This window comes from Callorhinchus milii, unplaced genomic scaffold (assembly GCF_018977255.1).
Source record: "Callorhinchus milii isolate IMCB2004 unplaced genomic scaffold, IMCB_Cmil_1.0 Scaffold30, whole genome shotgun sequence".
Taxonomy (NCBI): domain Eukaryota; kingdom Metazoa; phylum Chordata; class Chondrichthyes; order Chimaeriformes; family Callorhinchidae; genus Callorhinchus; species Callorhinchus milii.
Window position 1 is genome coordinate 446,814 of NW_024704771.1, and position 71,738 is coordinate 518,551.

General features: G+C 47.2%; 4 protein-coding genes and 1 pseudogene across 4 annotated transcripts in view; 4 read left to right on the forward strand and 1 right to left on the reverse strand.

Moving 5' to 3' along the window:
- Positions 1–7,164: 7,164 nt before the first annotated feature.
- LOC121851192 lies at positions 7,165–10,534 on the forward strand (annotated as a pseudogene).
- Positions 10,535–17,656: 7,122 nt separating this feature from the next.
- LOC103190549 (E3 ubiquitin-protein ligase TRIM39-like) lies at positions 17,657–22,105 on the forward strand. The gene is made up of 6 exons (XM_042344808.1): positions 17,657–18,252; positions 19,180–19,275; positions 19,729–19,959; positions 20,655–20,677; positions 21,236–21,351; positions 21,588–22,105. Exons 1-6 carry the CDS (start codon positions 17,695–17,697, stop codon positions 22,100–22,102), a joined length of 1,539 nt encoding a protein of 512 aa, XP_042200742.1. The 5' UTR covers positions 17,657–17,694; the 3' UTR covers positions 22,103–22,105.
- A 16,026-nt stretch (positions 22,106–38,131) lies between these two features.
- LOC103190545 lies at positions 38,132–50,459 on the forward strand. The gene is made up of 5 exons (XM_042344768.1): positions 38,132–38,259; positions 42,206–42,321; positions 43,962–44,817; positions 44,853–46,837; positions 49,791–50,459. Exons 1-5 carry the CDS (start codon positions 38,189–38,191, stop codon positions 50,321–50,323), a joined length of 3,561 nt encoding a protein of 1,186 aa, XP_042200702.1. The 5' UTR covers positions 38,132–38,188; the 3' UTR covers positions 50,324–50,459.
- A 3,166-nt stretch (positions 50,460–53,625) lies between these two features.
- LOC103190546 (zinc finger protein 501-like) lies at positions 53,626–59,648 on the forward strand. The gene is given in 5 exon segments (XM_042344809.1): positions 53,626–53,829; positions 54,655–54,728; positions 55,389–55,551; positions 58,422–59,514; positions 59,516–59,648. Coding segments are annotated over 5 exon segments (1,533 nt in total). The 5' UTR covers positions 53,626–53,702; the 3' UTR covers positions 59,592–59,648.
- Positions 59,649–70,990: 11,342 nt separating this feature from the next.
- LOC103190550 (deleted in malignant brain tumors 1 protein-like) overlaps positions 70,991–71,738 on the reverse strand; it is a 4,905-nt gene continuing 4,157 nt past the window's right edge. The window contains 1 exon segment of the mRNA XM_042344769.1: positions 70,991–71,154. Within this exon segment, the coding sequence (XP_042200703.1) occupies positions 70,991–71,154 (164 nt within the window).

Sequence of the window (71,738 nt, forward strand, 5' to 3'; positions counted from 1 at the left end):
CTGGAAGTGAAGGTGAGGGGTTTGTATATCAGCTCTGATATAGCCCGTCCCATTGATATTGCTGTATGACAAACTTTCCCGCTGTTTCCAACCAGGACCACCCTACAGGTTAGGGCTTGATATCGCAGGGTTAACAGGAGATGAGTGGGTTTACTCACTGCCCACAGTGACTCGTCTGCCTATCCAGGTCCTGCCGATGAGCCAGCTGGGCTGTGCCATTATCAGCAGTGCCCTGGGATAGGGTGGACCGGCCTGGCTCAGGAACTGGACAAGAGACCGTCACAGAGGCCTCTCTCGATACCGCCATTCCATTGCCAGGCAGGTCACCTTGGATTCAGTTCAGGAGACCTCGCTACCCTCCCTCTCAGGATGATATCAGCAGGTTCATGGGCAATGTCACCGTGACTGACAGGCTGAGCCCCTGTTCTTCTGTTGGATAATGTTAACATTGTGTTTATTGTGACAGAGACAAGCCGAGCATTTGAGGAAGAACATCGACGCTGAATTTGCTAAACGTCACCAGCTGCTGACTGAGGAGCAGCGAGACCTGATCACCAAACTCAGACTGCAGGAGGAGGCCATCGTGGGCCAAATAGAAAACAATAAGAGCCACATTTCCAAGCAAATTACTTCTATTAATCAGAGAATAGCAGAAATCCAGAAAAGACTGACTCTGCAGAACACCGAATTCCTGAAGGTGCATAGGCTGTGTGTCTGGTGTGATAGACAGACAGTGAGTGTGTTAATGCTGGTGTGTGTCTGGTGTGATAGATAGACAGGTGAGGATGTTAAAGCTGAATTTTGAAAGAGATGTATACGAGGGGGAAGTATTTTGTGTGACCTTAAATGATTGAATTACTACAAACTGCTGTGACTGTGATCAGAAATTTAGTTTTAATTCATTGAAACAGTAGATTGCTGATGACACGACACTGACTTAACTTGTCACGACCCCTGACGTCATCACGTTGTCACTATCCCGGCCTCATTTATTTATGAATGTATACATATGCCTTACTGGCCACTCCTGATACCTTGTCACTGAGACCTGTTGCCTCGGAGTGATGAGTTATCAGGAATCACAGCATTAAGCTGCCTCATAGCTGTTCAAATTCATCTCGATGGCTGTGTGCAAGATTGACTGTAACTCTCCTTACTTTTATTTCTTTTTCAGGATATCAAATCCATCATTGACAGGTCTGTAATCTTTCCTTCTGTCCATCTAGTTTGTGACATTCCCTTTGTGTAACAGAAAGTGTTATTAGTCATAGAGAAACATACGGGTGTGAGAGCCCAGAACATTATATCTGTCCAGTCTATTTCCAAATTCTACAGGGAATTGAGATGATAATAATAATCCTATCACTTGATAGAGTGCTTTATCAGATCTTTGAGTTGATGCAAAGCACTTAATAGAAAACACCGTAAATGATTGTATATTTTCTGGGAGAAACACAGCAGCCCATTGCAGTGTCCCAAACAAATTGGAATCAAGAGGTTATTACCTCTGGAAAATTGATCTGCTAATCGACTAACAACTTGGTTCTTACTTACTAGGTGTCAGTAGGAAAGCACTGAGTTGTAATGGAAGGAAATTTACCTAATGTTTTGCCCTACCTGGTAATCGAAACAGGATCTTCTGGCTTGTGAAGCGAGTGCTCTAACTCTTCAGCTGCAGGACTCCACAATGGTGGTGATGGTGAAAATCTCCACCTGAGTCATCGATATTGTGCCTGAATTTAATGAAACAAATCTCTATCTTGTGCCCCGGTCTGCTGTTGACATCAAGAAATCCACAAAAGTGTCTGTTGATGTGGCTGAGAGGGACCTCATTGGGTCTCTGAGGAGCAGAGAGTGGAAACTCCTGTTAAAGGGCATCACTGCAGGTAACACTGGCTCTTACTGTGTTCCTGTGATTGGAGTTTGACTCTGGGAATAGATGTGCAGTAAATGTCTTGTTCTCGTTCCTCATCCCCTCGGTCGGGAATGCTGAATAAGATCATTGGGAGCTCAGCCCACCTCAGCCCCGCGGTGGCTGGGCCCCGGGTCACAGCCAGACATTACTGGTGTCCCACATGTAACCTGAGACACACAGAGCAGGAATCCAAACCTCACGGAAAGAACCATTGAAATATAATGTCAACCGTTCACCACACGATCTCCAACATGTCAACATTCTCTGTTTCAGCTCCAGCCTCTCTGACTCTGGATCCTCACACAGCCCATCCCCGGCTCATCCTGTCTGAGGACCGGACCCGAGTGAGAGTGACAGCAGGTTCCTGACACCCCGGAGAGGTTCATTAACTATTACAGTGTCCTGGGGTCTGAGGGGTTCACATCAGGGAGACATTACTGGGAGGTGGGGGTGGGGAACAGCACACACTGTATAGTGGGGGTGGCCCGAGAGTCTGTGCCGAGGAAGGGGAATTTCACTCAAGGACCTGAGGCTGGAGTCTGGGCTGTGGGGCTGTACAGTGCGGAATATAAAGCTGCAACCTCACCTCTTACCCCCCTCCCCCTGAGTGTGACCCCCCGGGTGCTGGGAGGTACCTGGACTATGCGGGAAGACAGGTGTCGCTGTACGACGCCGACCACATGTCTCATCTTTTCACTTTCATCCACATGTTCACTGGGAAACACTTCCTTTACTTCAGCCCTGGCCTAACGCCGACCTGACACTGACCTGACCCTCTGACAGGGGTGAGGGTGATCAATCAGAGAGAGGTTCGAGGGTTAATGGGCAGAGAGTCGAGGATCATAGAAACAGGAGGAGGCCATTCAGCCCCTCGAGCCTGTTCGGCCATTGTGTAAGATCACGGCTGATCTGTACCTCAACCCCAGTTACCGGCCTTTGCCCCGTATCCCTTAACACCCCGACCTGACAAACATCTCCCCACCTCCGTCTGGACAGTGCGAATGGATCCAACCATAATCCACAGCCTTTTGGGGGAGAGAGTTCCAGGTTCCCACCGGCCTTTGGGTGAAAAACTACCCCTAATTTCACTCCTAAATACCCCGGCTCTAATATTAAGATGATGCCCCCCTTGTTCTGGATTGCAATTTCTCTGTATCTACACTATCGAATGTCTTTATTATTTTAAAATCCTCGATTAGATCACCCCTCATCCTCCTAAACTGACCGGAATAGTGACCAAGTTTATGTAACCAGTTATTGTGATTTAACCCTTTAAGCCCCGGGACAAACTCATATCGTGAAATGTCATTTTGCTTTGTGTTGTGTTGGTATCACAATAAAATGGGCGGATGTACAATCTCTCCGGTGACGTGTGAGGCTGTGATGTCAGGATTGGCTGTGATGAGATGTGAGACACGACACAGACTGAGGAGCAGATACAGGAGACTCCGGACTGCGGTGTCACAGGGCGGGACAGTCTATAGGGGAGGTGTTACTGTTAATATCAGACTCTATAGAGGTGTCACTGTTAATATCAGACTATATAGAGTTGTCTCTCTCTCTCTGTATCCCTTTATTTTTGTGTCTCTTAACTGTTGTTGAGTATCTCTGTCTCAAGGTCTGTGTCGCTGCCTCGCGCTCTGCTTCTCTATATCTCTCTCTCTGCCTTTCTATGTTTCTATCTCTGGTACTCTTATTCTCTCTCTCTCTCTCTGTGTCGGTCGCTCTCTCTCTCTGTCGCTCTCTGTCGCTGTCTCTCTCTGTCGCTCTCTCTCTGTCGCTCTCTCTCTGTCGCTCTCTCTCTCTGTCGCTCTCTCTATCGCTCTCTCTCTGTGTCCCTCCAGTCCCTGAGCCAGGTTGGGCTGCAGTCACTGTCGGCCACAGCGCGGCCCAGCCTGGCTCAGCAGGACTGGGAGGAACAGACTCAGCTCCTGTTGTGTAGTCCTGTAGCTGAAAGCGAGAGGACCATGGTTCGATGCCTGAGCCGGGCAAAAAGTTGGACAAGTTTCCTTATTCCACATACACCCCTCTGTTCAGCAGTAAGTTGGAACCCAGGGGTTAGATCACTTTCTGTCGTTAATAATTCCTTTCTAAAACAAATCAGTCATTCAATCCACAAAACAGACACATACATATACACATACAAACGTTGAAACTCACACAAACATACACATTCACACATGAAGACACCCACATACACAGATAGACACACACATATGCATATATACATATAAGGACACACATCTGTAACAACAACTGGATTTACATAGTGTCCTCCATGCCAGACAGCGTCTCAGAGCACTTTGCAGTTTCGGACCCCGGGACTGAGCCGGGGTGGTGGTGTGGGGCGGGGGTGTTGGGGGAAGGCGATCAAAGGTGCGGTCGAAAAGAGAGGTCTTTAGCAGAGATCTGAAAATGGGGAGGGAGGGGGCGAGAGGAAGGGAGTGAGGAAGGTAGTTCCAGCACCTCAGGGAATAGTTGCTCAAGGCACGGCCGCCGAGGGTGGAGCGTAGAAATCGGGGGACAAGGATGAGGTCAGACCCGGAGGAACGAAGGCAACGGGTGCTGTTTTGAGGAGAGAGGAGGGCAGAGAGGTCTGGGGGTGCAGAGGAGTGTAAGGACTTGAATACGGGGGTGAGGATCTGGAAGTCGATCCTCTCTGGGATAGGCAGCCAGTGCAATCCAACAAGGACTGGGGGTCGGGGAGCGGAGTTTGGTGCGGGTGAGAATGCGGGCGGCAGAGTTCTGAATGAGTTGGATTTCATGGATGGTGGTGGAGGAGAGGCCGGTGAGGAGGGCATTGGAGTAGTCCAGCCGAGATGTGACAAAGGCATGGACCAGATTTTCAGCGACTTTTGGGGAGAGATATTTGCGGAGCCGGGCGATGCGACGGAGGTGGAAAAAAGCGGTGCTGGTGAGGGACCGGATGTGGAGGAGAAAGAATAATTGGGGGTCGCACGTGACGTATAGGTTGAGTACGGGTTCAGAGCGTTTGAGAGGGAGGTCAGGTAGGTGGAGGAGGTGAGAACCATGAGATTTTAGATGTTGATGAGAGCCAAAGAGTATGGCTTCCGTCTTGTCAACGTTCAGCTGAAGGAAGTTTGCACTTATCCAGCCCCTGAGATCTGACAGGCAGAACATCAGGGGACTGGGGGGCGCAAAGAGAGGTGGAAAAGTAGAGTTGGTTGTTATGTGGAAATGTACTCCATGTCTGCGGATGAGATCCCCACGAGGGAGCTTATAGATCAGAAAGAGGAGTTGGGGGCCAAGGATGGACCACCCTCCCATCCCACCACAGGGACAATTAGAGAGAAAAAGGAGCCCCCCCCCCCCACACACACACACGTACGGGTATAGTTCGAGAAAGACGGGGGAGAACTGCCTCCCCGACAAACACACAGGGACAGTTAGAGAAACACAGAGGAGGGAAAACACCCCATCCCACCACGAAACACACGGGGACAGTTGGAGAGAGAGCGAGGAGCCCCCCACCCCCCACAGGGACAATTAGAGGAGGAAGAGCTCCTCCTCCCACAGGCACAGTTAGAGGGAGAGAGGAGCCCTCCCCACACAGGGACAGTTAGCCCTCCAACCCCTCCATTGACACCCAACTCTACCTTTCCTCCTCTACTCTCAACTCCACGACCACCGATGTCCTGACAGCTGCCTGTCCGACATCGAGTCCTGGACAAGTGACAACTTTCTTCAGCTCAACGTGCGGAAAACTGAGGCCCTCCTGATTGGCTCACGTCAGCGCCTCCGCACCTCAGGCGCTCACACCATCAGCATCCAAGGCTGCACTCTCCACCTCTCAAAGCCAGTCAGGAACCTCGGCGTTTTGTTCGACCCTGAGCTGTCCTTTCTCCCTCACATCCGCACCACAACTGGCACCGCCTTCCATCACCTCCGGAACATCGCCAGACTACGGCACTACCTCACCCCTCACGCTGCTGAAACTCTGGTCCACGCCTTTGTCACCTCAAGGCTGGACTATGGGAACTCTCTCCTCGCCGGCGTTCCCGCCACCTCCCTCCACAAGCTGCAGGTCATTCAGAACTCTGCAGCTCGTGTACTGTCCCGCACCAGACACCGTGACCACACCACACCCACCCTCGCTCGCCTCCACTGGCTCCCCATCCCCCAGAGGATTGATTTCAAGATCCTCATCCTCACCTTTAAGGCCATCTACGGCCTCGCTCCCTCCTACCTCTCTGACCTACTATCCCCTACCTACCTGCCCGTACCCTCCGTTCTTCTGGCTCCGGTCTGCTCCACATCCCCCGCCCCAACCGCCCTACCATTGGTGGTCGGGCCTTCTGCCTCTCAGCCCTGACGCTCTGGAACTCTATCCCCCAGTGCCTTCGCCGCTTCCTCCCTTTCCTCCTTCAAGGCCGGTCTCAAGAGCTTTCTCTTTGACCGAGCCTTCATCTCCGCTCTCGACTCTCTTCCCCCTCCTCGCTCCCTCCCTTCCCTCCCCCCTGACCATTTCCCCCCTCCTCGCTCCCTCCCTTCCCTCCCCTCACCCTGACCATTTCCCCGCTCCTCGCTCCCTCCCTTCCCTCCCCTCACCCTGACCATCTCCCCAATGCTCGGGTCATGACCCAACTGTGCAGCGCCTTGTGACGTCCTCCTGACGTGAAAGGCGCTTTATAAATGGAATCTTGTTGTTGTTGTTGTTGTTGTTCTCTTCAGACACTTCAGAAAAGGGAGGAACAGGAGACAAGAGAGTGACGGTTGGTCAGGGAGCGCGGGGCGGGGGGGGGAGGAGGAGATGATTGACGTGGACACGAGGCCTATCAGGGCGCCATCAGTCACATTGACAACACAGCGCACCAATGGAACGAGATGTTTTAGGAGGCGGGTGTTGGACTCGACCAATGGCGAGCGAGTGGGCGGGAGGCAAGTGACGGTTGGACAGAGAGCGCGAGGCGGGTAAGAGGAGAGATGACTGACGTGGAAACGGACCGCTGACAGCCAGTGTCTGATTGACAACTCGACTGAGCAATCGGAAGCTCCAACTGAGAGGCGGGTGTTCGTGGCGGCCAATGGCGAGCGAGAGGGCGGGGAGAGAGTGACGGTTGGGCAGAGAGCGCGAGGCGGTGGGGGGGGGGAGGTGATTGACGTGGAAACGGGGCAATGACAGCTCAGTATCTGATTGACAGAAGCGCTGATGAATCAGAAATGCTGATCGAATAGCCGGATGTTGTGAAAGGACCAATGGGGAGCGAGTGGGCGGGGAGAGAGTGACGGTTGGAGGAGGAGGAGAAGCGCGGACGTGGGGGCGGCGGCGAGGAGTTGAGCAGTCGGGGAGGGAGCGGCCCCGAGAGGCGGGACAACTCGGCGCTGATGGGGGATCGGGTCAGTGAGAGACAGAGAGTGTGTGTGTGTGAGTGTGTAACGCCGTCTCCCCCCGTCACTGAATCCCAGTTTTCCTGCCTTTTGTCTGCAGTTTGTTTCTGGTGGGAAATGGCGTTGTGGCCGCACCTTCTCGAGCTGCTGGTGACCGGGAGCAGCTGTTTTGCAGAGAGAGAGAGAGAGAGAGATGGAGCACTGGTGGGCAGCGCCTCCCCGTCTGTCCCCCGTCCCCCGCTGCTTGTTTCTCAGCCCTGAGGTGAGCGGTGTCTGAGGCTGTGGCCTTCTCCGTCTGACGGCTGTTGTTGGGGCGTCTGAGAAGATCTGACACTGAGGACACTATCCCGGGGAAAGGTCATGGTTTCCGACTCCATTACAACCTCTGTTGTGTTTAAACAATATTTAACTATTGCTTAATTGCTACATGTTCTTGTATTCGAGTACAGATAGTGTTTACACAATATTCAGCAGATAAAGCAGTGACTAATCTACAGAGAGTTTGTGTATATCGGTTTGATTTATGAAATGAAATGAAGTCGAAGAAACAAAAGTCAGCGACTTAGACTGTGGAAACATCAGAGAAGAGAAACTGATCGCTTCTCAATCTCTCTGTTCGTAGTCACGACTTTATTTGCTTCAGATGTTCATTAAATGCTTTGTGTACTTTTATTCATTGGCTGTTGATTGATCAAATGAAGTTGAATTGTATAATTGTGGGGTCCTTTTGGGTGATGTTTTAGCACTTGTCAGAGGAGTTGGGTTCGATTCCCAGGAGGTCGAAACTTTGGGCAAGTTTCCTTACCCCATGACTCTGTTTACTGAGCAGTAAGTTGAAACCTGATTGTTAGTCAGTGGACAGATCACTTTTCTGGGACTAATAATCCTTTGAAAATCCTTCAGTATTTTTCATAAACAAATAAAATTTGGTCAATCAATCCACGATTGCCTGTGGGACACTGCTGTGTGCAATTGTCTTCACGTTTCGCCAACAAAACACATGGTGAATTCACTTGATATTCTGTGTAGCGCTTTGCGACGTCTCGAAAATATGATCAGGCACAAAATAATAAGCAAAGGTTATTACTATTATGATTATTACACTGTTGTAATCATTGAAATTAAATTAGAGAAGAAGTGCTTCTAGACATCTTGAAGACAGGATAAAGTGCTATATCAAAATGCAAGGATTATTATTATTAAACATTCTGAGACGTGACCTTACGAATGGCCTGAATGTGCTAAACATCTGTGTTCCTTTTGTCTTCAGGTGTCTGTCCCTTCAAACAGCAGTTGGTCTGTGATCCCCACCCACACAGCCACGTCCTGGTTTGGGGGAGAGTCCCAAACAGAGCAAAGAGCTGATGGTGAAATGGCGTCTGTACAGGAACTGGAGAACCTGAGAAATGAAGCCACGTGTTCAATCTGTCTGGAGTTTTATACGGATCCGGTGACTGTAGACTGTGGCCACAGCTTCTGCAGAACTGTATTTTACAGTGTTGGGGCACAGGGCAAGAAAGTGTGTCCTGTCCGCAGTGCAGGCAGCAGATTCCCCAGAGGGGTGTTCGGCCCAACAGAACTCTGTCTAACATTGTGGAGAGTGTTCAGAGACTGAGCCTGAATCCGAGGCTGGAAGAGGTGGGAATCCAGTGTGAAGAGCATGAGGAGAAGCTGAAACTGTTTTGTGAAATGGATCAAAGAGCGATCTGTGTGGTCTGTGCGATGTCCCGTGATCACAAGGATCACACAGTCATTCCCATTAAGGAAGCTGCTGAGCTCCACAAGGTATGGAATTGATATTAATCCTGACATTTCACACCGCTTTGTGAGTATGTCTCAAAGTGCCTCAGAATACGCGATAAACATAGCAGCAGGAACATAGGCACAGAAGGAGACCATTCAGGGCTTGAAGCCTGTTTGCCATTCAGGTAGATCATGGCTAATCTGTACATCAACTATAAATCCCATCTTTGCCCCATATCCCTTGATACCCTGACCTAACAAACTCTCCACCTCAGTCTTAATCCACCGATTTTGGGGGCGAGAGTTCCAGTTTCTAACTAATGTTATTCCCCTTCTTCTGAGTTCTGTCACCAGAAGAAATACTGTCTCTGTATCTGCTCTATCAAAATCCTTTATTAATTTAAACACCAATCGATCACCCCTCAACCTTTTAAACTCAAGGGAATACTGACCAGGTTTATGGAACCCTAAAGTGACCTGACAGTGAGCACAGCTGCCTATTTGCACGCACCAATGTCCCACAAACTCCTGACTCAGACGCCACAATCTGATCCACTGAACCAGGTGTTTTATATGTAAGATTGGTTTCATGACCAAGTTAAATTTTAGTCCATCAGATGAAGCTTTGTCAATGTGCTGTTACACTCTATGTGACATATTAGGAAAGAGATGATATTGTGTACAGCCGGTCACTGAGCAGCAATCTCGCCGGCCTCTGCGTCAGAAGGTTGTGTGTTCGAGCCCTGGTGTTGGCTGGTTTGCTGACGGCATGTTAGGTAAATCCAGAAGTTCTGAGCGGCCTCACCATCTGACTGTGTCGATCGAGTGGAATAGAATATTACAGCTCTGTTACACAAGTGGAATATCCTCAACCAGTAATAGTGACTCTGTCCCTTCTCCCTGTTTACTTACATTCACTTTGTTTCAGCAAAAGCTGCAGAAAGCCCTGGAACCCTTCACAAACAGTTGGATGAAATGTCTCGGTGTCAGAGAGAAGGAGCTACTCAACTGGAAATGAAGGTGAGGGGTTTGTATATCAGCTCTGATATAGCCCATCCCATTGATATTGCTGTATGACAAACCTTCCCGCTGTTTCCAACCAGGACCACCCTACAGGTTAGGGCTTGATATCGCAGGGTTAACAGGAGATGAGTGGGTTTACTCACTGCCCACAGTGACTCGTCTGCCTATCCAGGTCCTGCCGATGAGCCAGTCTGGGCGGTGCCGTTATCAGCAGTGCCCTGGGATAGGGTGGACCGGCCTAGCTCAGGAACTGGACAAGAGACCGTCACAGAGGCCTCTCTCAATGCCGCCATTCCATTGCCAGGCAGGTCACCTTGGATTCAGTTCAGGAGACCTCGCTACCCTCCCACTCATAATGATATCAGCAGGTTCATGGGCAATGTCACCGTGACTGACAGGCTGAGCCCCTGTTCTTGTGTTGGATAATGTCAACATTGTGTTTATTGCGACAGAGACAAGCCGAGCGTCTGAGGAAGAACATCGACCCTGAATTTGCTAAACGTCACCAGCTGCTGACTGAGGAGCAGCGAGACCTGATCACCAAACTCAGACTGCAGGAGGAGGCCATCGTGGGCCAAATAGAAAACAATAAGAGCCACATTTCCAAGCAAATTATTTCTATTAATCAGAGAATAGCAGAAATCCAGAAAACACTGACTCTGCAGAACACCGAATTCCTGAAGGTGCATAGGCTGTGTGTCTGGTGTGATAGACAGACAGTGAGTGTGTTAATGCTGGTGTGTGTCTGGTGTGATAGATAGACAGGTGAGGATGTGAAAGCTGAATTTTGAAAGAGATGTATACGAGGGGGAAGTATTTTGTGTGACCTTAAATGATTGAATTACTACAAACTGCTGTGACTCTGATCAGAAATTTAGTTTTAATTCATTGAAACAGTAGATTGCTGATGACACAACACTGACTTAACTTGTCACGACCCCTGACGTCATCACGTTGTCACTATCCCGGCCTCATTTATTTATGAATGTATACATATGCCTTACTGGCCACTCCTGATACCTTGTCACTGAGACCTGTTGCCTCGGAATGATGAGTTATCAGGAATCGCAGCATTAAGCTGCCTCATAGCTGTTCAAATTCATCTCGATGGCTGTGTGCAAGATTGACTGTAACTCTCCTTACTTTTATTTCTTTTCAGGATATCAAATCCATCATTGACAGGTCTGTAATCTTTCCTTCTGTCCATCTAGTTTGTGACATTCCCTTTGTGTAACAGAAAGTGTTATTAGTCACAGAGAAACATACGGGTGTGAGAGCCCAGAACATTATATCTGTCCAGTCTATTTCCAAATTCTACAGGGAATTGAGATGATAATAATAATCCTATCACTTGATAGAGTGCTTTATCAGATCTTTGAGTTGATGCAAAGCACTTAATAGAAAACACCGTAAATGATTGTATATTTTCTGGGAGAAGCACAGCAGCCCATTGCAGTGTCCCAAGCAAATTGGAATCAAGAGGTTATTACCTCTGGAAAATTGATCTGCTAATCGACTAACAACTTGGTTCTTACTTACTAGGTGTCAGTAGGAAAGCACTGAGTTGTAATGGAAGGAAATTTACCTAATGTTTTGCCCTACCTGGTAATCGAAACAGGATCTTCTGGCTTGTGAAGCGAGTGCTCTAACTCTTCAGCTGCAGGACTCCACAATGGTGGTGATGGTGAAAATCTCCACCTGAGTCATCGATATTGTGCCTGAATTTAATGAAACAAATCTCTATCTTGTGCCCCGGTCTGCTGTTGACATCAAGAAATCCACAAAAGTGTCTGTTGATGTGGCTGAGAGGGACCTCATTGGGTCTCTGAGGAGCAGAGAGTGGAAACTCCTGTTAAAGGGCATCACTGCAGGTAACACTGGCTCTTACTGTGTTCCTGTGATTGGAGTTTGACTCTGGGAATAGATGTGCAGTAAATGTCTTGTTCTCATTCCTCATCCCCTCGGTCGGGAATGCTGAATAAGATCATTGGGAGCTCAGCCCACCTCAGCCCCGCGGTTGCCGGGCCCCGGGTCACAGCCAGACATGACTGGGTCCCACGTGTAACCTGAGACACACAGAGCAGGAATCCAAACCTCACGGAAAGAACCATTGAAATATAATGTCAAGCGTTCACCACACGATCTCCAACATGTCAACATTCTGTGTTTCAGCTCCAGCCTCTCTGACTGGATCCTAACACAACCCATCCCCGGCTCATCCTGTCTGAGGACCGGACCCGAGTTAGAGTCAGCAGGTTCCTGACACCCCGGAGAGGTTCAGTTACTGACCCAGTGACCTGGGGTCTGAGGGGTTCACATCAGGGAGACGTTACTGGGAGGTGGGGGTGAGGAACAGCACACACTGTATAGTGGGGGTGGCCCGAGAGTTTGCTTAGGAAGGGGAATTTCACACAAGGAACTGAGGCTGGAGTCTGGGCTGTGGGGCTGTACAGTGCGGAATATAAAGCTCCAACCTCACCTCTTACCCCCCTCCCACTGAGTGTGACCCCCAGGTGCTGGGAGTGTACCTGGACTATGCGGGAAGACAGGTGTCGCTGTACGACGCCGACCACATGTCTCATCCTTTTCACTTTCATCCACATGTTCACTGGGAAACACTTCCTTTACTTCAGCCCTGGCCCTAACGCCGACCTGACACTGACCTGACCCTCTGACAGGGGTGAGGGTGATCAATCAGAGAGAGGTTCGAGGGTTAATGGGCAGAGAGTCGAGGATCATAGAAACAGGAGGAGGCCATTCAGCCCCTCGAGCCTGTTCGGCCATTGTGTAAGATCACGGCTGATCTGTACCTCAACCCCAGTTACCGGCCTTTGCCCCGTATCCCTTAACACCCCGACCTGACAAACATCTCCCCACCTCCGTCTGGACAGTGCGAATGGATCCAACCATAATCCACAGCCTTTTGGGGGAGAGAGTTCCAGGTTCCCACCGGCCTTTGGGTGAAAAACTACCCCTAATTTCACTCCTAAATACCCCGGCTCTAATATTAAGATGATGCCCCCCTTGTTCTGGATTCCAATTTCTCTGTATCTACACTATCGAATGTCTTTATTATTTTAAAATCCTCGATTAGATCACCCCTCGTCCTCCTAAACTGACCGGAATAGTGACCAAGTTTATGTAACCAGTTATTGTGATTTAACCCTTTAAGCCCCGGGACAAACTCATATCGTGAAATGTCATTTTGCTTTGTGTTGTGTTGGTATCACAATAAAATGGGCGGATGTACAATCTCTCCGTGTGACGTGTGAGGCTGTGATGTCAGGATTGGCTGTGATGAGATGTGAGACACGACACAGACTGAGGAGCAGATACAGGAGACTCCGGACTGCGGTGTCACAGGGCGGGACAGTCTATAGGGGAGGTGTTACTGTTAATATCAGACTCTATAGAGGTGTCACTGTTAATATCAGACTATATAGAGTTGTCTCTCTCTCTCTGTATCCCTTTATTTTTGTGTCTCTTAACTGTTGTTGAGTATCTCTGTCTCAAGGTCTGTGTCGCTGCCTCGCGCTCTGCTTCTCTATATCTCTCTCTCTGCCTTTCTATGTTTCTATCTCTGGTACTCTTATTCTCTCTCTCTCTCTCTGTCGTCTCTCTCTCTCTGTCGCTCTCTGTCGCTGTCTCTCTCTGTCGCTCTCTCTCTGTCGCTCTCTCTGTCGCTCTCTCTCTCTGTCGCTCTCTCTATCGCTCTCTCTCTGTGTCCCTCCAGTCCCTGAGCCAGGTTGGGCTGCAGTCACTGTCGGCCACAGCGCGGCCCAGCCTGGCTCAGCAGGACTGGGAGGAACAGACTCAGCTCCTGTTGTGTAGTCCTGTAGCTGAAAGCGAGAGGACCATGGTTCGATGCCTGAGCCGGGCAAAAAGTTGGACCAGTTTCCTTATTCCACATACACCCCTCTGTTCAGCAGTAAGTTGGAACCCAGGGGTTAGATCACTTTCTGTCGTTAATAATTCCTTTCTAATACAAATCAGTCATTCAATCCACAAAACAGACACATACATATACACATACAAACGTTGAAACTCACACAGACATACACATTCACACATGAAGACACCCACATACACAGATAGACACACACATATGCATATATACACATAAGGACACACATCTGTAACAACAACTGGATTTACATAGTGTCCTCCATGCCAGACAGCGTCTCAGAGCACTTTGCAGTTTCGGACCCCGGGACTGAGCCGGGGTGGTGGGGGCGGGGGTGTTGGGGGAAGGCGATCAAAGGTGCGGTCGAAAAGAGAGGTCTTTAGCAGAGATCTGAAAATGGGGAGGGAGGGGGCGAGAGGAAGGGAGTGAGGAAGGTAGTTCCAGCACCTCAGGGAATAGTTGCTCAGGCACGGCCGCCGAGGGTGGAGCGTAGAAATCGGGGGACAAGGATGAGGTCAGACCCGGAGGAACGAAGGCAACGGGTGCTGTTTTGAGGAGAGAGGAGGGCAGAGAGGTCTGGGGGTGCAGAGGAGTGTAAGGACTTGAATACGGGGGTGAGGATCTGGAAGTCGATCCTCTCTGGGATAGGCAGCCAGTGCAATCCAACAAGGACTGGGGGTCGGGGAGCGGAGTTTGGTGCGGGTGAGAATGCGGGCGGCAGAGTTCTGAATGAGTTGGATTTCATGGATGGTGGTGGAGGAGAGGCCGGTGAGGAGGGCATTGGAGTAGTCCAGCCGAGATGTGACAAAGGCATGGACCAGATTTTCAGCGACTTTTGGGGAGAGGTATTTGCGGAGCTGGGCGATGCGACGGAGGTGGAAAAGAGCGGTGCTGGTGAGGGACCGGATGTGGAGGAGAAAGAATAATTGGGGGTCGCACGTGACGTATAGGTTGAGTACGGGTTCAGAGCGTTTGAGAGGGAGGTCAGGTAGGTGGAGGAGGTGAGAACCATGAGATTTTAGATGTTGATGAGAGCCAAAGAGTATGGCTTCCGTCTTGTCAACGTTCAGCTGAAGGAAGTTTGCACTTATCCAGCCCCTGAGATCTGTCAGGCAGAACATCAGGGGACTGGGGGGCGCAAAGAGAGGTGGAAAAGTAGAGTTGGTTGTTATGTGGAAATGTACTCCATGTCTGCGGATGAGATCCCCACGAGGGAGCATATAGCTCAGAAAGAGGAGTTGGGGGCCAAGGATGGACCACCCTCCCATCCTACCACTGGGACAATTAGAGAGAAAANGGAGCCCCCCCCCCCCACCCACACCACACACACACGTACGGGTATAGTTCGAGAAAGACGGGGGAGAACTGCCTCCCCGACAAACACACAGGGACAGTTAGAGAAACACAGAGGAGGGAAAACACCCCATCCCACCACCAAACACACGGGGACAGTTGGAGAGAGAGCGAGGAGCCCCCCACCCCCCACAGGGACAATTAGAGGAGGGAAGAGCTCCTCCTCCCACAGGCACAGTTAGAGGGAGAGAGGAGCCCTCCCCACACAGGGACAGTTAGCCCTCCAACCCCTCCATAGGGACAGTTAGCGATAGAGAGGAGCCCAACCACCAGGAAAGGTAAGAGGGAGAGAGGAATCCCCTGCACTGGAGGATCAGACTGGACTATGAGTTGTAAGTGCCCCCGATGCGGATCTGGAATCAGCGATTCCAATGTGAGAGCATCCGGTCAAGCCAGAATGACTGACCGACACCGATATAGCAAGATATTATACAGAGACCAGGGTTGTTATACAGAGACTAGAGCTGTTATACAGAGACCAGGCCCGTTATACAGAGATCAGGCCCGTTATACAGAGACCAGGCCCGTTATACAGAGACCAGGCCTGCTATACAGAGAACAGACAAGTTATACAGAGAACAGACCTGTTATATAATAATAATAATAATCCTTGCATTTGATATAGCGCTTTTCACGTCGGGAGGACGTCCCAACGCGCTTCACAAAATATACCTTAAAGTGAATTGACTGTATATTTGTGGGCGAACGCAGCAGCCAATTGCGCACAGCAATGTCCCACAAACAGTCGCAGATTGAAAATGACCAATTTATTATTGTTTTTGGTTTTCGGAGGGATTATTATTAGGCTCTGTGTGGAGTAAGGAAACTTGCCCAAGGTTTCGCCCTCTGCCTGAAATTGAACTCAGGTCTCTCGCTTGCAAAGCGAGTGCTCTAACCACTGAGCTACAGGACTCCACATTACATAGAACAGACCTGATATACAGATAATAGGGCTGTTATACAAAGACCAGGCCTGTTGCACAGAGACCGGACCCGATGTACAGAGACCGGACTTGTTATACAGAGACCAGGGCTGATATTCGGAGACCAGACCTGTTATACAGAGACCAGGGCTGTTATAGAGAGACCAGGGCTGTTATACAGAGACCGGGTCTGTTGTACAGAGACGAGCGCTGTTATTGTTTAAGAACAAATTCCCGCCATAAAATATAATTTCTCCAAATGGAGCGTCGGATTCACAGCGCCTCAGCCAATCAGCGGCAGTGTGTCTCCCAGCTGGAGATTCCCATTGTGACGCGGCGGCACCTCAGCCAATCAGCGGGCTGCTGTCCAGAGGGCGGGCAGTTTGAAACTCAGTGCGTCTCAACTCAATATGAGGGGATATGAGCTGACGGGGGAGGTGAACTGAGGGGGATGTGAGGGGAGGGGAGCTGAGAGGATGTGAGTGGGGAGCTGAGGGATGTGAGGGGGGGGAGCTGAGGGAGCTGAGGGGATGTGAGGGGAGCTGAGGGGATGTGAGGGGGGGTGAGGGGATGTGAGGGGGAGCTGAGGGGATGTGAGGGGGGAGCTGAGGGGATGTGAGGGGGAGTGAGGGGGAGTGAGGGGATGTGAGGGGGGGAGCTGAGGGATGTGAGGGGAGGGGAGCTGAGGGATGTGAGGGGAGCTGAGGGATGTGAGGGGAGCTGAGGGAGTGAGGGATGTGAGGGGAGCTGAAGGGATGTGAGGGGAGCTGAGGGAATGTGAGGGGAGCTGAGGTGATGTGAGGGGAGCTGAGGGGATGTGAGGGGAGCTGAGGTGATGTGAGGGGAGCTGAGGGGATGTGAAGGTAGTGGAGTTGAGGGGATGTGAAGGGAGGGAAGCTGAGGGGATGTGAGGGGAGCTGAGGGGATGTGAGGGAGCTGAGGGGATGTCAGAGGAGCGGTGAGGGTGAGAGGAGCTGAGGGGATGTGAGGGTAGTGGAGTTGAGGGGATGTGAAGGGAGGGAAGCTGAGGGGATGTGAGGGGAGCTGAGGGGATGTGAAGGGATGTGAGGGAAGGGGAGCTGCTGAGGGGAGGGGAGCTGAGGGGAGTTGAGATGATGTGAGGGTTGATGAGCTGCTGAGGTGAGCTGACCTGAGGGAAGTTGAGGCGACATGGGGTACGTGAGCTGAGGGGAGCTGAGCTCAGGGGAGGGGGAGAGCGCGATATCAAATGCCAAGATTATTATTAACGCTGCAAGCCAAAGCCCTGTGGGTAGAATGGTCCAAAGGATAAATTTCCAGACCTCGAGCCTTGGCTCTTGCAAAACAACTCCTAGTATGTTACCTGACCCTATGCCTCAGTCCCTCGTCCTTGCTCCCCATTTACCCGGATCACTTTCCTTTTGAACCTATGGTCACCTCCAATTTCTCCTCAGTGCAATGTCTATCAATGCAATTGTTAAACATTCTGAGACGTGACCTTACGAATGGCCAAATGTGCTAAACATCTGTGTTCCTTTTGTCTTCAGGTGTCTGTCCCTTTAAACAGCAGTTGGTCTGTGATCCCCACCCACACAGCCACTTCCTGGTTTGGGGGAAAGTCCCAAACAGAGCAAAGAGCTGATGGTGAAATGGCGTCTGTACAGGAATTGGAGAACCTGAGAAATGAAGCCACGTGTTCAATCTGTCTGGAGTTTTACACAGATCCCGTGATTATAGACTGTGGCCACAACTTCTGCAGAGACTGTATTTTACAGTGTTGGGGCACAGGGCAAGAAAGTGTGTCCTGTCCACAGTGCAGGCAGCAGATTCCCCAGAGGGGTGTTCGGCCCAACAGAACTCTGTCTAACATTGTAGAGAGTGTTCAGAGACTGAGCCTGAATCCGAGGCTGGAAGAGGTGGGAATCCAGTGTGAAGAGCATGAGGAGAAGCTGAAACTGTTTTGTGAAACGGATCAAAGAGCGATCTGTGTGGTCTGTGCGATGTCCCGTGATCACAAGGATCACACAGTCATTCCCATTAAGGAAGCTGCTGAGCTCCACAAGGTATGGAATTGATATTAATCCTGAAATTTCATGTAGCGTCGGGAGTGCTTCAGAATACACTGTACACATAGGACACAGGAGGAGACCATTCAGGCCTTGAAGCCTGTTTGCCATTCAGTTAGATCATGGCTGATCTGTACCTCAACTGAAAATCCCCACGTTTGCCCCATATCCCTTGATACCCTGACCTAACAAAAATCTATCCAACTGTCTCTTAATCCACCGACCTTTGGGGGAGAGAGGTCCAGATTTCCACAAACTTTTATGTCGGAAAATATACTTCCTGATTTCACTGATGAAGGCCTAGTTCTTACTATAATATTATTCCCCTTGTTCTGGATTCTGTCACCAGAAGAAATACTGTCTCTGTAGCTTCTCTATCGAAATCCTTTATTATTTTAAACACCTCAATCAGATCACCCCTCAACCTTCTAAACTGAAGGGAATACAGACCAGGTTTATGGGGCCCTAAAGTGACCTGACTGTGAGCACAGCTGCCGATTTGCACACACGATGTCCCACAACTTCCTGACTCGAGAGGCCACAATCTGATCAACTGAACCAGGTGTTTAATATGTAAGATTGGTTTGATGACCAAGTTAAAGTTTAGTTGAGCAGATGAAGTTTTGTCAATGTGCTGTTAAACTCTATGTGACAAATTAGGAAAGAGATGATATTGTGTACAGCCGGTCACTGAGCAGCAATCTCGCCGGCCTCTGGGTCAGAAGGTTGTGTGTTCAAGCCCTGGTGTTGGCTGACTTGCTGACGGCATGTTAGGTAAATCCAGAAGTTCTGAGTGGCCTCACCATCTCACTGCGTCGATCGAGTGGAATGGAATATTACAGCTCTGTCACACAGGTGGAATATCGTAAAACAGTAATAATGACTCTATCCCTTCTCCGTTTACTTACATTCACTTTGTTTCAGCAAAAGCTGCAGAAAGCCCTCGAAACCCTTCAAAAACAGTTGGATGAAATGTCTCAGTGTCAGAGAGAAGAAGGAGCAGCTCAACTGGAAGTGAAGGTGAGGTGTTTGTATATGAGCTCTGATATAGCCCATCCCATTGATATTGCTGTGTGACAAGCTTTCCCGCTGTTTCCAGCCATGACCACCCTACAGGTTAGGGGTTGGTCTCGCAGGGTTAACAGGAGATGAGTTGGTTTACTCACTCCCCACAGTCTGCCTATCCAGGTCCTGTCGATGAGCCAGTCTGGGCTGTGGCGTTATCAGCAGTGCCCTGGGATACTGTGGACCGGCCTGGCTCAGGAACTGGACAAGAGACCGTCACAGAGGCCTCTCTCGATGCCGCCATTTCATTGCCAGGCAGGTCACCTTGGAGCCAGTTCAGTTCAGGAGACCTCGCTACCCACCCCCTCAGGAGGATATCACCAGGTTCATGGGCAATGTAACCGTGACTGACAGGCCGAGCCCCTGTTCTTGTGTCGGATAATGTTAACGTTGTGTTCATTGTGACAGAGACAAGCCGAGCGTCTGAGGAAGAACATCGACGCTGAATTTGCTAAACGTCACCAGCTGCTGACTGAGGAGCAGCGAGACCTGATCACCAAACTCAGACAGCAGGAGGAGGCCATCTTAGGACAAATAGAAAACAATAAGAGTGACATTTCCAAGCAAATTACTTCTATTAACCAGAGAATAGCAGAAATCCAGACAAGACTGACTCTCCAGAACACCGAATTCCTGAAGGTGCATAGGCTGTGTGTCTGGTGTGATAGACAGACAGTGAGTGTGTTAATGCTGGTGTGTGTCTGGTGTGATAGACAGACAGTGAGTGTGTTAATGCTGGTGTGTGTCTGGTGTGATAGACAGGCAGGTGATGGTGTTAATGCTGAATTTAGAAAGAGATGTAGACGAAGGGGAAGGATTGTGTGTGTTTGTGTTTGTTTTGGGGGAAGACGGGTTTGCCGGGTTATGGGGAGAAAGCTGGTGATTGGGGTTAGTGAAAGTGACGCTCTGTCAAAGAGCCGCACAGATTCGATGGGCCGAATGGCCTCCTTCTGTGCCGTAACATTCTGTGAATCTATGAAAAGCTGATATGATTGAGTTACTACAATCTGCTGTAACTCAGATCAGAAATTTAGTTTTAATTCATTAAAACAGTAGATTGCTGATAACACGACACTGAATTAACTTGTCACGACCACTGACGTCATCACATTGTTACGATCCCGGCCTCATTTATTTATGAATTTTTACATATGCCTAACTGGCCATTCCTGACACCTTGTGACTGAGACCTGTTCCCTTGGAGTGATGAGTTATCAGTTTATTTTAATTTAACATGAATCACAGCATTAAGCTGCCTAATACCTGTTCAAATTCATCTTGATGGCTGTGTGCAATTCTGACTCTAACTCTCCTTATTTTTCTTTCTTCTTCAGGATATCAAATCCATCATTGACAGGTCTGTAATCTTTCCTTACGTCCATCTGGTTAGTGACATTCCCTCATCGCATTGTGTAACAGAAAGTGCTATTAGTCATAGAGAAACATTTGTGTGAGAGAGCCCACAACATTACATATGTCCAATCTATCTTCAAATTGTACAGGGAATTGTGATGATAATAGTAATCCCACCAATTGATACGAGTGCTTTATCAGATCTTAATAGAATATACCATAAAGGGTATTGATTGTATATTTTCTGGGAGAAACAATGCAGTCCATTGCGCACAGCAGTGTCCCGAATTTTTTTAAATTATCCCTGGAAAATTGATCCGCCAATCGACTAACAACTTGGTCCTTACTACATGTAAGTAGTAAAGTACTGAGGTGTGAAGTAAGGAAACTTACCTCAAGTTTTGTCCTACCCGGGAATCAAACCAGAGTCCTCTGGCTTGTGAGGCGAGTGCTCTAACCACTAAGGAACAGGACTCCACAATAGTGGTGATGGTGAAAATCTCCACCTGAGTCATCGATATTGTGTCTGAATTTAATTAAACAAATCTCTATCTGTGCCCAGGTCTGGTGTTGACATCAAGAAACCCACTAAAGTGTCTGTTGATGTGGCTGAGAGGGACCTCATTGGGTCTCTGCAGAGCAGAGAGTGGAAACGTTTGTTAAAGGGCATCACTGCAGGTAACACTGGCTCTTACTGTGTTCCTGTGATCGGAGTCTGACTCTGGGAATAGATGTGGAGTAAATGTCTTGTTCTCACTCCTCATCCCCTCGGTCGGGAATGCTAAATAAGATCATTGGGAGCTGTAACCTGAGACAAACAGAGCAGGAAGCCAAACCTCACTGAATGAACCATTGAAATATAATGTCAACCGTTCACCACACGATCTCCAACATGTGAACATTCTCTGTTTCAGCTCCAGCCTCTCTGACTCTGGATCCTAACACAGCCCATCCCCGGCTCATCCTGTCTGAGGACCGGACCCGAGTGAGACTCGGTGACAGAGGTCAGCAGGTTCCTGACACCCCGGAGAGGTTCAGTTTCTGGCCCAGTGTCCTGGGGTCTGAGGGGTTCACATCAGGGAGACATTACTGGGAGGTGGAGGTGGGGAACAGCACACACTGGATAGTGGGGGTGGCCCGAGAGTCTGTGCCCAGGAAGGGGAGTTTCACACATGGACCTGAGACTGGAGTCTGGGCTGTGGGGCTGTACAATGGGGAATATGAAGCTCTAACCTCACCTCGTACCCCCCTCCCCCTGAGTGTGACCCCCCGGGTGCTGGGCGTGTACCTGGACTATGCGGGAGGACAGGTGTCGCTGTACGACGCTGAACACATGTCTCATCTCTTCACTTTCACCCACACGTTCACTGGGAAACTCTTCCCGTACTTCAGCATTGGTCGTAACGCCGACCTGACACTGACCCCCTGACGCTGACCCCTGAGAGAGGGGTGAGAGTGACCAATCAGAGAGAGGGCTGAGGGCGTCCAATCAGAGAGAGGGTACGGGGGTTACTGGGCGGAGAGTGGAGGTGACGCAGGAACATAGAAACAGGAGGAGGCCATTCAGCCCCTCGAGCCTGTTCGGCCATTGTATAAGATCACGGCTGATCTGTTCCTCAACCCCAGTTACCGGCCTTTGCCCCGTATCCCTGAACACCCCGACCTGACAAACATCTCCCCACCTCCGTCTGGACAGTGTGAATGGATCCAACCATAATCCACAGCCTTTTGGGGGAGAGAGCTCCAGGTTCCCATTGGCCTTTGGGTGAAAAACTGCCCCTAATTTCACCCCTAAAAGGCCCGGCTCTAATATTAAGATGATGCCCCCCTTGTTCTGGATTCCCCCCCAACAAGGGACCACGTTTCTCTGTATCTACACTATCGAATGTCTATTATTTTAAAATCCTCAATTAGATCACCCCCCGTCTTTCTAAACTGACGGGAATAGTGACGGGGACGTCCTCCTGATGTGAAAGGCACTATATACAAATATCATTTTGTTTTGTGTTGTTTTGGTATCACAATAAAATGGACAGATGTACAGTCTCTCCGTGTGACGTGTGAGGCTGTGATGTCAGGATTGGCAGTGATGAGATGTGAGACACGACACAGAATGAAGAGCAGATACAGGAGACTCCGGACTGCGGTGTCACAGGGCGGGACAGTCTATATGGAGTTGTCTCAAATTCGAGATCCTCATCCTCACCTACAAGGCAATTCACGGCCTCGCTGCCTCCTACCTCTCTGACCTACTACCCCCCTACCTACCTGCCCGTACCCTCCGTTCCTCTGGCTCCGGTCTGCTCCACATCCCCCGCCCCAACCGCCCTACAATCGGTGGTCGGGCTCTCAGCCCCGAGGCTCTGGAACTCCATCCCTCAGTGCCTTCGCCGCTTCCTCCCTTTCCTCCTTCAAGGCTGGTCTCAAGACCTTTCTCTTTGACCTTCAGCTCCCCTCTCGCCTCTCTACTCCCTCCTCGCTCCCTCCCTTCCCTCCCCTCACCCTGTCCATTTCCCCCCAATGCTCAGGTCCTGACCCAACTGTACAGCGCTTTGGGACCTCCTCCCGACGTGAAAGGTGCTCTATAAATGGAATCTTGTTGTTGTTGTCACTGTTAATATCAGACTCTATAGATGTGACACTCTTAATAGCACACTATACAGAGGTGTCAATGTCAATATCAAGCTATATGGATGTCTCTCTCTGTCACTCTCTCTATCCCTTTATTTCTGTATCTCTTTCTCTAACTGTTGTTCGGTATCTCTCTTAGTCTCTGTCTCTCAAGGTCTCATTTGCTGCCTCTCTCTGTGTCTCTCTCTCTGCCATTCTCTTGTTTCTCTCTGTGTCTCTCTCTGTATCTTTCTCTCTCTCTCTCTCTCTCTGTCCCCCCCCGGTTCCTGAGCCAGGCTGAGCCCACAGTCACTGTCTGCCACAGAGCGGCCCAGCCTGGCTCAGCAGGACTGGGAGGAACAGACCAGACCCTGGGACAGGGACTCTTCCCACTCAGTTCCTGTTGTGGAGTCCTGTAGCTTATTGGTTACTGCACTCGCCTCACAGGCGGACCCTGGTTTTATCCCTGAACAGGGTGACAAGTTAGGCAAGTTTCCTTATTTCACACCACCCCTCTGTTTACCTGGCAGCAAGTAGGAACCCAGGTGTTAGATCACTTTCCAGGGTTAATAATACCTTCAAATTAAATAATAATTTGCTTATTCAATCCATGACACACACACACATACGTGCGCAGACAGACAGGCAGCAGGCAGACTGTTAATATCAGTTTATACAGAGGTGTCATTGATATATATAGACATGTACACACATTTACAAACACACACATATAGATAAACTAACACATGTACATACACATACAATCTCACACACACAAACATACACAGGTAACCACACATACACACTCACAAACACAGACATACTACACAGCTCAGCTTCCCTCAACCACAAACAACAACAACTTGCATTTATATAGCGCCCTCCATGTCGGGCAGCGTCTCAGAGCTTAACAGTGATGGAGCCCGACTCCAAGCCGGGGGGGGGATTGGCGGAGTTGGCTGTAAGCACAGTCGAGAAGGAAAATTTTCAGGTAGAATTTTAAAAAGGGGAGCGTGGGGGCAACGCGGAGGGATTGAACGAGAGAGTTCCAGAGATTTCTGGCGTAGAAAGCGCGACCTCCGATGGTGGAGCGGAGAGTGCAAGGGACGCGAAGGAGGCCGGTGCCACTCGACAGTAGGCGCTGACCGGGTGATGGATTGAAGGAGGTCGGAGAGGGAGGGAGGTACCAGGGAGTGAAGGGGTTTGAACATGAGAGCGAGAGGATCTTGAGGTTGGTCGGTTTGGTGATGAGGAGCCCGTGGGGCCCGGGCCAGAGCCTGTGAGCGGTGGGGACAGAGTTTGGTTGGGGTCAGTCTGCGGGCAGCAGAGTCTGAATGAGCTGATCTTGTGAATGGTGGCGCGGGGGAGACCGGCGAGGAGTGGGTTGGAGGAATCCGGGCGGGAGGTGACAAACACGTGCCAGACGGTTTCGGCTGCAGTCGGGGTCAGGGACGGTCAGAGGCGCGCAATGTGGCGGAGGTGGAGAAAGGTGGTCCTGGTCGGGGACAGCATGTGGGGGAGGAAGGACAGCTGGGATTGATTTTCATAGCTCTTTTCTCAGTGCCGGAACAGACACAATGGGTCAAATGGTCTCCTTCTGTGCTGCATAATTGTATGATTCCAAGCTGCAGCTAGAATGTAGGTTAACAGAACCGGTAAATAAATCCAGAGAAACTGGACAAATTAATTCCTCGGTCAGACTGTGATCTTGATGTTCAGACTCCTCAGCAATTCCTGATTCAATACTGCTTTCAACGTCAGTGTTGCTCCTCCAAGATAACCAGACAGAGGTGCTGTCCAACTCCACCCTGCAAACCTGACTTATCAACAGAGTTCATCCTGAGCACAACTACACAACACTTTAGGGAAAGTTATCTTTGAAAGGGGATGAGAGACACACCCAGTGTTTGCAAAGGCAAAGCTAAATTCCAGCAACTGCAATGCACACAGCACACTCTGGGAATCCCCCCCACCCCCACACTCCCTGCTCCCCAGGCCTTGGCACTTGCCAACCTGCTCCTCATACAGTCAAACATGTAGTCAACAATCATTCAGTGAATTGGCCCAAAGTATAAAGGGCGGCCTCTGAGAAAGGGCTGGTTGTTAGCAGAAGGTGGGGGCTCAATACAATAATACTTGCATTTGATACAGTACCTTACCATGACATTAAGACATCTCAAAGCACTTCAGAGAGGAATAAAGTGTAGTGACTGTGTATTTTAGGGGTGAAACACGGAAGTGAATAGCGCACTCCTAGGTAGTAGCCTCCGCTGGAGCAATGCTGACTGACCGATGTCCCACAAATAGTCGTGTATTGAGTGACCAAATTGTTATTACTTTTGAAAAGATTATTTCCCCTGAAAACTGATCCGCCAATCGTCTAACAAGTGGGTTCCTACTTGCTGCAGGTACTTGTGTGTGAGTATGTGGAAAGCAAGGAATCATCCTTGTCAGGTTGTGCCCTGACATGTTGAGGAATTGAACCCAGGCCTTCTGGCTTGTGAGGCGAGGTTCTAACCACTGATCTAAAGGACTTACAGGTCAAGAACACGTGTTGTAGAGCTTCATGGGGAGGGGGTGGCAATGGAGACAGGAGCCCCACACGATGAGAGTCCCACAGATACACGAAACTGTGAGAGACAAGTCTCCACGCCACCACACCCCAACAGGAACAGCTGGAGAGAAAGAGAAGAGCCCACCTCCCCACCCCCCACCTATGGACTGTTAGAGGAAGAGAGGACACCCCTCTCCACAGGGTCAGTTAGAGCGAGAGAAGACCTCACCCCCCCAATATGGACAGTTAGAGACAGAATACAGGGTCTTATCATGTCTTTGAATCGTCTCAAAGGGCTTCACCGGATTTATTGTAAAGTTTAGAGTCTGGGTTTTGTGTATGAAACGCGGCAGCTGATTGTGCCCAACAGCATCCCACACACAGTCACGTGAATTTTCAAGACATATCTGTGGCCAAAATGCGGCAGCCATTCGCACACAGCAATGTCCCAGAAACAGTCTTGGATTGAAATGACCAATTTATTATTGTTTTTTTTGAGCGATTATTATCAGGCGTGTGGAGTAAGGAAACTTGTCCATGGTTTCAACCTACCGGGAATCAGGTCTCGCTTGCAAAGTGAGTGCTCTGACCACTGAGCTATAGAACTCAACATGAGATATACAGAGACCAGCGCTGTAAAATAGAGACCAGTCCTGCTATAAAAAGACCAGGGCTGTTATGCAGAGACCAGACCTGTTATACAGAGACCAGGGATGTTTTACAGAGATCAGGGCTATTACACAGAGACCGGCCTATTATACAGAAACAAGACCTGTTATGCAGAGACCAGACCTGTTAAACAGAAACCAGACCTTTTATACAGCGAGCAGGGATGTTACATAGAGACCGGGCCTGTTAGACAGAGACCAGACTTGTAAGATGGAAATCAGGACTGTTATACAGAGACCAGGGCTGTTTTACAGAGACCAGGCCTGTCATACAGATACGAGACCTATTATACAGAGACCACGCTGTTATACAGACATTATGCCTGTTATACAGAGACCAGGGATGTTATACAGAGAACAGGCCTGTTTTACAGAGACCAGGCCTATTATACAGTGACAAGACCTTTTATACAGAGACCAGGGCTGTTTTACACAGACCAGACCTGTTACAACAACAACAACAACAACAAGATTCCATTTATAAAGCGCCTTTCATGTCAGGAGGACGTCCCAAGGCGCTGCACATTTGGGTCAGGGCCCGATCAGGGGGAAATGGTCAGGGTGAGGGGAGTGAAGGGAGGGAGCGAGGAGGGGGGAAATGGTCAGGGTGAGGGGAGGGAAGGGAGGGAGCGAGGAGGGGGAAGAGAGTCGAGAGGGGAGCTGAAGGCTCGGTCAAAGAGACCAGGGATGTTACACAGAGACCAGGGATATTACACAGAGACTGGGCCTGTTACACAGTGACAAGACTTGTAAGACAGAGATCAGAACAGTTATACAGCGACCAGGGCTGTTATACAGAGACTGGGGCTGTTATGCAGAGACCAGACCTATTATACAGAGACAAGACGTGTTAGACAGAGACCAGGCCTGTTATACAGATATGAGGGCTTTTGTACAGAGATCAGACCTGTTAAACTGAGACCAGACCTGTTATACAGAGACAAGGGATGTTACACAGAGATTGGGCTTGTTAGACAGAGCCGAGACCTGTTACACAGAGTCCAGACCTACTATACAGAGTCCAGACTTGTAAGACAGAGATCAGGACTGTTATACAGAGCCCAGGGCTGTTATACTGAGACCAGGGCTGTTATGCAGAGACTAGACCTGATATACAGAGACCAGGGATGTGAGACAGAGATTAGAGCTGTTACACAGCGATCAGGCCTTTTAAACAGAAATCAGGCTGTTATAGAGATCAGGCCTCTTATACAAAGACCAGACCTGTTATACAGAGACCAGGGATGCTACACAGAGACTGGGTCTGTTACACAGAGACCAGACTTGTAAGACAGAGATCAGGACTGTTAGACAGAGACCAAGGCTGTTGTACAGAGACCAGACCTGTTTTACAGTGACCAGATCTGTTATACAGGGTCCAGGGCAGTTATGCGGAGACTAGACTATTTTACAGAGACCAGGCCTGTTATACAGGGACCAGGAATATTATACAGAGACTGGGCATGTTAGACAGAGACCAAATCTGTTATACAGAGACCAGGGATGTTATACAGTAACCGGGCCTGTTAGACAGGGACCAGACCTGTTATACAGAGACCAGTCCTGTTATACAAAGACCAGGCCTGTTATACAGTGAGAAGGCCTGGAATACAGAGATTGGTCTATTATACAGAGACCAGGCTGGTTATAGGGAGACCAGGCCGGTTATAGAATGACCAGCCCTGTTATACAGAGACCAGGCCTGTTACGTTTGCTTCCCCGACAGAATTAGAGACGGTAAATGCCAGACCAACTGCCGAGCTTGACAGCAACATTTGGAGGGGAAGATGTGTCACTGGGAACAAGGATCCTCCCACTCAGCTCATGTTATCATGCAAACGATAGTCAGTCACGCTCCAGCAAACACCCACAAAAAAACAGGGAAGTTATTAGAAGGATCGGCCACGACACCGAGAGTATCTCAGTGCTGATTCCGAATAGCATCCTGGAATCTCCAACCTCTGCCTGAACAGAGAAACGGGCCTGGGCTAAATGTCACACACAGCCTTTGATCCCCACCATCTCATATTTGATCCATCTCCTTTTCCATGCCACGATCAATTGTGGAGTCTACAAACACTATCGCCCTAACTTCTGCAACTTTCTCCCTCACTCTGGCCCTCTGCTTAGCTTCTCTCTAAATATGTACAGCCAACCTCAAGGCTCCCTATCCCATCACGCTTATAGTCACATCCTCCTGTCACACAGTGGGTTGTTGGGATCTGTAATGCATTGCCTGAAAGGTTGGTGGAAGCCAATTCGATAACAACTTTTAAGATAGAAGTAGGTAATGATTTGGGGAGGACAAGTTTGCAGGGCTACGGGGAGAGAGCAGGACAGTGGGATTGATTTGGAAAAGTTCTTTTCAAAGAGCCACTTCAAACAATGGACTGAATGACCTCCCTCTGTGCTGTATGATTGTATGATTCTAAGCTGTGGCTACAACCTAGGATAGGTAAAGAAATCCAGACAAACTGGACAAACTAACTTCTTGGTCAGACTGTAACCTTGATGTTCAGATGCCTTTTCACCATCAGCAATTCCTGATTCAAAAATTGCTTTTACTTTCAACGTCAGTGTTGCTCTTCCAAGATAACCAGACAGAGGTGTTGTCCACCTACGCCCAGTAACCGTGACTTATCAACAGAGTCCATCCTGAGCACAAATACAGAACACTTTAGGGACAGTTATCTGACTGTGTTTTGTGGATGAAATGCAGCAGCTGATTGTGCCCAGCAGTGTCTCACACAGATGTATGAATTTTCGAGGTCCTGGCATAGTCTCCCATCAAGTCTGCTGCTGTTCCCCTTGGGTGCGAGGGAAAGAGGGGGGGAGGGAATAAGGGGTTCAACCTTGAGTGATGTGACTGACGATGAGAGGTGGGAATCCAGGCCGTGTGGTGGTCTTGATGCTCCGGTTCCCGAGCGTGGCGTAACTAGCCACTGAGAGCTCATTGGCGAGGTATGGAAGCACTGAAACACTTAGCTCTCAACAACAACAATAATAATCCTTGCAGTTGATGTAACACCTAATCACATCTTCAAGACGTCACAAAGTGCTACAACAAGGAGAAACTATTTCCACTGGCGGGTGGGTCGGTAAACCTAGGACACCAATCTAAAATAGTTGTTAAAAGAAACAGAGGGGTTTTCAGGAGATGTTTTTTTNCACCAAGCGAGTCTGTCTGTTTATAATTTGTGTCTGGAATATGTTGCTTGAAAGGGTGGTGGAAGCCTATTCAATAACAACTTTTCAGAGTGTAGAAGATTATTTGGGGAGGACAAGTTTTCAGAGCTATGAGGAGAGCGCGGGGAGGTGGGATAGATTTCGATAGGTCTTTTCAAAGTGCTGGAAGAGACCCGATGGGCAAATGGTCTCCTTCTGTGCTGCATAATTTGTGGAGTCCTGTAGCTCAGTGCTTAGAGCACTTGCTTTGCAAGCGAGAGACTTGAGTTCAATTCCAGGAAGAGGGCGAAAGCTTGGGCAAGTTTCCTTACTCCACACACCTAATAATAATCCCTCCAAAACCAAAAACAATAAAAAATGGTCATTTTCAATCTACGACTGTTTGTGGGACATTGCTGTGCGCAATTGGCTGCTGCGTTTGCCCACAAATATACAGCCAATTCACTTTACAGTGTGTTCTGTGAAGCGCTTTGGGATGTCCTCCCGACGTGAAAAGCGCTATATCAAATGCAAGGATTATTATTATTATTATTATAGTTGTATGATTCGAAGCTGCAGCTAGAATGTAGGTTAACAGGAGCGGTAAAGAAATCCAGAGAAACTGGACAAACTGAATCCTCAGTCAGACTGTGAGCTTGATGTTAAGTCTGCTTTTAATCTTAAGCAATTCCAGATTCAAGACGGCTTTTACTTTCAACGTCAGTGTTGCTCCTCCAAGATAACTAGACAGAGGTGTTGTCCAACTCCACACTGTAAACTTGACTTTTGAATGGAGTCCAACCTAAACATGACTACACAACACTTTAGGGAAGGTTATCTTTGAAAGGGGATTAGAGACACACCCAGAGTTTGCAACGGCAAAGCTAAATTCCAGCAACTGCAATGCACACAGCACACTCTGGGAATCCCCCCCAACCCCCCACTCCCTGCTCCCCAGGCCTTGGCACTTGCCAACCTGCTCCTCATACAGTCAAACATGTAGTCAACAACCACTCAGTGAATTGGCCAAAAGTATAAAGGGGGTCATCCTCTGGTGATGTGACTGATGATGGGAGGTGGGAATCCAGGCCGCCCTGTGTGACTGTCTTGAGGTCGAGTTGCTGAGCCGGGTGTAACTCCCAACTTTCTGCCCACTGAGAGCTCATTTGTCAAGTTCAGAAGCTATGAAACACTTAGCAGTCAAAAATAATAATAATAATCATAATAATCCTTGCATTTGATATCGCACCTGATAAAGGAAAATGTATAACCAGTAATATAGCCACTGAAACGAGTGTCTGAAACCATGAAAGAAAGTTTCAGAGATACATTAATCAAAGTGGAAATGGGAGAAAATCATAAAGAAAGTAGAAAAACCTGGTGATTGTGTGAGTGCAATTGTAATTGTAGAAAAGCCAGACAAGTCACTAAGAACATGCTTAGACATATAGAGAACAAGGATGCTATACAGAGACCAGACCTGCTTTAAAGAGACCATGGATTTATATCTAAATTCGTATATGACACAAAACTAGGAGGAAGTATCAACAGAGAGGCTGACATTAAAAAAATACAGCGCGACATAGATAGGTTAGGTGATTGGGCAGGTAGGTGGCAGATGAACTATAATGTAGGTAAGTGCAACGCCATCCACCTCGGTAGCAAAAACAGTAGAGTGGGTTATCTTTTAGAAGGGGAGAGATTGAAGAACTTGGGTGTCCTTGTACACCAATCACAGAAAGTTAGTCTGCTGGTACAGCAAAGCAATTAGGAAGGCGAACGGTATGTTAGCATTCATTATGAAAGGATTAGAGTATAAGAGTAGGGAAGTCTTGATGCAACTGTATAGGACCCTGATGAGACCACACCTGGAATATTGTGGGCACTTTTGGGCTCCTCATTGAACGAAGCATGTACTTGCCTTGGAGGGGGTGCAGCATAGATTTACTGGGTTACTACCAGGGATGAAGGGGATGAGTTATGTGGATAGGCTGACTAATGTGGGCCTATGTTCTCTAGAATATAGAAGAATTAGGGGATCTTATAGAAACTTACAAGGTTATCAAAGGGCATGATAGAGTGGGTAGTGGGAGATTGTGTCCCCCGTTTGGAGAAACTAAAACCAGGGGTCACATCCTTAAATTCAGAAGCAGGCCTTTCACACTGAGTTGAGGAAAACCTTCTTCACTCAAAGTTTGTGAATATGTGGAACTCACTAACCTAAAGGGCTGTTGACGCTCAGTCCTTGAACATATTCAAGACTGAGATAGATAGATTTCTTATTGCTAAAGGGATTAAGGGATATGGGGATAAGGCAGCATCAGGTTATTAGCTGGAGTTAGATTAGAAGATCAGCCATGATTGAATGGCGAGGCAGGCTTAAAGGGCCCAATGGCCTACTCCTGCTACTACATATTATGTTATGTTATGGCTGTTATAAAGAGACTAGACCTGTTATGCAGAGACCATGGCTGTTATACAGAGATCATACCTGTTATACAGAGACCAGGGCAGTTGTACAGAGACCAGAACTGTTATACAGAGACCAGGGTTGTTATACTGAGACCAGGCCTAATACAAAGAGACCAGAGCTGTTATAAAGAGACTAAACCTGTTATAAAAGGACAAGGCCTGTTATACTGAGACCAGGGCTCTTATACAGAGACAAGGGTGGTTATACAGAGAACAGACCTATTATTCTGAGACCAGGGCTATTACACAGAAACCAGACCTGTTTTAATAAAATAATAATAATAATAATAATCCTTGCATTTGGTAGAGCACTTTTCACAGCTTCCAGTTGTCTTAAAGCGCATCACAGAAGAGACTGTAAAGTGAATTGACTGTATATTTGTGGCCGATATGCAGCAGCCATTCGCATACAGCAGTGTCCCACAAACAGCCCTGAATTGAAATGACAAATTTATTATTGTTTTTATTGAGAGATTATTATCAGGCGTGTGGAGTAAGGAAACTTGCCCAAGGTTTCAAACTATAGAGAATCAGGTCTCGCTTGCAAAGTGAGTCCTCTGACCACTGAGCTATAGGACTCAACATGAGATATACAGAGACCAGCGCTGTTATACGGAGACTAGCGCTGTTATACAGAGACCAGTCCTGCTATAAAGAGACCAGGGCTGTTATACAGAGACCAGACCTGTTACACAGAGACCAGGGATGTTATACAGAGATCAGGGATATTACACAGAGACCCGGCCTAATTTACAGAGACAAGACCTGTTATGCAGAGACCAGACCTGTTAAACAGAAACCAGACCTTTTATACAGTGACCAGGGATGTTACATAGAGACCGGGCCTGTTACACAGAGACCAGACCTGTTATACAGAGACCAGACTTGTAAGATGGAAATCAGGACTGTTATACAGAGACCAGGCCTGTCATACAGAGACAAGACCTGTTATACAGAGACCACGCTGTTATACAGAGATTATGCCTGTTATACAGAGACCAGGGATGTTATACAGAGATCATGCTGTTATACAGAGAACATGCCTGTTATACAGAAACTAGCTCTATTATTCAGAGACAAGACCTGCTATACAGAGACCAGACCTGTTATACAGAGACAAGGGATGTTACACAGAGACCAGGCATGTTAGACAGAGACCAGACCTGTTACACAGACTCCAGACCTGTTATATAGAGACCAGACTTGTAAGACAGAGATCAGGACTGTTATACAGAGCCCAGGGCTGTTAGACTGAGACCAGGGCTGTTATGCAGAGACTAGACCTGATATACAGAGACCAGGGATGTTAGACAGAGATTAGAGCTGTTACACAGCGATCAGGCCTATTATACAGAAATCAGGCTGTTATAGAGATCAGGCCTCTTATACACAGACCAGACCTGTTACAGAGAGCAAGGATGCTACACAGAGACTGGGTCTGTTACACAGAGACCAGACTTGTAAAACAGAGATCAGGATTGATATACAGAGAATAGGGCTGTTATATAGAGACCAGACCTGTTATACAGGGTCCAGGGCAGTTATGCAGAGACGAGACTATTTTACAGAGACCAGGCCTGTTATACAGAGACCAGACCTGTTATACAGAGAGCACGTTGTTATACAGAGTTCAGTGCTATTACACAGAGCCCAGCCTATTATACAGAGATCAGGCTGTTATACATAGACCAGGCCTGTTACACAGAGAACAGGCCTATTATACAGAGACAAGACCTGTTATACAGAGAACAGCGCTGTTATAGACATATTTGGGCTTTTGTACGGAGACCAGACCTGTTATACAGGGACCAGGGATATTATACAGATAGCGGGCATGTTAGATGGAGACCGTATCTGTTATACAGAGACCAAGGATGTTGTAGAGTGACCGGGCCTGTTAGACAGAGACCAGACCTGTTATACAGAGACCAGATCTTTATACAAAGACCAGGCCTGTTATACAGAGAGAAGGCCTGGTATACAGAGATTGGTCTGTTATACAGAGACCAGGCCGGTTATAGAGAGGCCAGGCCGGTTAAAGAATGACCAGGCCTGCTATACAGAGACCAGGCCTGTTACGCTGGCTTCCCCGGCAGAATTAGAGACGGTAAATGCCAGACCAGCTGTTGAGCTTGATAGCAGCATTTGGAGGGTAGATGTGTCACTGGGAACAAGGATCCTCCCACTCAGCTCATGTTATCATGCAAACGAAAGTCGGTCACGCTCCAGCAAACACCCACAAAAAAACAGGGAAGTTATTAGAAGGATCGGCCACGACACCGAGAGTATCTCAGTGCTGATTCTGAATAGCATCCTGGAATCTCCAAACTCCTCCTGAACAGAGAAACGGGCCTGGGTTAAATGTCACACACAGCCTTTGATCCCCACCATCTCATATTTGATCCATCTCCTTTTCCATGCCACGATCAATTGTGGAGTCAACAAACACTATCCCCCTAACTTCTGCAACTTTCTCCCTCACTCTGGCCCTCTGCTTAGCTCCTCTCTAAATATGTACAGCCAACCTCAAGGCTCCCTATCCCATCACGCTTATAGTCACATCCTCCTGTCACACAGTGGGTTGTTGGGATCTGTAATGCATTGCCTGAAAGGTTGGTGGAAGCCAATTCGATAACAACTTTTAAGATAGAAGTAGTTAATGATTTGGGGAGGACAAGTTTGCAGGGCTACGGGGAGAGAGCAGGACAGTGGGATTGATTTGGAAAAGCTCTTTTCAAAGAGCCACTTCAAACAATGGGCCGAATGACCTCCCTCTGTGCTGTATGATTGTATGATTCTAAGCTGTGGCTACAACCTAGGATTGCTAAAGAAATCCAGACAAACTGGATCAACTAACTTCTTGGTCAGACTGTCACCTTGATGTTCAGATGTCTTTTCACCATCAGCAATTCCTGATTCAAAAATTGCTTTTACTTTCAACGTCAGTGTTGCTCTTCCAAGATAACCAGACAGAGGTGTTGTCCAGCTCCGCCCAGTAAGCGTGACTTATCAACAGAGTCCATCCTGAGCACAATTACAGAACACTTTAGGGACAGTTATCTAACTGTGTGTTTTGTGGATGAAATGCAGCAGCTGATTGTGTCCAGCAGTGTCTCACACAGACGTATGAATTTTCGAGGTCCTGGCACAGTCTCCCATCAAGTCTGCTGCTGTTCCCCTTGGGTGCGAGGGAAAGAGGGGGGAGGGAATAAGGGGGTCAACCTTGAGTGATGTGACTGACGATGTGAGGTGGGAATCCAGGCCGGGTGGTGGTCTTGATGGTCCGGGTCCCGAGCGTGGCGTAACTAGCCACTGAGAGCTCATTGGCCAGGTTTGGAAGCACTGAAATACTTAGCTCTCAAAAACAACAATAGTAATCCTTGCAGTTGATGTAGCACCTAATCACATCTTCAAGATGTCTCAAAGTGCTTCAACAAGGAGAAACTAGTTCCACTGGCGGGTGGGTCGGTAAACCTAGGAAACCAATTTAAAATAGTTGTTAAAAGAAACAGAGGGGTGTTCAGGAGAATTTTTTTTACCTAGCGAGTCTGTCTGTTCATAGTTTGTGTCTGGAATATGTTGCATGAAAGGGTGGTGGAAGCCTATTCAATAACACCTTTTAAGAGAGTAGAAGATTATTTGGGGAGGACAAGTTTGCAGGGATATGAGAGAGCGCAGGGAAGTGGGATTGATTTTGATTGGTCTAAGTGCCGGAAGAGACACGATGGGCCAAATGGTCTCCTTTTGTGCTGCATAATTGTATGATTCCAAGCTGCAGCTAGAATGTAGGTTAACAGGAGCGGTAAAGAAATCCAGAGAAACTGGACAAATTGAATCCTCAGTCAGACTGTGAGCTTGATGTTAAGACTGCTTTTAATCCTAAGCAATTCCAGATTCAAGACGGCTTTTACTTTCAACGTCAGTGTTGCTCCTCCAAGATAACCAGACAGAGGTGCTGTCCAACTCCACCCTGTAAACTTGACTAATGAACGGAGTCCATCCTGAACATGACTACACAACACTTTAGGGAAGGTTATCTTTGAAAGGGGATTAGAGACACAACCAGTGTTTGCAACGGCAAAGCTAAATTCCAGCAACCGCAATGCACACAGCACACTCTGGGAATCTCCCCCACCCCCACACTCCCTGCTCCCCAGGCCTTGGCACTTGCCAACCTGCTCCTCATGCAGTCAAACATGTAGTCAACAACCACTCAGTGAATTGGCCCAAAGTATAAAGGGAGTCACCCTTTGGTGATGTGACTGATGATGGGAGGTGGGAATCCAGGCTGCCCTGTGTGGCTGTCTTGAGGTCCGGTTCCTGAGCCGGGTGTAACTCCCAACTTTCTGTCCACTGAGAACCCAGTCAGATTCAGAAGCTATGAAACACTTAGCAGTCAATATTATTGCACAATTAAACTCCTCACAATAATAATAATAATAATAATCCTTGCATTTGATATAGCGCTTTTCACGTCGGGAGGACGTCCCAAAGCGCTTCACAGAATACACTGTAAAGTGAATTGACTGTATATTTGTGGGCAAACGCGGCAGCCAATTGCGCACAGCAATGTCCCACAAACAGTCGTAGATTGAAAATGACCAAATTATTATTGTATTTGGTTTTGGAGGGATTATTATTAGGCTCTGTTTGGAGTAAGGAAACTTGCCCAAGGTTTGGCCCTCTGCCTGGAATTGAACTCCGGTCTCTCGCTTGCAAAGTGAGTGCTCTAACCACTGAGCTACAGGACTCCACAAATCTCAATATTAAACCCACCTTTCTTTGACTAACCTTTTATTCTTTATTTGCTTATAAAATACTTCAGGATTCCCTTTTATGTTAACTGATAATCGTTTTTGATAAATCTCTTTGCCCCTCTTATTCCCTTTTTAGGTCTCCTCTGTACTTTCTATATTCCGTTTGATTTTCTTCTGTGTTTTGGACATGACACGTTTCATAAGACTAACTTTTCCGTTTTATTTTAATCCCAATTTCCCAGGGAGTTTTTGGATGCCTTACCTTTCCCCTTCATGGAAATGTGTTTGTTCTGACCCCCGAAGTATCTTCTGCTTGAAGGCTTCCCATTGCCGGTTAGCTGCTTTCCTGCCAATCTCTCTTTTCAGTCCACCTTGGGTCGGTCCCTTTTCAATTCACTGAAATTAGCCTCTTTCAAATCAGTATCTTCACCTTTGATTGATCCTTGTCCCTTTCCACTCGTACTCTAAACCTAGTGATTTTTGTCATCACTCGTATCCAGATGCTCTCCGCTGAATCCTGCTCCACTTGCTCCACTTCTTTCCACAGAATGAGGTCCAGCACTGCTTCCTTCCTCGTAGGGCTGGAAAGATACTGATCAAGAATGTTTTCCTGCATGCACTTCAGGAATCCTTCCCACTGTGTACCCTCTACCAGTTATATTACCAGTCTATGGGAGGGTAATTGAAGTCACCCATTATCACTACTCTATCCCTTTTACATCTTCTCCGTTTTACGTCATCTCTTCCTTGCACACATGAATTTACTGAGACTGTCATTCCTTTATCAGGCCATTTTGTGCCACACCCACTCCCACACACTGACCCGATAACAGGAGGACAGTCACGAATGAGACAGACGTGAGGGGTGCAGTTGACCAATGTGAGAATGTCTGTGGCAGATAGTTACCTGTTACCAGGCAGAGAGTGAGGTGAGAGTGACCCATGAGATAGTGAGTGTCTGAATGATAAATTGAGGGTATTTGAGGAAGTGAACCAAGAACAACACTTTACGATATTGTTAGCTTAATTATGAAGATCCAAACTTGACTATTTTGGCAAAATAACTCTCTGTGTTGTTTGCCATGTTTACTGCAGCGACTGAACAGCAATATTGGCAGTGAACCAAACTCTTACACGTGACCAACAATGTCAAGGAAGCTCCTCCTTGTAAGAAGCTGATTATCGCATGAGTCGCTGATATATAAAAGGATTTGATGTTACGACAGAAGAGAAACTCAGCAACGGTCAGGAAACTGCTTGTCTTACTGAGAGGAAGAGTATAGAGACTGATGCCCTGGGACCTTCTGCAGTTTGTTGAACAAAGAAGGGAACACACAAGGAATCACTTCTCATCTTTTAGGTAAGATCAAGTGAAACTTGAAACCCTCTTCCACGCTTTCATAATCACCAGCCGAGAAGTGTTCCAATACCCCTCCTCACCGGTCTCCCCAGCTCCACTATCCACAAACCTGAACTATTCAGAAATCCACCTCCCATGTAAGCATCCACTCTGAACTCCATATGTCCATCACAGTAGTCTTAGTTGGGCTCCACTAAGTCCCTATCACAGAGCCGATCGACTTCAAGACACTGGTCTTCAAATCCCTTTGTGGTCCTCCTTTCCAATCTGCTTACTGTCCAACCCACAATCTGCTGCTACCTCTCGATTGGCACCGGCTTCCTACTCCACACTACTGCACAATTGGCCACCGTGCTTTCAGCCACTACACCCTGAACCTTTGGAAGTCTTTCCCTCAATCCCTCTGCCTTGCTCCCTCATTGCTCATTTGCAGATTGAGCCTGAAGACATTGCACTTCAGCTGTGCTGACAGTCACCTCCCCCTCCCAACAGTTCAGCTTCAGGCCCCACCAATTGTTAAACACTCCGAGATGCAACCCTACATAAAGGGCGCTCTATGTTGCTGCTTTTGTTGGCGTAGTATTCGTTTTTACTCCTTCGGCTGTACTGCTGCCAGTCTCCCTATGAGGATTGGGAGGCAGTGATAGGGACAGGAGAAAGAGAAGATGAGGATGGTCGTGAGAGAGAACTGATTGCGAATAGTGAAGGAGTACTAGCAGGAGCATTTTATGCTGGCAGAGCTTTCAAGGGTCATGTTTCAGGAAAGGACATTACAGTATGGGAGGATGGGGTTCTGTCAGGAATAATAATAATAATAATCCTTGCATTTGATATAGCGGCTATTCACGTTGGGAGGACGTCCCAAAACGCTTCACAGAACACATTGTAAAGTGAATTGACTGTATATTTGTGGGCAAACGCGGCAGCCAATTGGCACAGCAATGTCCCAGAAACAGTCGTAGATTGAAAATGTCCAAGTTATTACCGTTTTTGGTTTTGGAGGGATTATTGTTAGGCTCTGTGTGGAGTAAGGAAACTTGCCCAAGGTTTGGCCCTCTGCCTGGAATTGAACTCAGGTCTCTCGCTTGCAAAGCGAGTGCTCTAACCACTGAGCTACAGGACTCCACAGCTGTACTATCGCCCCCTCATGGCTGGGATCAGTATTGCAGTATTTCCTGTCTGAGGAGTTGTGTTCGGTCCTCACAAAGGAGTTGGAGAATCTGAAATGCAGAGCTCACTGATCACTTAGTCACTAGGCTCAGGCCGGACTTGACCTCCTGGAGAGATGGTCCCATCACCTGAACTGGTTGAGAGGCCACGAGTCAGGAATTGGATCCACATCTTCTGATTATGTTGGACGTCCTCCTGCCGTGATACAAATGCAATTTGTTGTTGCTGTTGCTGTTGATGATTAAGGAATTAGAGTGGGGGGAGGGTGGGAGCGTGAAGGCTTTTCTGGGGGACTCCTGCCTTCCTGCTGAAGCAATGGGATTCAGTTTAATTCACATTATTAAGGGATGAGGAGGAGCAATTACACTCACCAAAAAAAAACGTACAATTTCTAATTATGCATTCCTTGTATTATGATAACTCGCAATAATACAGAAAATTTCACGTAAACTTGAGCACCTCAACGCTCTTTACAAAATATAATTGTTCAGAAATAAGATGACAGAACACTTATTCCAATTTAACTTTCTGGTCTATTATTGCCGCAAATTAGAGACAGGGACCCACTTCTGGGATATTGTTGCACCTACAATAATCAACATAATTTAAATGAACCATATCTAAAGGACAACAAAGGGAGGAGATTTTTCTGATGTCCTGGTTGACAATTACCCCCCAAAAAATGTCATGCATTTCATATATATTTGTGTGATTCTGTGTTTTAATCGGCATTCACTTTTAGAAATTCACACAGTGTACTATGAAGGACTTTGAGAGCTACTCCTGATGTGAAAGGTGATATACCAAATGAAAGATTATTATTATGTTATTTGCGCTGAAAACATCACTGAAACCCAATTGGTTCACTCGATTTCAATCAAAACTCATACTAAATCGTCATCCATAACCTCCCCACATCCCTTCCTTCCCCTGCTCATATGTTCACCTCCACCCTCCCTCTGGCTCAGGGTCGAGCTCCACCACTGTCAAGCCCTCTGGGATGCTTCCCTGCAAGAGGGAACTGTGCAATTGCACGGTGGTGTTGCAACTTGTTGTCGATAAACATCCCACGGCAAAGAGAAAAGAGTTTCTGCCATGTTCCTGATCAACAATGGTTCCGTGGTTGTATGGAGAACAATAACCTGTGAAATTTTCTGCCATTTTCACCCACAAAATATACTCAATAGCACCATTTCACAATATAATATATCCTGTGAAGTTCCCTCCTTGATTCATTAGACATGACCTCTCCTTTGTAATTCCGTGTTGACTCTCTTTTATTAGCCGATAATTGTCCAAATTCTCAGTCATTGAGAGATTCCAGTAACTTCCCCACAGCTGAAGTTCCTATTCTGTTAATTTTAATACACTTGTGTGGGTACCATCTGTTCCTGGAGATTTGTCTGCCTTTAGCCTCATTATTTTCTCCATTACCATTTCTTATTCATATCAAATCCATCAATATTTCTCTTTGATTTAATGTTAGTTTTCCTTGTATCACTGGTATTGTGTCCTCTTCCTCTTTTTGCAGCCGGAAGTATTGATTTAACCAGTTAACATTAAGTCAAAGAGTCCTCTTCGAACATGCTATCGGCCACCCCCATTCCCCTCCCTCGCTCGGGTCTGAAATGCTATACTCTGTCCAGCTCCTTGGGACGTCCTCCTGACGTGAAAGGCACTATACAAATGTAATCTCGTTGTTGTTGTTTACCATTTCCTTATTATCCTGAATTGTCTCACCTATATTTATTATTGGGCACAAATTCCACTTGAACCACTCCCTGTTTTTATGTAATTATATCAACTTTTACTGTTGCCCTTAATACCCTTGCAAGCTTTTTCCCCCCTAGTCCCATTTTGACCTTTTATTTCTTTACTTGTGACATTTTGTTATACCTGTCTCAGTTCGTTGGATTTCCACTTTTCCTTACATTAGCTTGATACTGTCTTTTCTTTTACCTTGATAATGTCTCTTACCTCATTTGCTGACAGTGGTTGCTTCCTTACGCATTTGATCAGTATTCTGGTAGATATGTTGCTTTGCCTTTGGTCATCTTATATTTCCATAGCGCCCTTCACACATGTTAGCGTCCCAAAGCATTTGATACTGGTGGAGCGTGACACTGAAGGAAGTGGGAGGGAGGCTAAGATTCTTCAATTATCTTGCACAACTGTTTGTGTGCAAAACCAAATTCCTCATAAACCCTGTTACATCTGTTCATGATTATTATACCTCAGAAGTTATCCCCATTCCTGCGGATGATACTAATTGTTCCGTCCACAAATATACAGTGAAGTCATTTTGCAGTCTATTCTGTGAAGAGCTTTCCGATGTCGAGAAGACGTGAAAAACACTGTATCAAATGCAAGGATTATTATTATAATTTTTACAAAGAGAATAGGGCAGATGATAGAGCCCTAAGGGTGCCATGTATGACAGTGAAGAGTCAGGAAGAGAAGCCATTGAGCGATATAATGTGTAGACATTGGGACAGATAAGAATAGTACCAGGTGGGACAGAACCGTGAATCTGGAGCTGAGAGGAATGGTGGTGGAGAAGAAGAGAATGGTCGACAGAGCATAAAGTTGTCGATCAAATTTAAAAACAACACAAGAACAAGAATTTGTTTTTCAATAGCACTGTACACCTGACATGAAGCCTGGTGCCCTAGATCCAATAATAACAATTATTATAATATATTTCACAGTATCTGTCTATGAAATAATGAGATATTTCAGAGCAATAATAACAATAATTGTCTCTCTCTGTCTGCAGTAGTGACGGTCGGCCAGTGTGGACAATGGCGAATGTGAACACAGAGCTGGCGTGTTTAGGCCGTCCATTCCAGTTGGGGATGTTGTATGACTGTCGCTCAGACTCTCTGATCCCAGGTAATGTCAGCCAGTAACTGCTCTTCCCAATCTGTGCTCTGACACAGCCATGTGTCGACACACTGAAAATATAATAATAGGTGGAAGTGAAACAAACATGTCAGTGAACTCATTTAAACACATTGCAGCAATAATTAAAACAACTTGCATTAATATAGGTTCCTTAACACAGAATAACATCTCGGATGGCCTCAGACCCCAAGAAAAGAAGTATTGGGAGAAAGTGACCAGGCGCAGTCATAGAGGCAGATTTTAATAATTATATGAATAATAATTCTTTAATTTAATATATTATCATGTTGTTGAGACCTCTCAAAGCGCTTCACAGAATATACTAATTGAATTGACTGTGTATTTTGTGCAGCTGGTTTTTTGAAAGTAACATTACCTCTGGAAACTGATATGCCAATCAACTAATAAGCAGGTTACTACTTACAAACCGTGGTGTGTGGAATGAGGATAGTTGCCTAACGATGAGCCAAGCCCAGGAATACTTTACTCAGTGTGGGCAGAGTTATATTCTGTGTGAATCCTCTATACACTGTACTTCCAGATAATATTTCCCACAGAAAACTATCTAATTTGCTCTTGAAATTGATATCACTTTCTGCTTCCACTGGCCGCCTCCCGTGTGAGGCTGTTCCATACATTTACTATAGTTTACTTTTGTGGAGGACTGTGGCTCAGTGATTAGAGCACTCGCCTCGCAAGCAAGAGACACAAAGAGCAAAACTTTGGAAAAGCTTCCTTCCTCCCCACGCCTCTGCTTATGTAGCAGTAAGTAGGAATCTGTTTTGTAGTCAATTGGAGGATCACTTTTCAGGGGTAATATTTCCATCAATCAAGTAATGTTTTGAAACAATCCTATATATTGCTGAATTAGCTCAAAGCAGACATGGCAGGCAATGGAATGTGGAAATCGAGCGAGGCATCTGTAACAGTCTGGATCATCAGTTTTCTAAGACGGGCAAGCCTGCAGTATTGTAGGGTACTGGTGATGACTTGACAGCCCAGCCTGGCTCATCGGCAGGACCCAGAAGGGCAGACTAGTTACTAGGGGCAGGGAGTCATCCCTCTCAGCTCCTGTTAACGCTGTAAAACAAAGCCATAATGGGTAGGGTCCGAGCTGGGCAAGCAACGGGAAAGCATTATCAATGACAACCAGTGTGGTTTTATCTGGCTGGACTCCAGCAGTATAGGAATACACACTCTGGGCTCCCCAAACCTTGGGTGTTGACAACCTGCATATAATACATTCCAGAATCAGGTAAGCAGGATGTGTCTCTCCAGGAAGAGAATGCACATTCCATCCCAATAACCTCTGGGATTTCCATGTGCAGGTGAGATGGATGAAGCTTGTTTTGGATACTCGTAATCATAGTGATGTTTCCGCATATGAAAAACTAGGTGATCTCCCCTCTCAATCCCCCCCCAAAAAAAAAACCATATTACTAGAATCATTGTGGACTGTACTACATTCCAGGGTCAACCACTTTGCTGAGTAAACTCTGTTTGATCTCCACTTACATGCTTGTGAATCCGATGGGTAGCAAACACAGTGAAGATTCCACTAATATCCCTCTTAATCCTGTCCTGGAACTAGACTCAGTGTCAATATGTTTCCTTGTCTCATTTTCCAGCTGTCACACTGTGGGACTTGGAAACATTGAAAAACAACCTGGATGTGCGACCTCAACCGAACACTGAGTTTAATATCATTGCCTCAGATGACATTGAGGACAAAGCTAATTCCCTGAATGTCACAGCAGCATTGAAGGGAAGCTTTCTGGGTGGATTGGTCCAGGTGGAAGGTTCTGCAAAGTTCATGAATGACAGAAAGAAATCTGAGCATCAGGCCCGAGTGACCCTCCAGTATTCCACCACAACAACATTTGAGCAGTTGACAATGACCCACTTGGGGCGCCAGAATGTGTCTTACCCCTACGTGTTTGATCAGGGCACAGCAACGCACGTGGTCACAGCAGTGCTGTACGGCGCTCAGGCATTCTTTCTGTTTGATCGAGAAGTCTCTTCCTCAGAAAGTCTGCAAGATATTCAGGGTTCAATGGAAGTGTCTATTAACATCATACCGAAGGTTGCAATCGAGGGTGACGCCTCATTGAAAATGAAGGAGGAAGAGAAAGAAAATACCCAGAAGTTCAGCTGTACCTTTTATGGTGATTTTTCGCATCCAAACATTCCCACTACATTTGAAGATGCTATGAAGGTTTACTCAACTCTGCCACAGCTGTTGGGACAGGATGGAAAGCAAGCGATACCTGTCAAAGTCTGGCTCTATCCACTCAATCAACTTGACTCAAAAGCAGCTCAGCTTGTAAGGGACATCAGTACAAATCTGGTCAACCGGGCCCAGGCTGTTCTGGACCAAGTCAATGAGGTTGAGACAAAATGCAATGATATGATGAAAGACCAAGTCAGTGATCAATGTCCAGAGATGAAAGAAAAGATCCAGAGGTTCAGAGCCATGTGTGTGGAGTACAAACATGATTTCCAGAAGGCCTTGGCCAGAGTGTTGCCATCTATATGGGAGGTGGGGAGGAGGAAGGGAAACTGGTGGATATTCTGAAGAACATGGAACAATCCCCATTCAGAAGCCAATCACTCACACAATGGCTGGACAACAAGAACAGGGAAATGTCTGTGGTCAGAAGTTACCTCAGCCAAATGAATGCCATAAAAATGGTAAAATCACGCAGTGAACTGGATATGGAGATACTGGACATGAACATAGAGTATGTGATCTGCTTCATGTTCACATCGCTGCACCAGGAAGATTTGTATTTGTTAGAAATGGCCAAGCATCTTCGAAGTGAAACCACTGAGAACACCCAGCTTCCAACATCAGATCAGAAGCAATGGATCCACTCAGTGACCGTATCCCGTGAGATGAGAAAGCGAGCACGATTATTCCTGAGATTTCACAAAGCCAACAAAGCGGACAAAAATACAAAATTCATTGTTGCTTCTGAGCCGGACGAGGAGCATGTGGGAGCTTCCATTTACCTGTATGAAGGAGGAGATTTGGTGAACCGCTGCTTCAAGCCTCCAGCACAACCCCAGGCTCCCTCTGTTTGTGGAAAGACCCATGACAGTGTGAAGCTACGGCTACAGGCACTGGAAACTGGCAGTGGCGAGTCCATCCAGTTCTGGGTGGAATATCGCAGCTCCCAGGGGGAAGAATGGACAACTTCAAACACAGAAGTGGAATCAGACTTCTGCACCATAACTGGTTTATCTCCATACCAGGAGTATGATTTCCAATACAGAGCAGCGTGCAGTCCACCTAGTGATACTGTGAGTGTGATGACACTGCCCACAAGTGCCCCAGAGAAGGTTTCAATGTGCCAGGTAGAGGGCTTTGATGTGGACGTCTCCTGGGACAGGCCTGCCCAGATTGGACATGGCGTCACTATAGATCAATACAAGTTAGAGTATAGAGAAACTATCAGCGGCATCTCCAGTCCTGAGACCAACACATGGGAAAAGATCAAGACAAAAGACAATGAAGTTCTTTACATGTTGAAGGGGCTGAAACCCAGCACAACCTACACACTGAGGGTGTCTGCGGTGTGTGGACAGGTGGAGAGTGCACCCAGTCACCTCGCCTCAATAACAACAGACAAAGAACCAAAGTCACGGGCCCGAAAGCCTCTCACAGGAAGCACATTATTAACCAGTAGCCACGCTATTTACAAGCTCCCATTACATACACAGAGACTTGGCAAGAATGGAGAGCTTATAAAATACAGCTTTGGAACCCACTCACCCACACAAAGTGAGAAGACCATCTTCCTTCTCGGAGAAAGAGAATTTGGAAAAAGCAGTCTCATCGATGACATGGTGAACTATATCCTTGGTGTGGAGCAGGAGGACTTGTTTCGTTACAAACTGACTGAGGAAGAAACAAACCGCTCCCAGGCTGAAACATCTTCCATCATCGTCTATGAAGTCAACCACCAAGAGGGATTCAGGGTTCCTTTCTCTCTGACTATTGTCGACATCCCCAGATTTGCAGACGCATCACAAAATAAACACATCCCTGAATACATCAGATGTTACAAACTCTATCATCAGATCAAAGATCTTTTTTCTTCTCAAGAAGGTGTGAAACAAATTGATGCCTTGTGCCTTGTTGTCCAAGCCTATTTAGTGCAATTAACTTCTGATCAGGAATGCCAATTTAGTTCATTTCTTTCTATGTTTAGTAAAGATGTGACTGAGAACATCCATGTGCTGGTCACCTTCGCAGACAGACAGGTTCCTCCTGTTCTTGAGGCCATCGCCCAATCTGACATACTATGTCCCAAAGATGGCAAGATGCCTCTTCACTTCAGATTCAACACCTCAGCTGTGTTCACCCACAACGCAGCCTCTGGAGAGCCCACCGATTGTAGTGACAGTGATTTGGAGGATGATAACTTTCACAGTATGAAACAACTCTTTGCAGCTCTGAGGAAGATGGAAACAAAAACTTTGAAGGAGGTTCTTCAGAAAGGTAAGTGAGAGAGAGAGAGGAAAAATAGTAGTGAGATTGTTAATTAAGATTCTATTAACAATTGGATCATCATGGTGGGAATTTGAAGGCATGGTGTGAAACAAACTGTTCCTCTTTTTGATGTTTGTCATTGACACTTAAAGCAATGGAAATGAGATACAGGGGGAGATCTTACACATAATTTTAAACGAAAAAGCAGCCATAGCAACATATTACCTTTATAATCGTAAAAATTTAAAGTAAAAAATATCCCTAATAGAATTCTGAGGGAAGTCAGGGTGGAAGTAGCAGAGGCTCTGAACGTAATCTTTCAAACACCGGCTTTCAAATATTTTGAATATGATGAGAGGGATGAAAATAGTATGTTCAGAAACATTGGAAGTTACAGCGCAGAATAAGGCCTTTTTGGCCCATCGAGTCCGCACCGGCTGACGAAGGAAAGATATAAATCACACGAATGCATAATGCATGACATAGTGTATGGAGAGTGGTCAAGAAGGAGGAGTGTGGTATGGGGAGTGACATATCACAGTAAGGACATACGGATGAAATGCAGAGATACATTTAGTCAGACACTGGCTATGGGCAGTGGAATAATCGGGACTGTGAGAGGGCGTTTGAGTTGTTCAGAGCAAGATACAGAAATGCAGGTTTCGAGAATGTTTGGAGAGAAAGAAGGAGAATAATTGGTGAGAGATGAGGGGAATGAGGTCGGCTCACACGGAGCATGATAAGTGTGTGGGATAAATGACGTGCCAGAGTAGAAATGGAGAAGTGGGCGGGGGAGGGGACATGGCGCAGGGAAAGTGAGTGGGAGTGGAGCAAGAGATGGGGAGAAAGGGGAGGTGAGGAGGGCAGAAATTGGGGTTGAAGAGGTGATCGACTATTGGGGAATGAAGGGGTGGTCAATGATTGTGGGGGGGGGGGGGGGAGTGTTCACGGTGGTCAGGGTATTTTGTGTGCTTTATATCTCAACATATTATATAACATAACATGTAGGAGCAGGAGTAGGCCATTCAGCCCTTCGAGCCTGCCCCGCCATTCAATCATGGGTGATCTTCTAATCTAACTCCAGCTGATAACCTGATGCTGCCTTATCCCTATATCCCTTTATCCCTTTTGCAATAAGAAATCTATCTGTCTCAGTCTTGAACAAGTTCAAGGACTGAGCATCAACAGCCCTTTGGGGTAGTGAGTTCCATACATTCACTGCCCTTTCAGAGAAGAAGTTCTTCCTCAACTCAGTGCAAAAGGGCTGCCTCTGATTTTAAGGCTGTGACCCTTGGTTTTAGTTTCTCCAACCGGGGGACACAATCTCCCACTAGCTACTTTATCTGCCCTTTCATGATCTTATATGTTTCTATAAGATCCCCTCTAATTCTTCTATATACCAGAGAATATAGGCCCAAATTGTTCAGCCTATCCTCGTAACTCAACCTTTCATCCCTGGTACTAACCGAGTAAATCGACGCTGCACCCCCTCCGAGGCAAGTACATCCTTCCTTAAATGAGGAGACCAAAACTGCCCCCAGTATTCCAGGTGTGGTCTCACCAGAGCCCTAAACAGTTACAGCAACACTTCCCTACTCTTATACTCTAATCCTTTCATAATGATTGCTAACATACCGTTCCCCTTCCTAATTGCTGCTGCACCTGCAGACTAACTTTCTGTGACTGGTGTACAAGGACACCCGAGTCCCTCTGGACGCTAACACATTCCAATCTCTCCCCTTCTAAAAAATAACCCACTCTACTGTTTTTGCTACCGAGGCGGATGACTTCGCACTCCCTACATTGTACTTCATCTGCCACCTACCTGCCCAGTCACCTCACCTCTCTATGTCTCGCTGCATTGTTTTTAATGTCGTCCTCTGTGTTGACACTTCCTCCTCGTTTTGTTTCGTGTCATCCGCGAATTTAGATATATTAACTTCAATGTCCTTATCTAGATCATTGATGTAAATGGTAAATAGCTGAGGCCCAAGGACTGATCCTTGTGGTACTCCACTAGTCACGTCCCGCCAATCCAAAAAGGAACCGTTTATCCCTACTCTTTGTTTCCTACCCGTTAACCATTCCCCACATTAATGTGCTCTCCCCAATTCCATGGGCCCTCATCTTTTGGACTAACCTTTTATCGAATGCCTTCTGGAAGTCCAAATAGACCACATCCACTGATTCACCCTTATCCAGTTTACTGGAAATATCCTCAAAAAACTCTATGAGATTTGTCAAACATGACTTCCCTTTTGTAAAGCCGTGTTGACTCGGCCTCATTATATTGTGCCCTAAATACCGCACTACCACATCCTTGATCAACGATTCTAAAATTTTTCCTATCACTGATGTGAGACAAACTGGTCTATAGTTCCCCATCTTTTCCTTTCCACCTTTTTTAAATAGTGGTGTGACATTTGCAATCTTCCAGTCCATGGGGACTATTCCAGATTCCAAGGAATTTTGGAAGATCAGACACAGGGCCTCCACTATCTCATAAGCTCCCTCTTTTAAAACACTTTAACAATGCAAGAATTATTATTATTTACAATCAGACAGAGATCGCCATAAGCAAATGATGAATAATATGCGATGGTTTAGGAAGATGTGTGTATCGGTGTGTCTCTGGCTGTCACATTGTGTTCAGAGATGACACATTACAGCAAGTCAATCAATCTGTTTCCCACAGCAGAGCCACGTGGAGCAGATGATGTGCTGATTTCTTGCTCTCGCTCCTCATCCCCTCGGTCGGGAATGGTAAATAAGGTCATTGGGAGCTCAGCCCACCTCAGCCCTGCGGTGGCCGGGCCCCGGGTCACAGCCAGACATTACTGGTGTCCCACATGTAACCTGAGACACACAGAGCAGGAATCCAACCCTCACTGAATGAACCATTGAAATATAATGTCAACCGTTCACCACACGACCTCCAACATGTCAACATTCTCTGTTTCAGCTCCAGCCTCTCTGACTCTGGATCCGAACACAGCCCATCCCTGCCTCATCCTGTCTGAGGACCGGACCCGAGTGAGAGTCAGTGACAGGGATCAGAATCTTACACTCTTGATTTTTGATTATCATTTTTTCAGAAACTGGCCCAGGGTCCTGGGGTCTGAGGGGTTCACATCAGGGAGACATTACTGGGAGGTGGGGGTGGGGAACAGCACACACTGGATATTGGGGGTTGCCCGAGAGTCAGTGCCCAGAAAGGGGGGTTTCACACCTGGACCTGAGGCTGGAGTCTGGGCTGTGGAGCTGTACAATGGGGAATATGAAGCTCTAACCTCACCTCGTACCTCCCTCCCACTGAGGGTGAGCCCCCGGGTGCTGGGCGTGTACCTGGACTATGCGGAAGGACAGGTGCTGCTGTACGACACCGACCACATGTCTCATCTCTTCACTTTCACCCACACGTTCACTGGGAAACTCTTCCCGTACTTCAGCCCTGGCCCTAACGCCGACCTGACACTGAACCCCCGACAGGCGTGAGGGCGGCTAAGCAGAGAGAGGGTACTGGGGGAGTCACCTGTTATCGAGCAGAGAGAAGGGTGAGGGCGGCCCATCAAAGAGAGAGTACTGTGGGTGTCACCCCCACAGCACCCAAACTGCTCTGGTGAAGGTCACAAACGACATCCTGACCGTGTGTGCCCAGGGCTCCCTCTGCCTCCTCGTCCTCCTCGACCTCTCCGCCGCCTTTGACACCGTGGACCACTCAATCCTCCTCCACCGCCTCTCCTCCCACCTCAACCTTCAAGGTTCTGTCCTTGAATGGCTCAGGTCCCAACTTTCACGCCGCCTCCACTTCGTCGCGGCAAACGGCTTCTCCTCCAGTCCCTGCACCGTCTCGTGCGGTGTCCCTCAGGGCTCTGCCCTCGGTCCCCTCCTCTCCACCCTCTACATGCTCTCTCTCGGTGACGTCATCCGCAGACATGGGGTAAATTTCCACATGTGAGCGGATGACACCCAACTCTGCCTCTCTGCCTCCACCCTGAACTCTGGGACTACGGTGTCTTGACCGACTGCCTATCCAACATCCAGTCCTGGACTAGGGCCAACTTTCTCCAACTCAACATCAGCAAGACCGAGGCTCTCCTGATTGGCTCGCGCCAATGCCTCCGCACCTCAGGCACTAGCGTTATTAGCCTCCACGGCTGCACACTCCACCTCACTAAGCCAGTCACGAACCTGGGTAAGTTGTTTCACCCTGAACTGTCCTTTCTCCCCCACATCCACATCAGGACTGGCACTGCATACCACCACCTCTGCAATATTGCCAGACTCCACCACTGCCTCACCCCTCAGGCTGCTGAAACCCTCACCCATGCATTCATCACCTTGATTACGGGAACTCCCTCCTCATCAGCCTTCCCAACTCTTACCTTCACAAGATGCAGATCATCCAAACCTCCATGACCCTATCACTCTCACCCTCACCTGACTCCACTGAAACCCCATCCCCCAGAGAATCGAGTTCAAGATCCTCATCCTCACCTTTAAGACCATCCATGGCCTTGTCCCCTCCTACCTCTCTGACCTCCTGACTCCCTACCAATCTGCTCACTCCCTCCATTCATCGGGCTCTGACCTGCTCCACATCTCCTGTCCAACCCGCCCTATCATCGGTGGTCGGGCTTTAAGCCTCTCTGCCCCACATTCTGGAACTCCATCCCACTGTCTCTTCGCCTCGCTTCCTCCCTTGCCTCCTTCAAGGCCGGTCTTAAGACCCTTCTCTTCGACCGTGCCTTTGGTCCCCCTCCCACCTCTCTGCCTTGCCTCACGCCTACACCACCCGTCCTCCATGCTCGGGCTCCGACATCTGACTGCTTCAACGTGAAAGGCGCTCTATAAATGTCATTATGTTGTTGTTGTTACCGGGCAGAGAGAGGGCTGAGGGCGACCAATCAGAGAGAGGGTATGGGGTTTACCGGGCAGAGAGTGGAGGTGATGTAGAAACATAGAAACAGGAGGAGGCCATTCAGCCCCTCGAGCCTGTTCAGCCATTCTATAAGATCACGGCTGATCTGTATCTCGACTCCAATTACCCGCCTTTGCCCCGTATCCCTTAACACCCCGACCTGACAAACATCTCCCCACCTCCGTCTGGACAGTGTGAATGGATCCAACCATAATCCACAGCCTTTTGGGGTAGACAGTTCCAGGTTCCCATTGGTCTTTGGGTGAAAAACTGCCCCTAATTTCACCCCTAAATGTCCCGGCTCTAATATTAAGATGATGCCCCCCTTGTTCTGGATTCCCCCTACCCACCAAGGATCCAAGTTTCTCTGTATCTACACTATCGAATGTCTTTATTGTTTTAAAATCCTCAATTAGATCACCCCCCGCCCTTCTAAACTGACGGGAATAGAGTCCAAGTTTATGCATCCTGTCCTCGTGATTTAACCCTTTAAGCTCCAGGACGTCCTCCCGATGTGAAAGGTGCAGTGTGGGTTAGTATCACAATAAAATGGTTTGATGTTCAGTGGGTTACTTAATACTAATAATAATCCTTGCATTTGATACAGTGCTTTTCACGTCTTCTGGATGCCTCAAAGCGCTTGACAGAACAGACTGTGAAGCGAATTGACCGTATATTTGTGGGCGAAATGCGGCAGCCAATTGCGCACAGCAGTTGAGCGTCCCACAAACAGCCAGGGATTGAAAATTACCAATTTATTATTTTTTGTTTGTTTTGGAGGTATTATTATCAGGCGCGTGTGTCCGTGTGTGCGTGTGTGTGTGGAGTAAGGAAACTTGGTCGAAGAGGAGGGTCATGAGGCGGGACTTGAAGGAGGCTCAGGAGGGGGTGAGGCGGAGTGATTGGGGGATGGAGTTCCAGAGGTTGGGGGCAGAGCAGCTGAAGGCTCTCCCGCCAATGCCGGGATGGGGTGGGTCGAGGGACGTGGAGCAGGTCGGAGCCGGCTGAGCCGAGGGAGGCGGGCGGGTTGGTGGGGGGGTTAGGGGGTCGCAGGGCTGCTCCGGAGGCGGGAGGAGGCCGCGGAGCAGCTCTGTGAAGGCAAATGCACATTAGCGATACACGAACGGCGGCCGCTTCCTCCACCACCGTCTGACCGCGGGTCAGACCGTCCGTCGCCTTCGGCGTCCGATGCGACCCCTTCGGCTCAGACGCAGCGACCCCCGGCCCCGGCCGTCCCTGTCAACACGGGGACCGGACCCGCCACCCAATCACCCCCCCACACCCCAAAAAAACACCGCAGCTGATGATCTGAGCCACAACAGCCCATCTGCACCGGGGTCCGGTCTGGCCTCGTTGTCCCGGAACAGCTCAGAGCAATGGGAACAAAGATGGCGATGGAGGGAGAGGGGGTGAGACACTTGTGGTGGGGCAAGAGAGTGACGGTTGGGCAGCGAGCGCGTGGCCAGGGCGGAGAGCGGATGATTGACGTGGTCACGGACCTATCAGAGCGCCACGCGCCTGACCGACAAACGCGCCGACCAACCACACAGCCACGATTGATGAGGCGGGCGTTGGAACCGACCAATGGGGGCGAGAGAGAGCGCGCGTCTGCAGAGCGTAACGGGTGGACAGAGCGCGCGAGGCGGGGAGGAGGAGGAGGAGTTGGACGGGGGGGCGGATATGATTGACGTGGGCGCGGACCTATCAGAGCGCGAAACGGCTCGATTGACAAGGGGCTCGACCAATGAGAAGCTAAGACCGACGAAACACGAGGCTGGACTGCGCCAATGGGGAGCGTGTGGGCGGGGTGATAGTGACGGTTGGACAGAGAGCGCGAGGGCCGAGCGGAGGGCGGGGGCGGGGGGGGGGGGAGAGGTGATTGACGTGGACACGGGGCTATCAGAGCGCGATGCCTGATCGACAACTCGGCGGACCAATAGAAATCTCCAGCTGATGGGGGGGTGGGGGGCGGATGTTAGAAAAGACCAATGGGCAGCGAGTGGGCGGGGAGTGAGTGACGGTTGGAGAAGGAGACGATCAAACATGGCGGAGGCGCCGAGCGGTGCTGATACACAATCCGGTCAGTGAGAGACACAGAGAGAGAGAGAGTGTGAGAGGTCTCCGGTGGATGGAAAAGGCGTGGAATTCTGTGTTGTTAATGTGGTGGGAGGGGGCTGTGGTATTAGGGGGGGGAGCGGTGTTAGTGGGGGCCTCAGTGGGGAGAGGGCGACCTCAGTAGGGGCTCAGTGAGGAGGCGGCCTCAGTGGGGGGGGTGTGGCCTTAGTGGGGGTGTGTGGCCTCAGTGGGGGGGTGTGGCATCAGTGGGGGGGTGTGGCCTCAGTGGGGGGGGCGGCGGCCTCAGTGGTGGGGGGGCGGCCTCAGTGGTGGGGGGGGCGGCGGCCTCAGTGGTGGGGGGGGCGGCCTCAGTGGGGGCTCAATGGGGGGGCGGCGGCCTGAGTGTGCGGGGGGACGGCGGCCTGAGTGTGGGGGGGGACGGCGGCCTGAGTGTGGGGGGGGGGGCGGCCCCTCAGTGTGGGGGGGGGGCGGTCCCCTCAGTGGGGGCGCGGCAGCCTCGGTGGTGGGGGGGCAGCGGCCTAAGTGGTGGGGGGCAGCGGCCTCAGTGGGGGGAGGGCGGCCTCAGTGGGGGCTCAGTGGGGGGACGGCGGCCTCAGTGGGGGGGGGGCCTCAGTGAGGGGGGGCCTCAGTGGGGGGGGCGGCGGCCTCAGTGGGGGGGGCGGCGGCCTCAGTGGGGGGGGGCAGGAAGGGATTTGAAAACTTGCGAGAGGGCCTTGAAATTGATCCTTTCGGTAACTGGGAGCCAGTGGAGTCCGTCGAGAGCTGCTGTGATGGGGAGACACAGTTTTGTGCCCTTGATGTGAGCTGCTGTTTCTTGTCTACCTCTCAGAAGTGAAATGCTTGAAGCCGGCGTTCAGGATGGAAGCCAGTGAGAGGGAGCCAGCGAGGGAGAACAGCAAGGAGGTCACCAGCTCAGTATTAAATACACTTCACAAATAATTTCCAGTGTGGAAACCGGCCACTCGGCCCGGCTGGTCCACCCTGCTGTTTGCTCCACATGTTCCACTCTCCACCCAGTCCTTACTCCCTCCATTCTATTCCCATCTTCCTCATGTGTCTACCTCACGTCCTCTAAAATGCATCTCATTTAGATCCCATAGTAACTACAACAGCAACAAATTACATTTGGGTAGCGCCTTTATCTTATGCTTGTGTCCCCTGTTACGGATTTTCCAACAAGTCGGAACAGCCTATATCTGCAAACCGTATCAAACTGTTGTATAATGTTAAACCCCTCCATTAGGGCCTCTGTTGAACTTCTCTTCAGTGAAGAAAGGCCTAGTGTATCCTGATAGCAGTAACCTGTCCCCCTCGGATCATCCTTGTAGATTTACCTTTCACATCGTGAGGAGCACTGCACCTGGACAGCTAAATGGGATCTCATCTGAAGGATGGCAGCTCCAACAATGCCGCTCACCCCCCCGCTCTGCACTGGGAGTGTCAGCTTAGACTATATGGGTTCTATGTCCCGACATGGAGCTTGAACCTCCAACCTTCTGACACAGAAGCCAGAGTGAGCCAGACTGACACTCGCTTATAATGTTCTTACCTTCGGCATTTCAGAGCAAAAAGGAGAGCTCCCACATCCCGTCAGGATCAACTGAGGCTGTAGGTGACCACACAAGAGATGTGACTGAAGCCACTGGTACAGCAAACAAAGAGAGCAGTCTCAACAGAGGAGGAGTCTCAGTTGATGACAATGAAGATCTCAAAACATCTAAGAAAGGTATTCTTCCTGCAAAAAGCTACACAGAAAGATTGAGCGCAGAAAGATTTGTCCTATTGTGTCTTTGACCAAAGTCGAGAGGATCCGATCAGCTGCCTCTGCCCTTCTGAGTACTACACCCTCCCCATCTCCGCTTCACACCCCGGTCCCTACCCATCCCTCCCTACATACCTTCGAACCTGTCTCCCTCTCCTTTCTCACCACCACTATAACCCGCATGAAACCAATCACCTGCTCTCTCAACCCCATCCCAACTCCTCTCCTTACCTCCCAGCTCCACCTCCCTTGACCCCCTACTCACAGACATCACAAACCTGTGACTGTCCACTCGTACTGTTCCCACCCCTTTAAAAACGACTGTCATCACTCCCATCCTTCAACAACCCTCCCTGGACCCAACCCTGTTCTCAAATTACCACCCCACCTCCAACCTCCCTTTTCTTTCCAAGGGACTGGAATGAGCTGCTTCCTCTCCTGCCACTCCCTTCACAAACCCCTCCAATCAAGTTTCCATGCTGCCCACAGCACAGAAGCAATCTTGGTCAAAGTGACACATGTCATTCTGTCCATCTGTGACCCAGGCTCCCTCTGACTGGGGTCAACTTGCACTTGTATGCGGTTGACGCTCAACTCTTATATCTCTGCCTCCACCCTCAACTCCAGGACCACTGCTGTCCCAGATGACCAACTCCTGGATGAGAGCTAACTTTCTACAGTTGAACGTGAACAAGACTGAGGCCCTTCTGTTTTACTCCTGTTAGCGCCTCCATACCTCAGGCACCGGCAGTATTACCATCCAAGGATGCATACTCCAATTCACTGAGCCAGTCCACAACCTTGGTGACTTGTTTGAACCAACTATCCTTTCTACCCCACATCTGTGCCATGACCCGCGCTGCCATTTCCCACCTCTGTAACTCCTCGCTCCGTAGACTAGATCATTCAGAACTCTGCAGTCCGTGTCCTCTTGGGCACCAGGCTCTGCGACCCTGTCCTCGCCCGACTCCACTGGCTTCCCATCACACAGAGGATACAGTTCAAGACCCTGGGCCTCACCTTCAAAGCCCTCCATGGCCTTGCTCCCCCCCTTCCTCTGCAACCCAGCCCCCTATAAACATGCCCACTCCCTCCACTCAGCAGGCTGCAGCCAGCTCAACTATTGGCGGGAGACCTTCAGCCACTCTGCCCCCACCATCTGGAACTTCATTCTCTCCCCTTCCCTTGCCTCCTTCAAAACAAGACTCAATTCACTCCTCTTCGACTGTGCTTTCAGTCACCTTCCTTCCACCCCCCTGCCCTCCACTCTCCCTGATCCAAGCCCCCAGTTCGGGTCTGAAACACTGATTCTCCAGCAGCTTGGGACATCCTCCCTACATGAAAAGTGCTATACAAATGTGTTTTTGTTGTTTGCCACTGCTGACTCGGTTTCCTATTCTCTCATCAGTCCCACTTTTTCAATTCCAAGGAATAGAATGTTATAAACTGACCTGGACTGGGTCAAACCAAAATATCTTTACCTTCTGCTAATCAATTGAAACCTCTTAGCTAGCCGTTAAAAGCAAACCACCCCATCCATGCCTTAGTAATTAGTTGGCCACACCGTGAAGGATTATAGGCAGGTTACAATTAAAAAGCCTTAAAAACATTAAGCATCGCAAATAAAATCTTACAGAGACATGTAACCCTTAGCTGATCGGGCCCAGGTAGGAGTGAGGTTTAACATCCCATAAAGGACAATGTGGGGCTTCCCCTCAGCTCTGGCTTATCAGTCTGTGCTGTGAATTCAGTTAACATGAACTAAATTGCTCACAAACGTTACACCAACTTAAACTCTGGAATAATGGAGTTGTGAGAGCTTTCAGTACTCTGTACACTATGATTCTCAAAACGGACATTTTAAGTGTTCCAGGTGTTAGTCTGGCTCAGGTCAGCTACATCTTGCCTCTGGGATGTGGGTTCAAGACACAAGTCAGGATTTTGAGTTACAGTCCAGGCAACTCACAACCCAGTTACTGCGGGGGAAGAGTGTTGCATTGTCACAGGCCCCAAGCTTTTAATCTGAAGTCCCTCTGGGCCTCTTCAGACAGACATGAAAGATGCTCCAGGAGTATTGGAAATTTAAACAGCACCTTATCACGTCATCAAGACATCCCAAAGCGGTTTACTGGATTTACGGGTGAAGTGCAGTAACTCCAGCAGCCAATTTGCACACAGTATTGTCTCCCAAACAGTCATGAAGTAATCAACTAATTTCATTTGGAATATTCGAGTTGTTCAGATTATTATTATTATCTGGAATGTGCTGCCTGAAAGGGTGGTGGAAACAGAGTCAATAACAACCTTCAAGAGGCAAGAGGATAGATATTTGGGGAGGACAAATTTTCAAAGCTACGGTGAGAGAGCGAGGGAGTTGGATTAATTTGGACAGCTCTTTCAAGAGCTGGCTTGGGCCCGATGGGCTGAATGGCCTCCTTCTGTGCTGTATAATTCTCTATTGACAGCCAAGACACTGTGGGTAAGAGAGAAAAACTCTTCTCTTTTGGAATCATGTTGTGGGATCTTTATCTTCCACCTAAACAGACCTGGCCAGTCGTCCACTACACTAACCACTCACCTCATGGCTGTTTGTGGGAAGTGGCTGCCGACAAATACTGACACTGACAAACATTGACATGCACGAAGGGCCCCATATAAATTCAAGTTGTCGTTGCCAACACAACACTCGACAGGAATTCCTGTGAAGCAATTTAGAGTGTTTTGACGTGATCAGGTGCTGTACAAATGCAAGGATTAATTCAAAATTGGTCAAACAGCAATCCCTAAAGAAAACTGATATGTTGCTCATACAGAAATTTCTTTTCTCCCATCAGCTCCCAAAGTGTATGATTCAGACTCTCGCCCTCATTGTAACATAGTGTTTACTCGTGCTGAGTTCCTTGAGAAACAGAGCAGAAGCCATCTCGAGATCCGTCGAGACACGTCAGGCACACCATCAGCTAGTAGCATCAAAGTTTCTTCGAAGCAGAGAGATTGTCAGACATCTATCACCTACACTGTTGAAGAAAACTGCTTTGTGCAAACGGGATCTCCGCAAAATCACCAGCGGTCGATCTCTGGAGACAGACTGTTTAAATGTGCTGAATGTGGAAAGAGTTTCACTCGTTCAGGGCACCTCATGGTTCACCAGCGATCACACACAGGGGAGAAACCGTATAAATGTGCCGAATGTGGACAGTGTTTCACACAGGCAGGGCATCTCCAGAGACACCAGCGATCACACACAGGAGAGGGACTGTGTATATGTGCGGAATGTGGAAAGAGTTTTACTACGTCAACGAACTTCCACATTCACCAGCGATCACACACAGGAGAGAAACCGTACGAATGCGGTGAATGTGGAAAGAGCTTCACAACAACAGCGGTCCTTCAGAGACACCAGCGATCACACACAGGACAGAAACCGTATCAATGTACTGAATGTGGAAAGAGTTTTGTGCGGTCAGGAGACCTTCAGCGACACCAGCGATCACACACGGGCGAGAGACCATATAAATGCGTTCAATGTGGAAAGTGTTTCACACAGTCAGGGAGCCTCCAGATACACCAGCGATCTCACACGGGAGAGAGACCGTATAAATGCGCTCAATGCGGTAAGAGTTTTGCAGAGTCGGGGAACCTCAAGGTACACCAGCGATCTCACACGGGAGAGAAACCGTACGAATGCGGTGAATGTGGAAAGAGCTTCACAACAACAGCGGTCCTTCAGAGACACCAGCGATCACACAGAGGACAGAAACCGTATCAATGTACTGAATGTGGAAAGAGTTTTGTGCGGTCAGGGGACCTTCAGCGACACCAGCGATCACACACGGGAGAGAGACCATATAAATACGCTCAATGTGGTAAGGGTTTTGCAGAGTCAGGGAACCTCAAGGTACACCAGCGATCACACACAGGAGAGACTGTATAAATGTGCCGAATGTGGAAAGAGTTTCATATCTTCAGAAATGTTGCAGATACACCGACGGGAGACGATGTGAATGTACTGAATGTCGAATGAGTTTGACTAGGAAACAACAACAAGATTACATGTGTATAGCGCCTTTCACGTCGGGAGGCTGTCCCAAGGCGCTGGACAGTGTACAACATTTCAGACCCGAGCTGGGGTCAGGGGGAGGGAGAGGGAGGGGAAGGGGTGACCGATGGAATGGTCGAAGAGGAGTGTCTTGAGGCGGGACTTGAAGGAGGCTAAGGAGGGGGCGAGGCGGAGTGATTGAGGGATGGAATTCGAGTACAATACAATATTACATTTGTAAAGCGCCTTTCACATCGGGAGGGACGCCCCAAGGGGATGAACAGTCAAGAGTTTGGAATACCTCCAAACACACAAGAGAGGGCACAAAGGAGAGACTGTATAAATGTCTCGAATGTGGGAAGAGATTTCCTGGTTCCTAGCAGAAGAAAGATCACAAATGCTCTGAAACATACCGTTCCTGTGGGAAAGCTCTCCTGGAGCCAATGCTGCTCACAGCACTCATGAGAAGCTGCCTTAAGACGAAGGAAATAACGGTTCTATTTTGATGTACAGCACTTATATCCATTTGATCCAACACCAGTGACTCACAGATAGACACCTGTACGACAGTTTGTCCCTTTCTCTCCTGACCATGTGCTGGGATACCTCCTGCAGCATCTCACATACTGTTGTAGACATGTGAGTATTACCTACCAGCTTGGGGTGTATTTTCTGGTTTATATGGACGTTTAACAGTTTATTACCATCAGAATGTTCTGTGTTTATTGTTTTATTGCCATCAGATGGTTGGGTGTTTCCTGGTCAGTACCAGCAGAATCTACTTTGATTGAGATTTCACTGTTATTGTGGATTAATAAAGAAAACAATTTGATGGAAACCGTTAGCGTGGTTATTGTCTCAAAAGGAATCCAACAGTTGGGAATGGCTGGACTGTCAAGAAAGGGGAGGAAGACAGGAGGTTACAAGGGACAGGAGTTGGAGTGTTGGAGGCCTGAGTAGAGGGGAAGACAACAGCGAGAGTGTCTGTGAATTTTACATTGTACTCCAGGTGTGGTCAGTTTAAATGTTTAGGTGTCTCATGTTTAAGCAACTCATGTTAGTGGAGTGTTGCGCGTACGTGAGAAAGGTGTGCAGTACTTTTGATAACGATAATTATCTGTTTAGCAGCTCAAGTGCTTACGCAGGTGAAAAAAAATCTTTTGCGCAATGCAGCCACTTCTGTGAGAGGACGGATTTTCGATCATCATCGGGATAAGATATAACGTGGAATAATGTTTCTGTTTTTCTTGTTTTCATGTGCGGTTGCACTGAGTTAAATGTCATACATCACGGACGACCGATCACTAATTTAATTGTTCCACGAGCTGTCCCTAATGTCAATGGTTGTGAAACCTCCCTTTCTCACTGGGAATTCATCCAGCAGTTTAAATAAAACTCTTTTCAACTCTACCTTTCCTCTTCTACCCTCACCTCCACGACCACCGATGTCCTGACAGCTGCCTGTCCGACATCGAATCCTGGACGGGAGACAACTTTCTTCAACTCAATGTGCGTAAAACTGAGGCCTTCCTGATTGGCTCACGTCAGCGCCTCCGCACCTCAGGCGCTGACAGCATCAGCATCCAAGGCTGCACTCTCCACCTCTCAAAGTCGGTCAGGAACCTCGGTGTTCTGTTCGACCCTGAGCTGTCCTTTCTCCCTCATATCCGCAACACAACTCGCACCGCCTTCCATCACCTCCGAAACATCGCCAGACTACGACACTACCTCACCCCTCACGCTGCTGAAACTCTGGTCCATGCCGTTATTACCTCAAGGCTAGACTATGGGAACTCTCTCCTCGTCGGCCTTCCCGGCACCTCCCTCCACACTGCAGGTCATTCAGAACTCTGCAGCTCATGTACTGTCCCGCACCAAACACCGCGACCACATCACTCCCACCCTCGCTCGCCTCCACTGGCTCCCCATCCCCCAGAGGATCGAATTCAAGATCCTCATCCTCACCTACAAGGCCATTCATGGCCTACTATCCCCCTACCTACCTGCCCGTACCCTCCGTTCCTCTGGCTCCGGTCTGCTCCACATCCCCCGCCCCAACCGCCCTACCATCGGTGGCCGGGCCTTCAGCCCCGAGGCTCTGGAACTCCATCCCTCAGTGCCTTCGATTTGCTTCCTCCCTTTCCTCCTTCAAGACCGGTCTCCAGACCTTTCTCTTTGACCGAGCCTTCAGCTCCCCTCTCGACTCTCTACCCCCTCCTCGCTCCCTCCCTTCCCTCACCCTGACCATTTCCACCCTGCTCGGATCCCGATCCAACTGTCCAGCGCCTTGGGACGTCCTCCCGACTTGAAAGGCGCTGTATAAATGCAATCTTGCTGTTGTAGGAGTCGATTTCCAAATCGGACGCAAAAATTTTTTCACAGAAAATAAAGAAAACAAATAAATCCTTCAAACTAAATTGTGCTGCACAAAATCTAAAGTACCAAACAAGAAATAATAACAATAATAATAATCATCCTTGCATTTCATAAAGCACCTTTCACATCAGTAGGATGTCCCAAAATGCTTCTGGAGTCCTGTAGCTCAGTGGTTAGAACACTCGCTTTGCAAGTGAGAGACCTGAGTTCAATTCCAGGCAGAGGGCGAAACCTTGGGCAAGTTTCCTTACTCCACACACCTAATAATAATCCCTCCAAAACAAAACAATAATAAATTGGTCATTTTCAATCTACGACTGTTTGTGGGACATTGCTGTGCGCAATTGGCTGCCGCGTTCGCCCACAAATATACAGTCAATTCACTTTACAGTCTATTCTGTGAAGCGCTTTGGGACGTCCTCCCGACGTGAAAAGCGCTATATCAAATGCAAGGATTATTATTATTATTATTATTATAAGATATAATACTATAATAATAATAATCCTTGCATTTCATATAGCGCTTCTCACGTCTTATAGACGTCTCAAACATATATATATACTGTAATGTGCAGTAACTCTGTATTTTGTATTTTTTGTATTATATTTTTATATAATCTTATATTATTATATTTTTGTAATTTTTTTTGTATTTCTACTTTGTGGGGGAAAAAAAGCAGCCGGTTTGCACACAGCAATGTCCAACAGAGAGCCCTTCTCCTTTACAGGATGTCAGTTTAACATCTTATCCAAAGGACCGATACATTTATCCAGCACCTCTCACGTGGGGACAGTCCAGGATTTGCACCCGAGCTGGGGGTTGGATCTTTGACTGCGCTTCCAGTCATCTTCTCTCCTTTCCCTTGATGACTGGAAACAACTGAAAGGACCGCGAAAGATTAAAGATCAAACAACTGGCACTGTTATGGTCCTAGGGCCTACCTTTCACGAAGGGCTCGAAGCTCTTTGAAATAATAATAATAATAATCCTTGCATTTGATATAGCGCTTTTCACAACTTCTCGACATCTCAAAGCGCTTCACAGAATATGCTGTAAAGTGAATTGACTGTATATTTGTGGGCAAAACGCGGCAGCCAATTGCGCACAGCAGCGTCCCACAAACAGTCGTAGATTGAAAATGACCAATTTATTGTTGTTTTGTTTTGGAGGCATTATTATTAGGCGTGTGGAGTAAGGAAACTTGCCCAAGGTTTCGCCCTTCCTGGAATTGAACCCAGGTGTCTCGCTTGCGAGGTGAGTGCTCTAACCACTGAGCTACAGGGCTCCACTGATGCCTCAACAATGCGATAAAGGTGTTATATCAAAGGGGATATTGTCATATAAAATTATTGCAAGTACAACGCTTCACAATTCATTTTGGCACTGCGCCAGAAAGATATATTAATGAAATAATCTGTTAAATGTGGGCTAAATCAATTCCTGTTTAAGTGGATTTGAGCTTGAATCGTTGTCAAGAATGTCATAGCCCTTGTTGTCCAGATGAAAACAATCTGCATTGTATGTTCTCTGTTTAACTCCTTTTAAGAATTCCAAGTGTACCCATGGTACCAAACTCTGTCTTAGTTGCTTTTCCGACATTCACGCTCAAAAACATATGAAAATAAGGCCACCACTAGCCTCGTTGACTCGGTAATCAATGGCAATAGTTTATCTCCATCCAGACTATGAGAATCACTCATAATTTTAAAGATATCTATGAGTCGGCCAACTGTTTCAGTTCAATCAGTCACAGCTCTCTACATCCCTGCTCATCTATTCATTCCTATTATTACCTTCACTACCGCCCCCAGTGACTATTCTGAATTCTGACAGAATTTCAGATACTTCAAAATTTGTCGTATCCCAAACAACAAGAACAACAAGATTACATGTGTAAAGCGCCTTTCGTGTCGGGAGGACGTCCCAAGACGCTGAACAGAGTTACGGACCCGAGCTGAGAGTTTCGGGGGTGGGAGGGGGGATGTCAGAAGGGGAAGCAGTGATAAGATTACATTGGATTCCAAGGAAAAAACATAAATGTTTGAGTCGATTAATGTGATCCCTTGTGTCCACTGTATAGTGACAGGCGTCATTTCCCCCATGCATATGTGTGTGTGCACACAGACCCCCCCCCCCCACCACCCTCTCCTTCCCCAGTGTCTCTGCAGCCTGAGGTCACACGCCTTTTCATACAATTGAAGAAGCCCCAAATTTACCGAGGTTTTAAAAGCAAATGTAATTCTTCTCCTGGTTTAGGTTTAATCCGTTTGATTAAATGGAGGTGATGTGCTCGATGATTGTAATTTTAATTTTGCACATCCACCAGGAAACTTTTTAAAGAAATTAATGTCACCTTAAACTGCGTGAAAGGTAGCAGAGAGGTTAACGGGGACGAGGAGGTAGAGCAAGCACTGGTTGCAGATGGACAGAATATAATAATAATAATAGCTGATAAGAATACTGAGAATCTCAGGAAATTTTAAATCAGAAATCTGCTATTTTTTTTGCTGTCCATTCTGTTCAGGGGCAGATTTGTGTAGGGGTATCTGACACCAGTGATAAGCTTGATAGTACAATAAAACACAACTGGGAGGTTCGATGACTATTTGATATTTATTGAATACCATTTGAGTCACTCATCATTGACAATCTGATTGCGAGTTAGATAAACAGTCAACATCAGAAATCTCCCTGGTGAGACATGGTGGGTGTTGTCATACAAAAATCAATTTTCTTTTATCTTGTTTGCTCTTCCTGTACTTTTAGCATTAATCTGAAATCTAACACTCGCTGCACTTTTACAAAAAAAACACAGAATTTTCTGGTTCTGATAAGCCCTTTATCTCAAACACTATCCATTTTTTTAACCATTTGACCAATGTCTCTCTTTAGGAGAGAAATACATTTGATTTATATTATACGGTTGTACAAATAAGATAAACAAAAATCCAACAATTTTATCATAATAAAGGTTTTAAAATGACAAGAAAAAAACAATGCTAAAGCTCCATTACAGGCAAGAATAAACATTAAAATAAACACAAAATTAAAATATTAAAGGATAAAATTACAAACATTTTCTGTGTGATATGATAACATTAATACAGGAGTAAAATTATTACAATGTTTAAAATACACATTATATTCACCCTGAAATGTACATAACTCATTCTGCAAATCATAGAAACGTGCTTTACACAGAGCCCAAAGGAAAACTTGTGATCACAGAAGGATTTGACACTGTTTCATATTAACTGTATGTATAATTCTGTGGAATATGTATATCCAACTTTTTGTCTGTCCATTTAGGATAATCAGGAATTACAGGCGATGAAACTTCAGGTGAATGGTTCTGTAAAGCAGACAAAACAATCAAAAATATTCTTTGAAAGAAAGAATTATTCTCATTAAATATTATAATATTGATCCCCCTTGTGACAAGTAAAAGCACAGCATTTTTTCTCTGATGATTTCTGGGACCATGTCTTGGGTTCAATCACCAGCTACTTTTTGAGAGAATATTTTCAACTGCTTGCAATGAAGTTTCTGTCAATAGACACAACATTTACAAAGGAAGAAGAACTCTTTACTCTCCAATAACAGAATTAGATTTATCCAGATTTTGATTCGGGAAAATAAAGTAAAAGTTCCGCGGGAAAAGGTTGGGGAAAATGATCACTGAGTCAATGAAAATATGGTCCAAACAGTTTAGAATGATAACAAATCAATTAAACAGTTTTGGTCAAATCTAACCAGGAATCACATTACTCTGAAGTTTTCGACAAGGAGTTTTTAATTTTAGGTCCATCATCGATTGGAGTGAATCCTGTGAGGCAGTTACAAATTGTCGGTAGCCTTCAGTCTAACATCAGCCTCAAGTCAGGATTGTGATTGATTAGAATCACTGACTGCGTTGGTCAAGGTGTATAATCATTAGAATCAGTCCTTACTCAACACAACTGAAACTGTGATCACAAATACACATGTCACCATGATGATTAATGCCAGTCGATGGCGGATTTCTGTGGTGTGAAACAATGCAGTAAATCACAAAACCCTAAACTAACCCGATTGATTTGGACGTTAAGATCAGACGGTGCAGCGCTCGGGAGATTCCCTTTGATTCCCACTGTCATTATAATCATAATCGCACTGACTGGAGTCAATGGGAAACAGCAAATCACTGTCTGTGTGATGTCCACCCTCTGGAGAGAATCACCATGTATTGTAATTATACTAAGATCAGAGTCACTGTGTGTGAGTGTTTTGTGTGCGTGTGAGTGTTTGTGTGTCTGTGAGTGTCTGTGCGTGTGTGTATGTATGTCTCTGTGTGTGTATGTGTGTATCTCTGTGTGGGTATGTATGTGTATCTCTGTGTGTGTGAATGTGTGTGTCTCTGTGTGTATATGTGTGTCTGTATGTCTGTATCTATGTGTGTGTGTATTTGTGTTTGTCTGTCGGTGTATGTAAGTTTGTGTTTGTGTGTGCTGTGTCTGTGCCTGTATGCATGTCTGGGTGCGCGTGTTTGTGTGTATGTATTTGTGTGTGTGTGCGTGTGTGTGGCTCTGTGTGAGGGTATGTATGTGTGTGAAAATACAGACTGGAGAGATAACCATTGTGTGTTTTCACTACAATCAGAATTCGAAACACTTGAAAGGGTTGGGTGCTCAAGATGGAATTCCTCCTCACATCCTCCTCACTCGTTTTAATGGAGTCAGTGATATTTAAGCATTCAGAATAGAGGTGCACACGCTTATTTTCTTCATTACATCTCGATTGTCATTGACAAGTCATAGAAACTAGGAAATCTGTGTCAGTCGGTAAATCACAGCACCGTTTTGTAGGTGCAATTATTGACATGATACAAATCCTCGGAGATGAATTCAACAACCTGAAGGATAACCGTTTCAGATTTCACATCGACCAAAAAACTGGTTTAATGGGAAGCGTATTTCAGACAGTGATGTGATAGTATTGACCGATCTCCATTCATGTGTGATGGTGCTGTCTCTAGCCTGGCTTTATATATCACACAGCTAAGCTAAATATCCTCCAGCTATACTATTACAAAGTCCTTGGTGCAGACACATACTGACTGGTCTACACAATATATCGACACTCCACATGGAGTGTATACTGAGAAGTCCTAATGCCGTGAAAGCACTGTATCACATTTAAGATTAATTGTGATTGTTGTTATGATTATTATCAACATCATCGGAATTACTGTCCATTCCTCCGAGATGTGTTACTGATTAAATATCTCCCGCAGTAAGTAAATCTTCCTGAAGGTGAACTGTTAACAGGGAGCCAGTTTTACACATTCAAACATTCAGATAGAAAAGGAAGCAGATATCCACGCAATTTGGGATACAATGATGTATATTTTAAGACAGCAATGCTGAAAAGGTATTGAATTATTTTTTGGGGGGATATGTTAAATGAAGATGAAAACTTGTTTTATCGTGATAATCTGGTTCAATTCGGAGCACTCTGTCCTCCGGGTCAGAAGGTTATCAATTGTAACAATAATAATAATAATAATCCTTGCATTTGATATAGCTCTTTTCACGTCTTCTCGACGTCTCAAAGTGCTTCACAGAATAGACTGTAAAGTGAATTGACTGTATATTTGTGGGTGAAGCGTAGCAGCCAATTGCGCACAGCAGTGTCCCACAAACAGTCGGCGAATTCAAGCTGAACGGGGACTTAAAGCTTACGCTCTGGCAAACGCTCCATTGCAGTGCTGGGGAAGGGCTGTGTGTTGTGGACTGTTCAGGTGGACTGTAAATTTCCCGCTGTGCAATTCAACAATAACAACAACAAAATTACATTTGTAAAGCGCCTTTCACGTCGGGAGGACGTCCCAAGGCGCTGGGCAGACAGAGTTACGGACCCAAGCTGAGGGTCGGAGTGGGGGAGAGAGGTGGGGGGAAAGCACGGTTGAAGTAGAGGGTCTTGAGGGGTGGGTCTTGAAGGTGACAAGGAAGGGGTGGGGGTGGGATGAAAACAAGTGAAATAGAGTTTATTCTGGAATACTGGCCACAATCCCCCAGATAAACTGTTTTATTCACTTCATGACTGGGTACTTTCCTGGATGAAACTTGGTACCCCCATCTCACCAGCTCTGGCCCAGACCCCACTGGCTCCCCTTCACCGCATGGATCGATTTGAACATGAGAGTGAGGTTTTTGAAGTCAAAATCCTCACTCTCATGTTCAAATCCCTTCACTCCCTGGTACCTCCCTCCCTCTCCGACCTCCTCACTCCCCAATCCACCACCCGGTCAGCCCCTCCCCTCGACCGGCAAACAGCCTCCAATCCACCACTTTTTCAGCCACTGTGACCCGAAACCGTCGAACACAGATTATTTTTCATCTATAAAATGATGCTCAACCGCTCAACAATATGATGACGGTGAAATGAAAATCTTTAAGATGCCAGGCGAAAGGTGGTAAAATATCATTAATATGAGTTTTTAATAATTGCCTCAGTTTAGGCTATAAAATGACGTATTTGATTGAATGGAATTATTTTAGATATTCACTGGTCTACAAACACACAATCACCATCGCTTAGATTAATTTCTGTGGGACTCGTTTTTGTGAATTAACAAAGCCCAATATCAAATTGATTTTTTTTACTGTATATTAAATAAAGTAATATAACAATGTTCAATTGGTAAAGGCAGAAAGCATCATTGATCATGTTTAAAAATTGAGTGACTGACCACTGAAGTATTGAGTAGGTCCAATCTCTATTAACCAGGTCAATTGAAAGAATATTTTGAAGAACCAAGTGGACTTAATGCTTAAAAATGGTAATGGACATAATAATGGGACTGAAGATACACAAATCTCCAGGACCTGATGGATTCTACGCCAGGATATTACAGGAAGTAGGGGGAGGAAATTGCAGATGCATTAGTCATAATTTCCCAAAACTCTCTATGTTTGGGAAATGTGTCCTTGGATTGGAGAATTGCAAATGTCACTCCATTATTTAAGGAGGAAGGGAGGGAGAATCCAAGTAACCACAGAAATGTCATCTTAACTTCAATTCTGGGGAAGTGACTTGAATCTCTCATCGGACAAAGTGACTGAGCACTTGGACAAGTATGATCAAGCACTAATCAAAGAGAGTCAGCGTAGATTTGTGAAGGTTAGGTCACGTCTGACGAATCTCATCGAATATTTCGAGGAGGTCACTAACATGGTGGATAAGACAGTGTCTATGTATGTCGTCTATATGGACTTTCTGAAGGTTCCACAAGGTTGACAAGAGGGAGAATGTTCACTGATTGATGAGATGTGACAAGTGGTGTTCCCCAGTGGTGTGTTCTGGAGCCTCAGCTTTACACCATATATATATATGTATATATTTATAGATGACTTGGATGAAGTAACAGAGTTTTATATCCTAACATGCACAAAGTTAGGAGTCACAGCAAATTGTGGAGATGGGAGCAGGAAGATACAAAGGGACTTAGACAGATTAAGTGAGTGGGCAAAATTGCGGCAGATGGAATTCAAGGTCGTCCACTATGGATCCAAAAATAGGGAAAAAAAGAATATTTTCTAAATGAGGGGAACTAAGGACTGTGGAGGAGCAAAGGGATTTGAATGCCCAGGTATCACTATAAACACGCTCACAGATACAAACAGTTATCAAAAGGGCTAATGGGATGTTGGCCTTTATCTCAAGGTGGCTGGAATATAATGGAAAGGGAATGATGCTTCAACTACACAGAGCCTTGGTCAGACTCCATCTGGAGACCGTGTTCAGTTTTGGTACCTTCAGGAAGGATATATTAGCTTTGAAGCAAGTGGAGCACAAAGGCTCAAAGAGTTAAATTAAATTATGAGGACAAGTTGCTTGGTCTCCATGTCCTTGAGTCTGGAATGTTGAGAGGTGATCTGATGGAGGATTTTAAAGTAATAAAGGGATTCCACAGGGTAACTGCAGAGAAACTATACCAATGTTGTCTGTACAATAATTTGAGTGCAATAAACATGAATGTAAAGTACATACAGGATGGAGCGGGCCTCAAAGGTTCCGGTTCTGATTGGTCGTTCCTCAATTTCTTCATAAATTGAGTGATACAAACGAGCAGTTGGACATTTCTCATCTGTTGGAAGTTGACGTGTACAGAAATTAAAATATTAAATTGCACAATGGAGTTTGAAATGGAACTACATATAAATCTGGATAGTGTAACATGGCTTTTGATATTTGAAATAAAATCAGTATCTTATCCTTACTATTGCGTGTTTATGTATAATAATCCTTGCATTTTGATATAGCGCATTTCACGTCGGGAGGACGTCCCAAAGCGCTTCACAGAATATACTGTAAAGTGAATTGACTGTATACTTGTGGGCGAACGCGGCAGCCAATTGCGCACAGCAATGTCCCACAAACAGTCGTGGATTGAAAATGACCAATTTATTATTGGTTTTGGAGGGATTATTATTAGGCTCTGTGTGGAGTAAGGAAACTTGCCCAAGGTTTCGCCCTCTGCCTGGAATTGAACTCAGGTCTCTCACTTGCAAAGCGAGTGCTCTAACCAGTGAGCTACAGGACTCAATGTGCATATTTCTGCATGTTTTTATTTTAATGTGCATATGAGTTTGCGTTGCTCTTCACGCTCAGATAAGTACCTATGCATGTTTACATATCACTGGGTGCTGGTGTGTTTACATATGTGTGGCTTTGTGATTTTATGAGTGTGTACCTGTTTGTCTGTGTATTCGTGTGTGTAACATATGTTAGTGTGTTCAGTATATGTCTATGTCTATTTGTGTCTGTGCGTGCGTTTATGCATCTGTGTTTGTGTAGGATCTCCGTATTTGAGTGTGTACGTCTTTAATTTCCGTTGGTGCATCTTTACAGATCCATGTGAAGCTATGGAATGAAATCGAGATAGTATCAAGAGACAAAAGAGACATGGGTATGAATGGGACACAAGTTGGTTTTATCTGAATTAATCAGCAAGCTCCTGAAGGCGATCCTGAGACCAGGTAACCAGGCTCACCTCTTCCCGAAGAATTGGTGTCCGTCTGTACCATCAGCGCAAACAGTACCATTGCTAACAGGAGTCCGAGCACGATGCAGGCTGCAACTGGAATGTTGACCGTCCCAATCAGCTGAGCTTCGCAAATCAAGGACATAACATTTGTCGTTTCCTGTTTATAACATTGAATAGTCGAAATACACTTTCGAAACTGTAATGAAAAATACTTTACTGAAAGTTATCTTTCTTGGGTCAAGTGTTATAAAGTGTATGCCGGCGTCGTCAGAAGAGTGTCAACGCCAGCTTAACAACTGTACAACAATTGAAGTTAAACAGTCTCATTAACTCCTAAAATAAGATCACTTCTGGGAGTCAGTTTACAAATATACGGGATTTAAGTGTCTTTCATTTTTTTTAGGTTAAATGACAATATCAAGTGATAGTATCTGGGAAAGTTAGACATATTATCGAGAAGACAAATACCTATATTACTTACCAAAATAGGTAGGACGGATTGCCTGGCTGGGAGGTACATGACCTGCAACACATCACATACACAGTTAATCCAGTGATGATTCTATTCCTGCCTTTTAAGCCATCCCAGAGTTAAATCTGCATTTGTCAAGAAAAGATAACAAACTATTGAGGGATCGGATCCCTCCCCTACCAGAGCAAACCACACCGGCGTCTTCTTTATGACTACAGTCACTTCGAGCCGGGAA

Excerpts from the sequence above, each read along its gene's own strand:
- LOC103190549 (XM_042344808.1), top strand. The coding sequence starts at position 17,695 with ATGGCCAAATGTGCTAAACATCTGTGTTCCTTTTGTCTTCAGGTGTCT. Across the intron at positions 19,276-19,728 it reads CAGCTCAACTGGAAGTGAAG|AGACAAGCCGAGCGTCTGAG; the intron begins GTGAGGTGTTTG and ends TCATTGTGACAG. Across the intron at positions 20,678-21,235 it reads ATCAAATCCATCATTGACAG|GTCTGGTGTTGACATCAAGA; the intron begins GTCTGTAATCTT and ends ATCTGTGCCCAG.
- LOC103190545 (XM_042344768.1), top strand. The coding sequence starts at position 38,189 with ATGCCCTGGGACCTTCTGCAGTTTGTTGAACAAAGAAGGGAACACACA. Across the intron at positions 38,260-42,205 it reads AATCACTTCTCATCTTTTAG|TAGTGACGGTCGGCCAGTGT; the intron begins GTAAGATCAAGT and ends CTCTGTCTGCAG. Across the intron at positions 44,818-44,852 it reads TTCAGAGCCATGTGTGTGGA|TGTTGCCATCTATATGGGAG; the intron begins GTACAAACATGA and ends CCTTGGCCAGAG.